Source organism: Tripterygium wilfordii, chromosome 13 (genome assembly GCF_013401445.1).
Source record: "Tripterygium wilfordii isolate XIE 37 chromosome 13, ASM1340144v1, whole genome shotgun sequence".
Classification (NCBI taxonomy): Eukaryota; Viridiplantae; Streptophyta; class Magnoliopsida; order Celastrales; family Celastraceae; genus Tripterygium; species Tripterygium wilfordii.
Window position 1 is genome coordinate 6,378,191 of NC_052244.1, and position 72,089 is coordinate 6,450,279.

Genomic DNA, 72,089 nt, shown 5'->3' on the forward strand with positions numbered 1-72,089 from the left:
TCGGAAGAAGGTAGATCTCCTTCGAGAAGGAAGAAGGTATCTTTGGAAGAAGGTAGATCTCCTCAGGGAAGGAAGAAGGTCTCCTCTCAGAAGAAAGATCTCCTCAGAAGAATGAAAGTCTTCTTGAAAGAAGGTAGACCTCCTTAGAGAAGGAAAAAGGTCTCCTCACGGAAGGTAGATCTCCTCAGAAGAATGAAGGTCTACTCGAAAGAAAGTAGACCTCATCAGAGAAGGAAGAAGGTCTCCTCAGAAGAAGGTAGACCTCCTTAGAGAAGGAAGAAGGTCTCCTCACGGAAGGTAGATCTCCTCAGAAGAAAGAAGGTCTCCTCAGAAGAAGGTAGACCTCCTTAGAGAAGGAAGAAGGTCTCCTCACAGAAGGAAGATCTCCTCCGAAGAACGAAGGTCTCCTCGGAAGAAGGTCTCTTCGGAAGAAGGTAGACCTCCTTAGAGAAAGAAGAATGTCTCCTCACGGATGGTAGATCTCCTCAGAAGAATGAAGGTCTCCTCAAAAGAAGGTAGACCTCCTTCGAGAAGGAAGAAGGTCTCTTCGGAAGAAGGTAGACCTCCTTAGGGAAGGAAGAAGGTCTCCTCATAGAAGGAAGATCTCCTCAGAAGAATGAAAGTCTCCTCGGAAAAAGGTAAACCTCCTTAGAGAAGGAAGAAGGCTTCCTCACAGAAGTAAGATTTCCTCAGAAGAATGAAAGTCTACTCGGAAGAGGGTAGACGTCCTCAGAGAAGGAAAAAGGTCTCCTCGGAAGAAGGTAGACCTCCTTAGAGAAGGAAGAAGGTCTCCTTCAGAAGGAAGATCTCCTCAGAAGAAAGAAGGTCTCCTCGAAAGAAGGTAGACCTACATCAGATGAAGGAATTCCTCCTCAGTAAGGAAGGAAGGTCTCATCAGAAAAGAAGGAAGACATCTTTAGAAGAGAATGAAGGTCTCCTCAAATAAGGAATACCTCAAAAGAAGGAATGTCTCCTCGGATGAAGGAGTACATCCTCAAAAGAGAAGGAAGGTCTACTCCAAGAAAGAATACAGAAAAGAATGAAAGTCACCTCGGAAGAAGGATGACCTCATCAGAAGAGAATGAAGAATTCCTCATATAAGGAAGGTCTCCTCAAAGAAAAAGGAAGATCTCCTCAGAGAAAAATGAACATTTCCTCTTAAAAAAATCTTCCTCAGGAAAATTACCAAATAGAAAGAAGAAAATGTACCTCATTAAAGAAAAATCTTCATCAACAAATTGTCGGATGCGGAACTAGATCGGTCTACTAGTTTAGTGTTCACTAGTTCGGCCACCTGGGATAGCATGCACTACTTCGGCCTACTAGTTCAGCGCTCACCAATTTGGCCACCCGATAGAGCACATACCAGTTGAACACACACTTGTTCAATCACCAGATAGAGCACACCACCAGTTCGACCTCCCTCCTGGTATAGCACGAACTAGTCCGTCCTCTCGGTTTAACTTGCTCCAATACGGCCTTTCAATTTCTAGACAGAAGGAAAGAGACCTCCTCGGCAAAGAATTTTACTCAACAAGGAATCCTCCTTGGCAACAGATGACTCCTCTTACCAACATAGAATCAGAGCGGGCATACTCTTCCTCGGTCCGGGGGGCATGTGTGTGAACATTCCAAGTCCAAATCAAGACCGAAGTGTCCCACTTAGGCCAGTTCGACCCACCAGGACCAAAGTGTCCCACTTAGGCCAGTTTTGCCCAAAAGACTTGTGAAAATTCCAAGTCCAAATCAGGACTCAAGTGTCCCACTTAGGCCAGTTTGGCCCACAAGGACCGAAATGTCCAACCTATGCCACTTCGGCACATCTAGGCCATCGGCCCACAAAGGCTGCTTTGTCCAATTTAGGACGCTTCGGCCCAAAGGTTCACTTCAGCCAAAAATGACTTAGAAAAATTCTAAGTCCCAAAAAGGACTAAAGAGGTCCCACGTAGGCCACTTCGACCCACCACGGCCACTTCGGCCAACCTAGGCTACTTCGGCCCACCTAGGTCGCTTCGGCCCACCTAGGCTGCTTTGGCCAAACTGAGCCGTTTCGTCCAACCTAGGACGCTTCGGCCAATTAGGTCACTTCGGCCCACCTAGGTCGCTTCGTCCAACCTTTGACACTTCAGCCAACTTACACTTCGGCCCATCAAGGCCGCTCCATCCAAATTAGGACGCTTCGGCCAATTAGGTTACATCAGCTAACCTAGGCCGCTTTGGCCAAACTAAGCCGTTTCGGCCAACCTAGGTCGCTTCGGCCCAAGCAGGCCACTTCGGCCAAACTAGGCCGCTTCTGCCCAGAGGATCACTTTAGCACAGATGGCTTAGCAAATTTGTAAATCACAAAAAGGTACTTTGGCTCGTATAATCCACTTCGGCCAAGAAGGGCATTTCGGCCAAGAAAGACGTTTCGGTCAAGAAAAGGCACTTCAGCCAAAATGGACACTTCAACCAAATGACTTGCAAATTTTATTTAAAAAAAAAAAGAATGAGAGAAGGACGCTTCGTCCCGGTAAGGACAGTTTGCGCAAGAGACTTGTAAAAATTTTCCAAGTCCAAAATGAGACCAAGGAGTCCACCTAGGCAAGCTCGGCCAAAATAGGTCGAACTTAGAGGACCGAGTTGTCCTACTGGGTCAGTTCGGCCCAAACTCTTGAGAAAAATTTGCAAATCCAAATCAAATGACCACAGAGGTCTTATTAGGCCAGTTCGGCCCTACATGTGCTCAAAACAGAGAAAGTATGAAGGAAGGGAAAAGACCGAGCTAGAGAAGCTCTTCCCCCTCATAAAGTCTCCTCAGAACAAATGACTTGGTTAAAATACACAAGTCTCAAAAGAATCACCAAGGAGACACGTAGCGGAAAGTAACCAAGCTAGGTCATCCTAGTTGAAGGCACTTCATTACTTAGACGAAAAATAAAAATAGCGTGGAAAGGCTCGTTAAAATAGAGAGTGAAAGGTTGTGAATCTCAAACTACATTGAGGTAAATACAGGCTATAATTACCCTCCCATCAATTTGCCAAAGGAGATTTTGATTAGAGTGTAGGGGGCATATGATAATACCAAAATTACCCCACCAATAAAACTAGGACACGTGACAACTGAAGTGCTAGCTGGGCCCGGATGAGGGGAGAGCCGAAAGGTACACTTCGGCCATAACCAAAGTACCCACTTCGGTTCCTCTAAAAATTATATACTGAAATCAATGAATCTGACCCTGCTTCTATCACGCTGAAGTGTTACCTTGGTAATGTCCCTACATGACCGAAGTAGGTATATACCAAGTCATACAATAAAGAGTCCCAATAGGACACCAACCCTCAACAGAGTCCAACTCCTTTTGGAGAGTGATACGGATGGAATTTACCCTTCGAGAAACCCTCTGGAAAGCCAATGAGAGAGAGTCTGACTCCTACTACAACTCAAACACTTCAAGCTCATATAAAAGGGAACCTCTGCCCTCAGGTAAAGATCCTAACTCCTGCACTCAAATTTACTTACTGAGCAAGAGGCAAAGCTCCGAATAGCGAGTCATCCTCCCAAGTTTAGTACCGTAATGACTTGAGCGTCGGAGAGGTCCCCCCGAGCACACCCTCGGGGCCCTACCGAAGCTTACGTTTGCTTATTGTGCAGAAAGGAAGGCAACCGATCAGGAAGGAAGAACTTGGTCTGACTAACTGATTCGTCTAATAGGGTTGGGCCTAATTTTGACGTCATCAATTGGTCTTGCAGAAAAAATGGTTGTGACAAGGTATAACATGATGTATTCACTCGTGTATAGACTAATAATACCACCATTGACTTTATCTGTGGCAACTATAAACGAAGAGAGAGCATTTTAGCTATGAAGATTATGAAGCAACGATTATGAAATCAAATAGGATATGAATAGCTCAATGATTGTCTAGTTGCATACATTGAGAAAGAAGTGTTTGATCGAATTCTCAATGAGATTATTATGAAATATTACCAAAACATGAGAACTCGAAAAAAGCAATTGTAATCATTTTATCAAATGTATTGATATGATTTTTATTTTTATTTTAATGATAACAAGTCTATCACAACCAGGGTCACCATGCATGGGTGCATTCGGATGGGTCATTACAACCCACTTTGAGGGTCCGTTATGTTCGAAAAAGATGTTAGGCACCCCACCACATCTACCTCATTATGAGAGTTACCATATGAGAGTAGAGGAGTTCCATTCTCTGCCATGTGTTAGAGAAATCATATGTATGCACAAGAGGTGCACTTCACGAATAAGGATTAAAGATATGTCGAATTGAATGTTCCATCCGGAGCCTATATAGTCATACAGAAGGATATACACAGACTCCCAAGTGGTGACACAAAGCCTTTTTTGCTACAATAAAGATATACACCAACTCTCGATTGGTGGCAACAAGCCTTTTTTTCACAGGGCCTTCTTTTCTTCGAGGTCCCTGGCCTAGTTATTCCGATCTTCTCCTCATTGTATTCTCTCCCTAATCCTGTGCTGAAAATTCTAATCCCTTTTCTTTTATCCTTTCTCGCTTTATAATTTTTTTCCCTTTTAATGGCCTATTGTCTACCATTTTCACCTACGTGGTGGATTGAGCCCTGACATCTATTCTTGTACAAGTCCGATGACATTTATCTTTCTCTCTATTGCCTACACTCTGTCAAACCGTCGTATGTCATGCACCACTATACCTGACCATGTGTCCTCTCGGCCTTGTCTATCACATGATTGGGTCTCTTCTCAAGATTTTGGTTGGAGACTTTACTTCACTTTTAAGTAGGGATGGCAACGGAGCGGGGCGGGGGCGGATCATGGTCGCCCCGCCCCCGCCCCGCACCTCCAGGTGGCGCCCCACCTCGGGGTGACTTTTATGCCCCGTCCCCGCCCCACCCTACCCCGCGCCCCACCTCTATTCAACATCTTTGAAAATTATAAAATTAAATTGTACATTCTAGGATTCGAACCTGGGACTTCTAGGTGGAAAAATAATGAACTAACCAACAAGCCCAAGCTATTTTCATGTTACACTTGCCAACTAATTAAATTATTATCTTTACATACCACCTATTATATTTTTAACACCATTAAATAATTTTAGTTTTACTTAATGGTATTGATTTTAAAGTTTATATTATACACATCTATAGTTTTAAATTGTTTAATTTTATACTTTATTTTATAAAATCTTAGGGTCTTAAAGATTTTATCAACATTAATGAGTAGAGGGTCATATTATGGCTTTAGGGTTTAGTGCTTAGGTTTAGGGTTCAAAGCCTTTAGGGTTTAGAGTCTTTGGGGTTTTGGGGTTTAGGGTTTAAAGCCTTTAGGGTTTAGAGTCTTTGGGGTTTTGGGGTTTAGGGTTTAAAGCCTTTAGGGTTTAGAGATTTAGGGTATTTAAGGATTTGGGGTTTAGGGTTTAGAACCTTTAGGGTTTTGGAGATTAGGATTTGAGAGTATAGGGTCATATTTAACTTAAGATTTAGGGTCCTATATTTTTATCAATATCAATTCAATTGACTTAGGGTTTATGGATTATTTATATTGGATTAATTATATGGTTTAGGGTTTAGCGCTCAGCTTTAGGGGTTAGGGTTTATGAATTATTTAGTACTTAGGTTTAATGGTTTAGGGTTCATGGATTATTTAGTGCTTAGGGTTTAAGGATTATTTATATTGGATTAAAACTAAGCATTCAAATCTCTATTTTGACATTATTAGTTTATTACTATATTAGAATCAATGTGTTCAAATCAAGTCAATTTAAGTTAGGGTTTAGGAATCTTAAATTATTTTTTATCAACATCACTTCAATTGAATTAGGAGTAGACTATATTTAATTTAAGATTTAGGGTTTTATGTTTTTATCAATATTTATTCAATAATCAATCTAATTAAGAGTATAGGAGTATTGTAAATATTATGTATAGGGTTTTAATGTTTAAGTACTTAAATCTTATTAAAGAAGTTTAGGGGTTACTTTGATTTTAATAATAATATCAAATTAATAATGTTTAGATAAACAAATATTTATCTATATTATAAAAGAAATCTTATATATATATATATATATATTATGTACATAAACATTTATTGCGGGGCGGGGTGCGGGGCGGATTGCGGGGCGGGTCGGGTCGGAGCGGGAGGCATATCCGCCCCCGCGCGGGTTGAAAATTTTTGCCCCCATCCCCGCCCCACACAAGTCTCGGATCGGAGAAAATCCGTGCGGATCGGGGCGGGTCGGGCCGGATCGGACCGGATCGGAGCGGATCGGGCACAAATTGCCATCCCTACTTTTAAGGAAAGGGAAATATTAGAGCCTAGCCATCTTTTGGGCTGTGATTGGGCTTAATGAGCGGTAGGCTTGATGTGATTTATGAACTGGGCTATTGAGATGAATTCAGCCAGAGGAGGTCCGCGAAGAGTCTTATTCAAATTTTGAATTTTTAACCAAGCATCCTGCCTTTCGCAAAGCGTAGAGGAGTAAAGAAATTCTTTTGGTTCCTAGGTGATGGAATATTTATGACTTTTTGTCTTCCTGAAATGTGATTATTGCTAATCAGACTATAAAAGGGTATGTCTTGGGTTGTTCACTAAAAGAACTCTGAATTACAAAAGATGGGAATGCTCGAGAGGTGGTTAATGATGCCTCACCGCCTTTCATAGAATATTGTCAGAGTTGGGTGGAGAAGAGAATGAAGCAATCATGTTTTCTTGAGAAGTCAAGATCCCTTCACGAACAATATCAAAGGAACAAGTTCTAATTACACGACACTATCACAGACCTTGTATTCTCCTTCAGGTAGTGGTCAAACTCATCTAATTTGGTGTCTCTGTGTTCATTCCACTGACTCTTAGCCATGGTCGGGGAACTAACGAGTCTGACTTCAGACTTCGCCTTCAACTCTAGTCAGACCCTTATAGAGGTTGTCAACAAATGATCGAAATGGCATGTATATATGCGTACCCATTCTTAGCTAGAGAAAGAGTCAGAATATTGTTTTATTGGTCATCGTATAAAATGCAAGGCGTATAAGGCCTTCCAGGCTATGAAGAGGTCACCGGAATATTGTTTTATTGGTAATCGTAAGTTGTTTTTTTCCTTGGTAAGTATTTATTGCAGTGTGCAAAGCAGGTTTACACAAGGATGTGAAAGCCTGGGGAAAAAAAATCATGATCCATGTTCCAGACCCTACAGTGCCAACGAGTGTGTCGTCATATTTCTTCAATTCCCCTACCTAACCCAAAAAAATAAAGGAAAGAGAGAGTGATCCATACATGAACCGTGAGTTGGAGATTCATAACTTCATAATCTTCCAAAGAGGCAAAACAAAACCAACTAGAAAGAACAATATTTCTTATCCAGGCTCTCTTATCCCTGCTACCCATTTTCATTAATCAAACACTTTTTTTTTTAAACCTATGTAGTCTTTGATAATGCGAGCTAGAATATTTTTGTTGGATTAGTTTGTTCTCTATTGTTCTATTCTTGAAGACATACATGCAATTGTCCGGGACAGTTTCTGTGGATCTTCATCTAAGACCAAATTTTATCTGAACTTGACAGAGGATTATGCGAAGTACAAAATGTTTTATAGATTTTGCCACTGTGTAGTCTAAATATATATACAAGTTTGATTGGGTGTTTTCTTCTCAGAAATTAAGCATTAGCAGAGTCTGACACTGTCCTATTCAGATCTATTCAAAAAACTGCCTTAAGATAATAAGACCATCACCCAATGGTTAAATGAGGATGATGTTTTGTATTTTCTCAACTCCTAATTACCTACAAGCTTTTGGTCTTCGAAATGATTATATATAGGTGTCAGTAGTCTTTACATTCTTGCTCATTCTATTTCAGACAGAAGGATAGTGTCTTGTAATTGTTTGAGTGTCAGTAACCCTTGCTGTTTTGTGATGCCTTCAAGCTCTTACATACATGGTTTGGATTGATATTTGTTTGAAATGCAGAGTCCCTTGCATTTCACTTCTGAGCGTGCTTAATGTTTCTTGTTAGCACTTCCCTTGCTTTTGGGGAATCCAGTTCTGTTTAGTGATTAATTGTCAATTGACAATGCCAGTGTCCAACTTGCAGGAACTTCTGGAACTGCTATTGACGAACCTGGCCTGTGGGTGATGCGTTTAACTGGAAGCTGTGAAAGCATCCTGAACGTTTTAGTGGTTGGAAAAATTGCGGATACCTAACTTGCTATCTGAAACAATGCCAATTTTGTGTTAAGTAAATAGCTATGTGCTGCAACTGTAGAACAGAGAATAGGAATGATTTTTTTAGGTAGTGAGAGGCTTTACTTGCCTGCTGGGAAGCGTACTAGATATTGGGACAAAACAACCGCCATGTTATTACATTTAGCTGAGTCGATTGATGTTTTTTCCCTGATTCCATGCATACAATTTATGGCTGTGTTGTATCTGCAACAGAAGCTCTGGGAATGTCTTTCAGGATTATTTTCTGTATTCAACTCATAAATTTCATGGAAAATTGGTAGCAGGGATAAGAGAGCCTGGATAAGAAATATTGTTCTTTCTAGTTGGTTTTGTTTTGCCTCTTTGGAAGATTATGAAGTTATGAATCTCCAACTCACGGTTCATGTATGGATCACTCTCTCTTTCCTTTATTTTTTTGGGTTAGGTAGGGGAATTGAAGAAATATGACGACACACTCGTTGGCACTGTAGGGTCTGGAACATGGATCATGATTTTTTTTCCCCAGGCTTTCACATCCTTGTGTAAACCTGCTTTGCACACTGCAATAAATACTTACCAAGGAAAAAAACAACTTACGATGACCAATAAAACAATATTCCGGTGACCTCTTCATAGCCTGGAAGGCCTTATACGCCTTGTATATATGGTTGTATTGTGGTATTTGGGATCTTCAGTGTATGCAATTGTAGTTTGGCTATCACAATTGACCAATATTGGTCTACAACATTCTCATTAACTCCCAAATGATACAAAATCTGTTAAACCTAATAGCCTTTTGTACTACAGCTGAAGATGCCACGAATTCAATTTCCATTGTAGAAAAGGCTAAAAATATATGTTTCTTGGTACTGCAATAAATACTGCTATTGTTGAGCAAGAAAACAAAACCAGAGGTTGATTTTCATTCTTCCATCCACTCCAATCAATATCGATATAGCCTTTAAGATACAGATCATTTCCTTAATAGCATAATAAATAATCAACAAAATCCTTTAGACACTTAAGATCATTTTAATTGTTGTCCAATGTGCTTGTATGGAATTGGACTATTATCTACTTGTCATTGCAACAGCAAAACAAATATCAGGCCTTGTGCACATCGTTGCATACGTTGAGCTACTAACTGCATTGACAAATGAAATTATTTCCATTTGCTCTTTTTTTTATCATTGTTGTTGAATACATCACCAAAGGGGTAGAAGCCTAGCCTCTTGCCACTATCACCGATCACAAAGTCAAAGAATTTATCTTAAAGGCTATTATTTGTAGATATGGGATTTCTCGGATCCTCATCATTGACAATGGAAGACAATTCATGAATAAAGTCATCAAAAAGTTCTGTGAAAAACTAGACAACAATCTCCAAGTTACTTTCGTAGCTTATCCTCAAGCCAACAGATAGGTTGAAGTTCACAAATATGATTACCCTACAAGGATTAAAAGCTCCACTTGATAAATCCAAAGGACTATTGGTTGAACAATTACCAAATTTCCTACTGATGTCTTATAAATTATGTCCCTTGCAAGTGCACAATCTCAAAGAACAAGGCAAGTATTTACGATGTCGATCCATAATAACTGTTGCGGTAAATTGTGCGAATATACTCAATTCTCTCTCAATTTAACTCAGTGATGAAACAAGATTGATTGGCTTTTGATTTATGTAAACTAAAGTGGTGAAAGTTAACTGATATGATGTAATTTATAATGACAAAGTCTAGAGTATTTAATCCACCACTAGCCTCTTAAAAATTATTATGTATTCTCTTTAAGAAAACAGTCTATGTTGTGATGAAATCATATTTTGGCTACAAGCCTCCACAATTTATCAATAAAATCATATAATCAAATGCAAAACATAACCATAGTTGATTGGTATAACTCGTCTACACTAAACTAAGGTTTTAGACATGAATTATCTTATCTACATGAATCCGATAATAATCCTCTTAAAAGGAACATAATACTAATGTTTAACCATCATATTTAAAATCTCGGGTATTTAAACAAGATTCAAAGAACAAGTTTCATATAAAGATTGATATAAAACAATAAAACATCAAGCCAATGGATAATCCTCTAAGTCAAACAATTATCACATACAAAAGATATTGGAATATAAAGTAAACTCAAGAAAACTAAGTTATTTTGCTAATGGCTTCCTTATTTTCTAAAAAATAAACTTACATGGAAAATGATAAAGCTAAGAACAAAAAGAAAGGATAAAGAACACACGAAGCAATGAAACTCTATACTTGTTATCTTGATCTTAATACTTCTCTAAAGCTCTCCTCACTTTCACACAATAACATCTCTTTATATGGACATGAATTGGTGGTAGTTGTTAGTGCACATTGGTTTTCAAATTGATGCACTTGCATCTTCTACATGGACTTCCACAAATAACCCTGATATTGGATGATTTCGACTTTGTCATAAGCTACAACGTTGTAGGGTTTCCTCTTATCTTTCGGTGGCATCAAGAATCCACTCATTTGATCTTACGAGTCAAACATTATGATAATAATACTGAAATAACTTATTGACAGGTTTCCATGATTGTTCCCTTCCTTTCACACCACCTTTGACTATTTTACTAGACCTTTGTGATTTTGTCGTGGGAGGCGAAATTGTAGAAAAAGATGTATCGTTCTAATGCCTCACCCAATCCAATATGTGAGACCAAAGTTATGGATTAAATACGAAAATAATGTCAAAGTCCACTTTGTAATGAGTATTTCGGTCCAACCCATTTGGATACTTTTAAAGCGTATGGATTCCATCTACAATCAATAAATTACATATTAGAGATAATTATATTAAGGCACTTAACACAAAATATATTTATTGAGTAAAAATAATAATTTCTCTAATTTTCCACAATATTTATCATTTAGCTAGAGATAGTTATCATATGTGTACCATGAATCATATATGTTGTGCATATTTTTATGGTTATCACCTACAGTGCAACATGACAACTCCTCAAAGTTCCACAAGAGAAACTCCTTTCTTCCTCACATTTGGATCAGAAGGAGTAGTTCCAGTCGAGATTGGGGTTCCAACACCACGGGTCGAAAACTACATCGAGTCAAACAAACTCCTATAGGATGTCTGAAATTGTCACATATTCGGCTTTCATAGTGGAGTATGCGATGCAAGTTTGCTTCGCACTCCTCCAACTGATGGTTGCACTATGGAAGGTAAAGACATAGCCAAACGTGGACCTTCTCAAGTACTTGTTCGTTTGGAAATCTAAATCGTTATAGCCTAATGGAATGATCTCATCAATATTGTATATAAGCATTTAGTCTTTCGTTCTCTGAAGATAATTAAATATATGCTTAATTGTCGCCCAGTAATGCACTCTTGCATTAGATTGATATCTACTGACCAACCCTACTATATAGCATATATCTGGTCTAGTACACAATAAGGCGTACATGAGACTGCCAACTGCAAAAGCATATGGAACCTTACTTATTACACACTTTTCATCTTGCGTCATAGGACAATCATCCTTGCAAATAGGAACTCCGTGTCTGAAAGGTAAGAGACTTTTCTTGGAGTCATGTATTGCATACATGACTAACATCTTCTCTATGTATGTAGATTAAGAAGGGCCAACACTCGAGATCCATAATCTCACATAAGCTTAATGTCAAGAACATAGCTCGTTCCTCCTTCGTCTTTCGTATTAAACTGATTAAATAGCCATAACTTTACCACTTACTGTAATACCCCGAACTTCATTTTCTTTTAGAAATTAGGTAGGACCAACATGTGTTGAGTATATATATATATAAAATCATTAGAAATTAATACCGTGTGATTTGGGGGTGTACAAGTGGTTTTAAAACTGAAATTTTTTACTACAGAGGTAACTGTCCTGACGGCTTTTAAAAGCCTCCCGGACAGCCATAGAGGAACTCAAAACAGAGTGATTTCAGGCATAGGTGTCCGGACACCTATATAGGTGTCCGGACACCTCCCTAAAATCAGCATGCGAGAATTTGATTTAAAACACCCATTTCGCGATTTCTTTCAAAATACCCGTCCTAAACAAACCCTAAACCTCATTTTCTCTCAAGTTTCCTCCTTCCCATCAATATAAGATCATCAACCAAGGTAAGATTATCCCCTTTCAAGTTGTTTCAAGTTGGATTCATGACTTGATCTCTCTCTAGCTTACATATTCTTAAATCCCCCTCTTTGTTCTAATCTTTCAACGTTTGAGCCCAAACTCAAATCCATGAGTTCCTACATCATGTGAGGCCTAAAGTAAGCTTGGATCTCTTCCTTCTACTTGTTTCTACAACCTTGGTAAGTTTTCTTAAACCTAAAAGGTAGTATTTAGAGATTGGGTGATTTGGGATTCTAGGGTTTTATGGGTTTTGTAGATTTGGGGGAAAATCTCTAAATTAGATGAAATTAGTGATTTAATAGGTTGATTTAGACTTGTTTATGGTTGTATTGCTAGATTCTATTATTGATTGGAGTACAAAGCTTGAGTAGGTGAAGTTCAAGAACTTGGAAAATTTTGGGTAAGAGAAGGTAATGGTTTTCTTGATTTATTGGGTTAATTTGTGTTAGATATGTGAAATTGAAGTTGTTTGTACATTGATTGGAGGATGGGCTTATCGAATAATAGGTTGATTGAGGCCGGAGAATTCAAGGTTGAGTATTGGTTTACATAACTAGTTTTTGAAGTACGAGGTAGGGAAATTCCGCCCTTTGCTATTCTCTTTGAATATATCTTCCTATTGAGAACATTTATCCTTCCCCATGGTTCATTATGATGCGTTCTCGCCTTAATTGTGCCTAAGGGAGAACAACCCCACTTTGTGTTTTCTTCGTTGTATGATTTGAGTTATATTGTACCCTACTTGTTCAATCTTCCATTGAGCATGAATTATTCTTGAAGATGCATCATGTAGTATATATATGTAGATTGTATGTATACCCTATTGCATAACCATATTATACATGCATTGTAATTGCATAATAGATGTCGGGTATGGACCCGTATATCTCCTAGTTGTGTTAAATGTGAAATGTGGAATGCCGTTGGGCCGTTCAGGGTTCCTATGAGTATAGGAATACCGGTGGGCCGAGTCAGGATTCCATATGGGTTCGAAACACCATATGATGATGTCATTGGGCTGTTCAGGGTCCCGATATATATAAGGATGTCGGTGGGCCAAGTTAGGATCTCGTATGGCGTGATTATTTACTTGTGTTTGGTGTACATGATGTTAGCTATCATGTTGTTGCATTTGTGCCTTTCTTTAAAATTTCAACTTTATGTTATTCACTTACTCTTTATTATTCCCTGTTGGGCCTTTCGCTCACCTTTTCTTTCTCCTATTCCCTCCTCGTAGGTGAGTCTAGTTCCGATACCAAGGTCGCGGATCTGGAGGAGGGTGCGTGACATGGATGGACCCCTGGAGAGTGATAAGACTAGATAGTTCTAAACTTTGATTATGTTATTACTATTTTGTCGTACCTATATTTCCTAGTTGAGACACACTTTGTGATATCCCTGTACGATGGTGGGATGGACGGTTAGGAGGGTACTCCGTGTGATCGGGACTCCCGAACCGGGTTTGTGGACTTTGTGTCCTGATGATTTCTTATGCTTGCTGGATTGCTATTTGCGTTGGATGTTGATTATATATGTTGTTGTGTGGAGAAATTTTGTGTGACTGTTAGGTGGCATGAGGCCCTGCTTAGATTTGAGAATTGATTGATTGTATAATTTGTTAGGTGGCCTGAGGCCCTTCTTAGACTTGAGAATTTAACGGTGTTATGAATTGTTAGATGGTCGGACGCCCTGCCTAGGTTGTGAATATATTTGTGATTTTGCTGCGTGTTTACTCCAGATTGGCATCCTCCGTATTATGAAAGGTGCTGTCGAAATTTTTGGTGGTGTGATGATTGAATTTATTATGATTTGATTTAGACGGTACCAAAAGTAACGCATTCCGGGTCGGGGCGTTACACTTACAATATTGTTGCATCATTTTCAACAAGCAAAATGCCATCCATGTAGATAATTAAGGATACAATATTCTTGCCATCCAATCTCTTGTAGACATATGGTTCGTCAATGTTATGATTAAATTCATATTATTTGATCAATTGATCAAATCATATGTTTGAAGATCTGGATGCTTACTTAAGTCCATAAGTGAACTTTTTAAACTTCCAAACCCATCTTTTTCTGGCCTTTGATAATGAATCTATAAGGTTAAATTATATAGATGCTTTCATCTATATGGCCATTAAGAAAGTCATCTTGATGTCCATATGACATATCTCATAATCAAAATGAGTTGATATGGTGAGAAGTATCCTGGTGTAAGAAAAATCATTTATAAAATAGAGCTATAGGTTTCAAAATTTTTGTTTATGCAACAGAAGCTTTCTAAAACTCCATACATGTTCATGATCCTTTTAGAACTACATTCAATCAACCCAAGTTTGTAGAATCCTAGTTATGTGATTTAGAAAAATACCTTTTGGATTTTTGGATAAAGATCCACAAGGAGAGTTCAACAATATATTGATTGTAACCCTTGAAAACTTGATTCAAAATCCAGTGTGTTGCAGATGAGATTCAGACTTCTATGACTTGCAAATATTCCTCCTTATTCCCTAGAATCAATCCTTGATGTGGAGAGTGGTCTCTACAACAAAGATCGTCAGCACCAGACTAATGAACTAAAACGAGATAATACCTTGAGAGGAACTCTTCACACACTTGTATATGTTGTATCTTGTATGGCCGGCCAAACTTGGTATTTATAATACCTTTGGCCAACCCCACTCTAGGGTTTCCTAGAGTGGGCCGGTTATAAGCTTGTGCAATACAACAAGCCCAATTCTCTCTTATTTAGTTCATAACCTATTTGGCCCAACTCAATTCTTATTTGGGCTAAGAGGGGACCTACAAGGGAAATAATATATGGGCTACACCATATTTAAAAGTCCAAACCCATCATACAAGGTTTTACTTTTAAATATGAATATTAGTATTTTCCACCAAAAAACTAATATTGAATATATCCCCATATTATCTCAAATTATAATTTGAGTCCCTCAAGTTATAATTGTTTAATTTGTCTCCTTATGTTAAGTATCAAATACTCATCAATTAAATACATGTCACTATATTATATATTTAATCAATATCTATAATCCTTGAGCAAATCCGCTTAACTAGTTTGCTTGTGCCGGATAAATTAAAATCCGCTTACAAAACTTAGGTACAAATCCAAACCCTATAAGCCACCTCAAGAGGGAATTTGCAATCCCGATAGGGACGTGAATTCTATTGACTAACTACCTTCCATCATACATATAATGCGGTGACCCAACTTTCTTGGAATTATTGGCCTTTAATTTAGACCTCATCATTTGGTAAAATCAAAGTCCCATACATCATATGCACATGTAATGCTAATCATCAATAAATTTATAGCGTAAACAATTTAATAACAAATATACAAATGTACAATTGTTCATACAGTCAGCTAGAACAATTGATTTGTATTTGGTCTAGTCAATACACACAATGTGTACTAGTGCAATAGGGTAAAGCAATTCCCGCTTTCTGTCACCAAGATAAGCCGACTATAATATCGCTTCACAACTATACCGATGGTGTGTCCAACTCCATCTAGGTTGTGACCTAATCTCATATTTAATAAGAACCTATGAATTTATCTTCTGTATGCACGCATATAGCTCTGCATACCAATTCATATACTATATTAAATAATAGACATATATGCCATTAATCATTCTCAATTAAAAATACCACTAAACATTTTATTCATAAAATCCGGGCTTTTAGTATACACTCTTAACAATCTCCCACTTATACTCAAAGCCAGGATGCCACACATCTGAGTCCCATACTGTCCATGTGTGTATCGAAAGCCTTCACCGTCAAGCACTTTGTGAACGAATCCGCAAGGTATCTTCGGATGGGATCTTGGTCACCGCAACATCATTTCTTTTCACCATCTCTCGAATAAGATGATACTCACGCTCAATATGTACTCCTTGAATGAAACCGTGGGTCCTTTGAATTCACAACCACACCACTATTATCACAATAAAGTGTAACTAGTGTTGGAACTGAATGAACTACTGCCAAAGCAGTTAGGAAGTTCCGGAGCCATACAACTTCCTTAGCTATCTCAACGGTTGCTATATATTCTGCTTCCATAGTAGAGTCCTCTATGTATTTCTACTTAACACTCCTCCAACTTATAGCTCCACCTCCTAGAGTAAATATATATCATAAGGTAGATTTACTAGAAAATTTTTTCAGAACTCTCTCACGGGTATAGCCTTTTCTTGGTATATCAAGTTACCCGATAACTCTATTGATATATGGACAGAAATGGAGAAGGCTTTCTATAAGCAATTCTATAAAGAAGAACCAGAAGTCACGGTGCTAGATTTGTCAAAAATCACTCAGTCTCCAGAAGAGTCAATTGAGTCATTTCTTACCAAATTCAAGGAAGCCAGACTTCGATGCAACACTGAGATTTTAGAAGGAGAGGTAGTGCCATTGGCAGTAAAAAGGATGCTCGTCCCATTCAGGAAGAAGTTCGACGACTTAGACTTCCAAGACTTCTCTCACCTGACTGCCAGATCTTTCTGCTATAAAAGAGTCCTTAAAGAAGAGCAAGACATGGCCAATTCATCCAAAGGAACCTACTATAGGGATTCAAACAATATGGTGGTCAATATCGATGATGATATTAATCAGAGGTGGCTGTAGTCGAGATTCTGAGTAAGAAGTCCTACATTTGTGAAAATATTATCATGTCAGAAACTTCTAAACAGCCAACTCTAGGATCGTCAAAGTCAGCCAAATCCTAAGGAGTTTAGGTACAATTAACAGTTTTCACAAAGGCAGCAACTAATGAGGCATTTTGGAAGATTGAGGTTTTGCTCAGAATCCAGACACAGGATATTCACTGAGAGACAAACTTTGTAGAAAGAAGGAAGATTCAACCCAACTCCAGGGAAGGGATTGAAGGCTCATTTCGTGAAGCCAGAAGCTTTAAGCTTAGGTCCAAGCTCGAGGGGCAAGTTAAAAGCAAGAAAGGTAAACTAAGAAGGTTCTAACCGATTTCAGTAGGGTAGCAATGGAAAAGGGATCAAGGGAGCCATAAGGTTCGATGAAAGGCCAATCCATCGTCATCCATCTCAACCCAGGTTTAGGATGATAAAAAACTTCCAACTTCTCTTGTCAATGTGTAGGGAAAGGTCCAGCATCCAAAGGATAAACTCACACTTACCAAGACTCGAAAAAGAAGGTTGCAAAAGAATGCGCTAACAACCCAACTCCAGAGAGGAATGTTGTCCGACATCCTCAACAACCATTTGGAGAGCCTACCCAGTTTCCATCTAGGTAGTCTATTGAAGAACGCGTTCAGTTCGTTGCTGGTGACTTTATATCTTTAGCCTTGGGAGGAATTGATTATCATTCACTTTTCAGGCAAGCAACTCAACATCCAAGAGAGGATATGCATGTTCAATAAAGGAGTTCATACCAATAGGAAACTTAGAAGATAGAATCTCTTAACTCAAAGAAGATAACATTCCTAAGGCATCAGCCTATTATGCAGCAAGAATGGGGCTCGTGGGGCAAGAATGGAAATTCTTTTGTAGACCCAAGGTATTATGAAGATCTCTCCTATAATATGACTTATATTCTATCTACAGATATTGGAAATGTTAAAGCAATCCCAGTAGCAAGTCTATCCATCACGGATTAGAGAAGGGATGCCAACCATTGTTCATCAGTCAATCGTGTTTTATCAACTACTTGAGGAATTTCAAGACTGTTTTGCATTTGAATACAAGGAGATTCCAGGGCTTTCCAGGGAGCTGGTGGAGCATTGGTTACTAATCAAGGAAGGCTATAGACCAGATAAGCAGCCTCCCGAAAGAATGTCAAATAAGATGACATTGGTGGTCAAAAATGAGTTAGAGGCTTGTCAAGGTTGGGTTTGTTCGAATTGCAACGTACGTGGAATGGTTATCTAACATCATCCCTAAAGTGAAGAAGAATGGAAAGATCAGAGTCTACATCGACTTCCGAAACCTGAATCTTGCTACACCAAAGGACGAGTACCCTATGCATATGGCAAACATGCTAGTGGACTGAGCAGCAAAACACCAAATCCTCCTTCATGGATGGATATTCAGGTTACAACCAAAATTTTATTGTGGAAGAAGATACACCCAAAACAACGTTCAGATGCCTAGGTGCCTTGGGGCATTTGAATAGGTGGTGATGTCATTCGGCCTGAAGAATGCAGGAGCTATAAATCAAAGAGCCATGAATTCTATTTTTCAAGACATGCTGGGCTAATTAATGGAAAACTACATTGATGATATGATGGTCAAGTATCCTTCTCACAAGGAACACCTTGCAGGTCTCTGGTGAGCATTGGTCAAAATGTGAAAATATGGATCAAAGAGGTATCGAGGATGACAAGAACCAATCCAGAGCCATTCTTGAAGCAAAGCCTCCTGGAAACATAAGGAACTCCAAAAATTCCTGGGGTAGATCAATTTCATTGGAAAATTCATTTCTAATCTTGCTGAGAAAGTCTAGGTATTGTCTAATTTCCTAAAACTGAAATAAGAAGAAGGATTTACCTGGGAGAAGTGACATCATCAAGCATTCCAGAATATCAATGAGTATTTAGCAAGACTTTCTATCCTTACTCCTCCTCTGCCTAAGAAGGTTTTGAAGCTTTATATGTCAGCAACAAAAGGTTCCATTGGTTGTCTCCTAGCTTAAGACAACGAGAGTGACAATGAGCAGGCGGTCTACTATCTCAGCAAGCGTTTGTCTCCAACGAAACAGAGATACTTTGTTATTGAGAAGTTTTGCTTGAGTTTCTTCTTTGCTGTTAGCAAGCTTAGACATTATATGCTGCCAGTCCTAGTTTTGCTCCTATGTAAGACTAACCTCATCAACTACTTGTTGTCTAGACCAATCATTACAGGAAGAATTGGTAAATGGCCCATCGCCTTGATGGAGTTTTCTTTCCAATATGTACTACCTTAGAAGGAGGTGAAGGGAGAGATGCTCGTAGACTTTTTTGCTGATCATCCTTATCTAGACAATGAAGAAATAGAGTCTCCAGAGTTAAGGACATGTTTAATATCCTATACTCCTTGGACACTTCTGTTTGACGGATCTAGAACAAATTTTGTGTCAGGATGTGGTATTATTATCATTTCTCCTGAAGGTTAGAGAACTCTTCTATCATTTCAGTTTGATTTTAATTGTACTAACAACCATGCAGATTATGAAGTAGTCATCATTGGACTAGAGATCATCAGAGAGCTAGGCGCGCGAACCATTGAAGTTTTTGGAGATTCCCAATTGATGATCAACCACTTGGGAGGCACCTACAAATGTCATTGTCCAAACCTTGCACCCTACTACATAGCTGCCAAAAAGCTTCTAGAAGACTTTGATGATGTGATTTGTATCTGATGTTCCAAGGAAATTCAATACAGAAGCAAAGAAGCTTGCTCACATGGCCACAAGAGTCAAGATTCCCTAAGGTGCCTATGATAGAACCATCACAAATTCATAGTATAGAGGAAACTTTTGCCTTATGTCTAAAGAATGGCATTAGTTATTCTGTACGCATTTCATATGGAGATTTCAGAGTCAGATTAAAGACATCCTTTGATTCAGTTGTTGAAGTATCCAAACTTAAAGGCAGACCAGAAGACTAGAAGGAGAGCAATCAACTACGTGTTGATAGATAAAGAACTTTACAAGAAGAGCCCAAAAGATGATTTACTCAAGAGATGTTTGAGTCAGGAGAAATCTATGAAGATCATGGCGTAAGTATATGAAAGAGTTTACAAAGCTCATCAAGCAAGAAGAAAAATGAGATGGCTCATCGGAAGGTATGGATACTATTGGCCTTCTATCTTGGCAGATTGTATCCAATACTCTAAAGAATGTCAGTCTTGTTAGATACACAGACAGATTAAACATGAGGCAACTATTGTCATGCAAGTAGTTGTAAAACCATGGCCATTTAGGAGATGGGCAATGGATCTTATTGAGAAAATCTTCCTACCTTCTAACAAGGGACATTATTTCATCATAGTAGTCGCGGACTACTTCGCAAAATGGGTGTAGGCCTTTCCACTCAAATCCATAACTCAGCAGGACATGATAAAGGTCATCAAGGAGAACATCATCATTCACATATTCGCTCTTCCCAATCATATTATGGAAGACCGAGGCAGAGTTTCTTTTGAGATCAGGTACAAGCTTTTGCCTTGAAATATGGTTTTGAAATTTCACATTCTACACCATATTATGCTCAACGCAATGGTCAAACAGAGTCTACTAACAAAGTACTGAAGAACATTATCGAGAGAATGGTGGGAAATAGGCCAAAGGCTTGGCATAAGGCACTTTCAGAAGTTCTTTGGCCCTACAAGAAATCAAAAAGGACAACAACAGAAGCTACACCTTTTATACTAACTTATGGGCAGGATATAGTTCTTCCTATGGAGATGGATGTAAAATCGACAAGGGTAGCCTTACAGAATCAATTGTCTCCTACAGATTACTGTCAGGCCATAATGACATAGCTGGAAAGGCTTAATGAAGTCAGACTTGCTGCTTATGATCATCTTCAAGTTCAGAAGCAGAAGGTTATAAAAGCTTACAACATAAGAGTACGAGAAAAGACATTTGTTGTTGCAGATCTGGTCTAACAAATTGTTCTCCCTATTGTTCAAAGAGACTCAACATATGATAAATGGTCACTATCAGGTGACAAAAGTGAAGAAAAGAGGTGTTTACTGGTTACAAGATTTGGACGCAACTAAACACAAGCATTCGACAAACGAGAAGTATCTCAAAAAGTATTACCTACTCTATGAGAAGTTATGGATAAGTCTCTTTTGTGCTAACCTTATACCCTACAGACAATAGCCAAAAATACCTTTACCCAAATTAAAACCCCATCCATTCGCCCTATCCACAATAAAATCTTGTCATTCAGAAAACGTCAGAAAATATAACCTTCGGGTTGCATCAAGTAGATGCATTCATCAAGACTTCCATTTAGGAATGTTGTCTTGACATCCATTTGCCAAATTTCATAATCGAAATAAGTGACAATAGAAAGAAGGATCCAAATAGAATTGAGCATGGCTACTAGCAAAAAAGTTTCCTCATAATCGATCCCTTCTTTGTTTTACCCTATCTGGTGGTTCTACAAGATCTCAAACCTGATTGGAGTACATAGACTCCATTTTAGAATTCATAGCATTTTTCCAAGATTCAACATCAATGTCTTAAAGTGCTTGGTCATAAGTAACTAGGTTAGTATCTTGTTCATCCGAAATTAAGATGCCAACCTCATTCAAGAATATATACCTAGTTGGTTGTCTAACAACCCTCCCACTACGACATGGCACTACCTATGTCTTATTTCCTGAGTTGTCATGGTTAGTTTGTTCTTCCCCATTAGGATCAGTTTGAACAATTGGTTCAACCGAGCTCCCACTACCATTTTGTAATGGTGTAGAATCGGCTAAGACATCTAAAGTGTCTTGTGGTACTTGTTTTTCTTGTGTCTCACCTCTCATTTCCTCAAGAACTATCCTACCCTTGGGTTTATGATTCATCATATAGTCCTCTTCTAAGAATCTAGCATTGGTGTTCACAATTACTTTCTGAGTCTTAGGACTATAAAATAAACCACCTTTTGTTCTTTTCGGATACCCCACAAATAAGCACACTTCTGTCCTTGGTTCTAGCTTACTAGCGTTTCCATTCAACACATGTGCTGGACTACCCCAAATTCTAAGGTGAGAAAGATTTGGCTTATGCCCATTCCACCTTTCATATGGTGTAGTTGGTACTATCTTTGTAGGTACCAAGTTTAGAAGATACATAGCAGTCTTTAGAGCTAATCCCCAAAATGAATTTGGTAAATCAGAATAGCTTAACATTGATCTCACCATCTCTATAAGAGTCATATTTCTCCTCTCAGCCACACCGTTTTATTGCGGTGTTCCTGGTGCAGTTAACTGAGATGTAATTCCTTCTACAACCATATAATCCTAAAATTCTCCTGAGAGGTATTCACCACCATGATCAGATCGTAGTGTTTTGATACACTTTCCTTGTTGCTTCTCCACTTCCGCTCTAAACTCTTTGAATTTTTCAAAAGTTTCAGACTTATGGTGCATCAAGTAAATGTATCCATATCTTGAATAATCGTCAATGAAAGTGACAAAATATTCAAAACCCCCTCCCGCTCGAACTGACATAGGACCACTTAAGTCTGAGTGTATCAAATCCAAACATGCTTCGGCCCTATACCCTTTGGCTGAAAAAGCCCTCTTGGTCATCTTACCTTCCAAACAAGATTCATAAACAGGGAGTTGTTCGATCTCCAATGAACCTAAAGGCCTACCTCGAACTAGTCGTGAAATCCTGTTTAAGTTAATATGCCCAAGACGAAGGTGTCATAAGTATGTTTGATTTGACGTGGATGGTTCTTTTCTCTTTTTAGATGATGCAACTAAGCTCTTAGATTCTTTAATTTTGGAATAGCTAGGTCTAACAATATATAGATTGCCTTCTAATGTACCATCACAAATAAAATGATTATTATGTTTAATAACAAGCATTTTACTAAATCCAAAGAAATATCCTTGATTTACCAAATAAGGAACCGAAAGCAAGTTTCTCCTCATAAGAGGTACATAAGAACAATCCAATAAAGTCAAACTCTTATTCCTATTAAAATAAAGAATAACTACTCCTATAGATACTACTGGAAGTTTTGTGTCATCACCCAAGATTACGTGTTCTTCTCCTTCACTTGGCTTCCGAGTCTCCTGGAACCCCCTTCTTGTTCTTGCTCAGGAATTTTGGACAATCTTTCTCCCAATGTCCCTTTTGACCGTAGTGAAAACACTTGCCTTTTGGCTTTTTCACTCTGCCTGATTGAATACCTGTGCCAGCTAAACCCTTCCCTTTCTTCTTTTGAGTTTTCTTCTTCTTCTTACCATTTGGTATAGAAGAATCCTTCTCAGTGACATTCACCTTTAGTGTCTTCCTTTTGAACAACCCTTCTGCAGCTTGGAGTTCATTAAGCAATTTCGATAAACTATACTGAAGCTTGTTCATGTTATAATTCATCTGAAAATTCTCAAAAAGACTACGATAGTGATTGGAGACTGATATTTTCTGGGATTCCCCATCGATATCGAAACCTAGAACTTCGAACTCATTTAGAAGACTCATCATCTTCATAATGTGCTCCCTTATCGAAGTTCCCTTCTTCATTTGGGTGCCCCAGAGTTGTTTCATGATATTTTGCCTAGTGGATCGACCTTAGCTACCAAACATCTCTTTAAGACTATACATCATGTCAGCAACACTGGTCATTGACTAATGCTGCTCTTGTAACACACTATACATAGAGGTCAGTATGTAACAATGAATCATCTCATCAGCCTTGGCCACTTTCGGTAGGGATTCTACTCCTATTTGGAAGCTCCCTCAACAGGATAGTTAGGACATAGTTCTGTTAGCACATACTTGTATTCTTCAGCAGTCAACACAATATTCAAATTGCTTTTCCAATCAATATAGTTCGGACCCTCTAGCTTATGATCTTTAAGTATCATTCTTAGTGGATTGAATGACCCCATTTCAAATCTAAGAATGATAAAAGTTTACGATTAATCTAAGGCATAATTAATTCGATTAATTTGAACAATAAAACTGCATTGTTTAAGCAATTTTAATAAATAAAATCATCGAAAATCTAAACACTTCAGTATTCCTGAGATATCTGTAATTAAATTTGTCCTAAGGAGTGATTGGGATGTACCAATACGTAAATTTAAATTACCTCTCACATAAAATTTTGTTTAGATAGTTTCCAAAACTTTTAGTTTTATTTTCTAGGTAACGATCTGTTCCAAAAAAAATTAAACAGTCGATATCCTTTGGTCCATCCCAAACACTCCTAAGGACAATACCAAGATTCATATTTAAGTGTGTAATATCCTGACCCAAGTATACACTGTTCATAGTATTTTGACACGTTAATCGAGGTGGAGTGAACCTTTGTAATCGTGAATCGGAATTTGGGGAGAATAAAAATTAATATAAAATAAAAATATGAAAATATTTTTCGTAAATGGGAGATTTAAAAGAAATTTTTTTGCGCAAGAATTACTCAAATCGGATTTAAATTGGATTTATTATGAATTTTTAAAATTAATTGGATTTTTACAATTTGTGAGTGACATTTTCGTAAAACCGCAGGGACTACGTGAAATTCTACATTAATAAGTTAAATACCTAAATTTTTTCACTATTTGCAAAAATACCGTCTTCCTCACATGGTTCTCTCTCATTATAACTTTGTGATTCCGACGACGGTGGTGATCGAAGTTCTAGACGGTTTGGCTTGATTCAAATACCTGTGAATTCGTCTCTTTGAGTTCTTCAATTTGGCGTCTAACTTGGTCGATATTGGTGGCCGGATCACCGATGACACCATTGAGTTGAGTCAACCCGAGTTGACCGAGTCTGAGTGAGTTGACTCAGTTGAGACGTGTGTTGACTGATCTGACTCGGTTTGGCATTGTTTGACCCGATTTGACACTGTTGGCCATTTACTTTGACCGTTGATCATAGTTGACCAGACGTATTTTAATTGTATTTTCGTATATCGTGTTTTTAGATGTAACGGTAATCCCGATTGAGATTCGGAACAGGTTGACTTTCAGACTCAGGGGTTTGTCAGGGTCACATGCTTGGTATTCGCATTCTTATTTTTAGGTAGGGGTTTCCTTGTCTCTTGTGTGTGATTTTAGAGTTCCGGTTTCACAGACTTTTATTATAATGTGGTTCTGTCGATTTCTGAGGGTGGAAATATGGCTAGTCTGCGTTTTATTTATATTCCCTGTTCATTATCATTGGTATATTTTTAAGAGTGGGGTGATTGGAGGTGGGTGATGTAGACTGTAGGGCCCATATAAGAGCCTAATCTATTGGATATGGATTTATGATGGATAATACATACATAGACTGGTACGTACCTGTAGGCCATCTGAGTTGAGGTGCATCACAGGGGACGCCCTCTAGTGTAGGCTATGCTATCGGGATATCCGATCCTCATCCAGTTTCGGTGTGGACTTGGACTAGGAGACACCCTACGGGGATTAGGGTGGGTCCAGGGGTGGATTATGGATTATGGTGTATGAATTATGGATTACTGGAGACCGGTGTTTGTGGGTACGGTGTTGTATAGCCTTATTGGCTACCATGTTACTTGGTTGGATTACTGATGGTTATTTATTTATGGCACTTCATATTCTGCATCATATTCCTTGATTTCTTTATTTTGGATGTCGATGTTCCCTTTCTATGCCCTACTGAGCTTCATGGCTCACCTCTCTTCTTATTTCCCTTCCAGGTGAGTTGGATATAGGTGATGACGGTCAACGGCGGGACGCATGAGCTGCTATATAGCCTCGAGCTGACTCCTTAGCAGGGCATAGGGATTTTGGTATCGTACTTGTATATATTATTTACTCAGTATGATCTCGAGTAGACATATTTTCTTATCTCCGCTGTTGTATAGATATTCCATTTCAGTGGGTGTATATATATAGTATTTTGGAGATATTGTTTTCACATCGTGTTTCAGGAGTCATTAGCATTTTATATATTTTATTCGGTTTATGTATTGGATTAAGGATTGGTTCGGGGGATGGGGTCCCCTGCCGATCACGTCCTTGAGGGTATAGGTACACTTTGGTGTATCTTAGGAGAGAGGGGCGTGACAAAGTGTATACCATCTTCGGATAATAATCTCATTAACCCTGTAATTAATTCGTCCTAAGGAGTTATTGGGTTGGACCAATACGCGAATTATTTACAATTAATTAATTACTCATTGTTATTTTTCTAGAAAATTAAATAGTCCAGGATCCACAATTAATTTGTGGAGTGATTGGGATGGACCAATATGCAAATTAATTGTATCCATATTTAATTTCTTATCAAAAAATCCAAAACAGAAAATATATCTGTAATTTATTAAAGTTTCTGGAATAAAGATATTTCCAAATGCATTGATCGAAAGTTATCCACTTTTAGTGCCGTTGTAACATTCAGAGTTTTTCCACTTTAAGAGGTAGCCTAGATATGTCGCAAATAAGTGCTCCACCGGACATCCCAGACAAAGTAGAACTAGTGCTAGTATCGAAAAGATGGAACCGTAGTCGCATTTAACATCCTTCCATTCCAAACTTTTAATAAAATACATGTTTTCAATTGGACTTAAGATGGAGACCGTAGGGTAATGTGTAACCCCTCTCCCACTTAATTTTTTAAATGAAGAGTAAAAATTCTGGAAAAAGAAAATATTTAAAAACTCCTAAACCAATTAGGTTTCGTTTATCCAAATCCAATTTTCATATTAATTAGGTTTCCTAATTTCCATCTATGTCTCCTAAATCAATTTAGGTTTCCTATGGTGATTAGGTATCCTATCCATATAATTAATATAAGGGTCCTATTTGGTTTGTTAGACCTAATTAGGAATCCTAGACCATGTTTAACATGCATCAATTTCCTAATACATCTAAAATTACCAAACACACATAATAATCATTAAACAACAATTAAAACAGCAATTTATGGCTAGCATGATCAATCTGGAAGTCATCCGGGACTGCAACTCCAGCTGCGTTGGAATTCTGGATTGAAAACGAAAAACTGCTGCAAAAAGTGCCAATCTGCACAGTTTTGGAAACTAGCTGACCGAACAGCCTTTCCGGCTGCCCCAGGACACCGTCGACCACCTAGAGGTCCACCATAGACCCATGAAGCCGGTCATATAGTTTGCCACCCATTCACCACCGTTTGCTGCCTGACCAAATCCCTGGAAGATGAACCTGAAGTACCGATTTTCTGGTTTTTCCAAACCAGGTAGTTTCACATCTTTGGCCGATTTTGGCATGCATACAAATCCCATTTTTCTGGATTTTTTTCACAGTAATCCTATCAATATAACATGATAAAATTACATAAAATCATAGCCCCTAAACATGGGGTTTCACAAAATTCTAGGCATCCAATCAAAACAATCAAAACATACATTCGATTGACCATGATAGCCTAATCCTGCAAAACAGAGGTTAGACATGATTCTAACCATAACTAGATCGCATCCTTGACTGTCTAACTCGATCATGAACGATGTATGACCTGCTCCGATACCAATTATAAGAAAAATCGTTTGTAAAATAGAGTTTTAGGTTTCAAATTTTTTGTTTATGCGATGAAAGCTTTCTAAAACTCCATACATGTACATGATCCTTTTAGAACTACATTCAATCAACCCAAGTTTATAGAATCTTAGTTATGTGATTTTTCAGATGAAAATCCACAAGGAGAGTTCAACAATCTATTGATTGTAACCCTTGAAAGCTTGATTCCAAATCCGATGTTTTGTAGATGAGATTTGGACTTCTATGAGTTGCAAATCTTCCTCGTTATTCCCTAGAATCAATCTCTGATGTGGAGAGTGGTCTCTACAACAAAGATCATTAACACCAAACTAATGAACTAAAACGAGAGAATACCTTGGGAGGAATTTTTCATACACTTGTATATGTTGTATCTTGTATGGCCGGCCACGCTTGATATTTATAATACCCTTGACCGACCCCCACTCTAGGGTTTCCTAGAGTGGGTCAGTTATAAGCTTGTGCAATACAACAAGCCCAATTCTCTCTTATTTAGTTCATAACCTATTTGGTCCAACTCAATTCTTATTTGGGCTAAGCAGGGGATCTACAAGGAAAATAATATTTGGGCTACACCATATTTAAAAGTCCAAACCCATCATACAAGTTTTTACTTTTAAATAATATTAGTATTTTTCACCAAAAAATAATATTGAATATATCCTCATATTATCTCAAATTACAATTTGAGTCCCTCAAGTTATAATTGTTTAATTCGCCTTCTCACGTTAAGTACCAAATACCCATCAATTAAATACATGTCACTGACATCATATATTTAATCGATATCTAAAATCCTTGAGCAAATCCTCTTAACTCGTTTGCTTGTGCCGGATTAATTAAAATCCGCTTGCAAGACTTAGGCACAAATCGAAACCCTATAAGCCACCTCAAAAGGGTATTTGCATTCCCGATAGGGATGTGAATTCTGTTGACTAACTTTCCTGGAATTATTGGCCTTTCCTGGAATTATTGGCCTTTAATTTAGACCTCATCCTTTGATAAAATCAAAGTCCCATACACCATATGCACACGTAATGATAATCATCAATAAATTAAAAGCGTCAACAATTCAATAACAAATATACAAATGTACAATTGTTCATACAGTCAGCTAGAACAATTGATTTGTATTTGGTCCGATCAATACACACAACGTGTACTAGTATGATAGGGTAAAGCAATTCTCGCTTTTTGTCATTAAGATAAGCCGACTACAATATCACACCACAACTATACCGATGGTGTGTCCAACTCCATCTAGGTTGTGACCTAATCTCATATTTAATAAGAACCTATGAATTTATCTTCTGTATGCACGCATATAGCTCTACATACCAATTTATATATTATACTAAATAATAGACACATATGTCATTCATCATTCTCTATTGAAAATACAACTAAACATTTTATTCATAAAATCCAGGCTTTTAGTTATAATTTTCAGGTTATAGTTATAATTTCATCCAATAGAAGTCACTTTGGGATTTGAGTAAATAGTGTTAAATTTGGGGTTTTTTTTTTTCAATTTACTTAAGTAAAAACGACAACGTTTTATCATCCACCGTTAGTCAAATAACGATCCATGGATGGAGGGACTTATGGTATAGCTAAAACAAAGCACAGGGGGGTCCAATTCTTACGAATTCAAAAGGACGGGGTGCATGTAGAAATGATCCCGACTACAAGGGGTGTCTGTGACATTTGCCCTTTATCTAATTGGTTCTTTGATAAAGCCTTGAACTCTTTACACTTGTCAAAAGCTTTAGACTTATCATGTAATAGACAAATACATCCAAACGTAGAGTAGCCGTTAATAAGTTTAATGAATTATTCAAAACCTACTAAGACTTGTACCATCATTGGCCCACATATGTCTATACATACCAATTAGAATACGTCAGTAGCCCTAAAGCCTTTGGATATAAATAATCTCTTTGTCATTCGTTTAACGTTTGGAACAAAAGGGCAATCATTTAAAATTAAAATTCTTTATATCCAATGCCCTTTCTAATTGCAATGCAAGCATTTGTCTTTCCACTTCACAACCTTCTCATTTTTCTCTATTTGTGGGCCATTAGCAATAGTGGCTAGCTTCTTCTTGTTCATGGGCTTTTTGGACCAAGAACAAAAGCTATAGTGAAGTGGCTTGCTTCTCCTTCTATAGTATCTACTCAGCGGATTGATATTCCTTCATAAACACTAGAAAGGTAATCTCTATCTTGTTTATGTTGTAATTCAGCTTGAACTATGAGAAAGAGCCAGAGAGGGTTTCTAATACCATATCTGTAAGTGTCTAGTTGTCGATCTCAATGCTAAGATCCAAGGTCTCGTAGAGATATCACATGACCTTGAGCAAATACTCTCTCATGGGTGTTCTCTCAACCTGCTTGGCATTCATCAACTTTTTAATTGCTTGTTGTTTTGTAGGACGAGAACTGTGAGCACTACAATAGAACTGGAAATTGGTGACAAAAATTTGCATCAATTTTTTTGTTGATGTTAAATGGCACAAATTCACAACAAAATTCTTGCTAATGCAAAATATTTTACCTTTTGCAACAAAATTAAATTCTTGACGTTGAATGTTATGTTTTGGCAACAATATCCTATATTGTTGCGAAAAGGGACACGTTTTAGCATCAATAAATTTTTTAATTTGAATTTTAAGGCCTTTCAAGGCTTTTTGCAATGAATTGTTTTATGGATGCTAAAAGATCATGCTTTTTGCAACGACTTGTTTCATTGATGCTAAAAGGGACGATTTTTGGCATCTGTTTATTTTATTGACGCAAAATCATATTAATATTCAGCAATGAAAATATTTTTTTATGCAAAAAGTATAAAATCCTTTGGCATTAGAAATTATTTTAATACAATTTTTATTGGTAATAATATTTTTTTATGCGAAAAATTTTTGCATTGATACCATATTTTGATCTCAATTCTTGATGCAATAATTGTAATTCTTATGTATCTATGTTTGCACATTTATATTTGGAACTTGCACAAGTTTTGGCCATTTATGGATTGACAACATTTTCATTTGGCCCAAAAATAGCCACTTGATACTTGAACAAAAAAAAAGTGTAGCCCTGTGAAAAAAATGCAGCCCTCATAATAAGGTAAAAGTATAAATTTATATTAGCAATGAAATTTCAATTTCTCAGTGCTAAAATTGTCAGATTATGCTTACTGACAGACCTTGGGGCTTTACAACTTGGTGATATCTGTACAGTACGTACATGTGTAAAAATGAACACTTGACTCCACTTTGGTGGATTTGGCGCTCTTGAAAGTCGTCCAGTAGACACAGAGAAGATAAGGAGGAACATGTCTTCCTCTAGAGCAACAACTGGTACTGAAAGATTGCCAGAGTTCCGAACAAGAAGTGTAGCACCATAATTCAATAATAAAAAAGTTGCATTTCAACAAAGACCATCACAAGCATTGCCAAATTTACAATACCATTATTTCTTCACAGAAAAATGTCATAATTCTATAACAAAAACGTTGGAGCACTCTCTCATTATTAAAAGCCTAGCACTCTTCTAACTTTTTACAATATAAGTTCTCAAAGATGATCCCAAGCTTCTTTTACACACATGATCAGACCCAAATAATTTTCTCACCACTCTTCTCTACAAATTAAAAATATACAAAGTTAATAAGACTCTAGCATCCGGAAACTATGCTACTTTAAACACAAAGTGTCGAAAAAAAGACTATCAATTGCCAAGAAAAGACCGAAAATACTTAACAAAGTTACCATAAAGTTTTTACTCATATACCTTACTCATCATCCACTATAGCAATCTCAACATCATTACTTGAAGAGTCAGTATCATAATACTTTCATCACCATCTTCTTGTCCACTTAAAGTATTTCCATGATGCTTGATCCCTCCATATCATTTCTTTGCAAATCAATCACGTCTTCAGTGAAGGCAGTAGAACAACTTGAAATATCCATTGTGCTTGCCAATTCATTATGTTTGTATGGCTCGTAGAGCGTCTCAATGTTGTTGTCTTCCCCTCCCTTCTCTAATTCAGGCACATCATACAAATTTTGAGGTTTTACCTTAACCACAGTATGCCAACTCGAGTTTTTTATTCCTTTCACATAATATACTTGATCAGCTTGACTCACTAGAACAAAAGGCTTATTTTGATAGCAAATACGAGTCATATCAAGAGTGATAAATCCGAAGTCATCTCTATTATATCCCCTAGTTTAATTCCTACCTTGTGGTAGAACATCAAACCAATCACATCTGTATAGCACAACTCTATTTTCTCCCAAATATTCAAGTTCAATGATATCCTTTATGACACCATAGTAATCAACACTACCTATGAGTTCATCACCTTTGACAATAACACCACTATTTTGGGATCTTAAAGACAACTCACTTTCTTTTGTATGGAATCTAAACCCCTTCGTGATATATCCTTTATAAAATGTAACACGTCTATCCGGTCCTCGAGCCAATGAAAACAATTGATCATGTGCACCTTCATCCTTGTCCTTGCGTAATTGAGTAACCTACAACAAAAAACAGTTGTCAATTAAATTGATAAATTTATATCTAAGTACTTGCATTTGAAAGTTAGATTAAAAAATATAATCAAGCCTATATATTTCGACAAAAACTTACACGCTTTTCAAACCAAGTGGCGAATTGCTCTTGGTGCCTCTTCTCTACATTCCTAGAACTTTGTCTCACGGGATCATCCATGTGTTCTTCAACCCACTGATTAACATTTTCATAATTTGTAAGTACATAAAAGTGAGCTTGCATATGCTCTAATACACTTTATTCCTTATATTCATATTCCATCAAAAACCGACCACTTGTTTTGAAGATCGATATATCCTGATATTGTTCCTCACCCGTGCCAACAAAGTTTCTCTCCATCTAAAAAGTTTCCTCTCTGTGACTCTTTCAAGTATCTTGAGCAGAACGTCATACATTCTTCTAAAATGTAACCTTTAACTATTGAACCTTTGGGTCGTGCTTTGTTACGGACATAACCTTTTAGAGTATGTAAATACCTGCAAAATAATAAATAATAAACACTTAATACTTTAAATACAACAAAACAAATCATTAAGAGATAAAATCATATTAGATAAGTTTATAAAGATATATCCAGCGATATTGCACAAGTCAACCTAGCTATATGAATCAGTAAGTGAACCATGATATCAAAAAAGGCAGGTGGAAAAATCATTTCCAGTCCACAAAGTGTTACTCCAATTTAAGCATCAAGATCCTTCAGGTCGTCAACCTCTAGTACTTTTGAGCATAATTTTCCAAAAAATAGGCTTACATTATTAGTGGACCACATACTTCTCTAGGAAGATCACGTATTACAAGTGGTAGTAGTCGTTCTAGAAGTACATGACAATCATGACTCTTCAATCCATATATCTTACGCTCTTTGACATGCACACGTCGAGTAATGTTTGATGCATATGAATCAGGCATCTTGATATCTTTTAAGAATTGGCACAAAGCTCTCTTTTCACTTAAGTGTAAGTTGTATTTTGCAGGAGGTAAGCAATACTTGTAGCCCACTTTAACAGGATGAAGTTCTTTATTTATACCCATCAACTGAAGATCAAGACGAGCATTTAAATTGTCTTTCGTTTTTCCATCAAGATCTAATAGTGTACCCAAGATACTGTCACACACGTTCTTCCCAATATGCATTACATCGAGATTATGTCGTAACGATAATGTCTTCCAATAAGGCAACTCAAAGAAAATACTCTTTTTCTTCCAATTAACAGTCTTATCATCTCTCTTTCTCTTCCTTGTAAGCTTTCCAAACTTTACTTGGTCAAACATATCATATTACTTTAACACATCGTACCTAGAAAGTCTTTTCGGAGCTTCACGATGTTCCATATGGTTATCAAATAAACGTCGATTTTTTTGCCAAGGATGTTCATGAGACAAGGACCTTCGGTGACCCATATAACAATGCTTTCATCTATAAGAACAAGTATCTGTATTACAACAAGGACATGCCAACTCACTTTTTGTGCTCCAACCAGACATCATGGCATAAGCAGGGAAATCATTTTGTTGTAAAGATTAACATTGCACGAAACTGAAAATTTTGTTGTAAAGAAGCATCAAATGTTTGGATACCAACTTCCCGTAAGTCTTTCAAATCATCAATCAGTGGCACCAAGTACATGTCTATGTCATTACCTGGAGATTTTGGTCCAGGAATAAGTAAACACAACATCCAATATGAATGTTTCATGCAAAGCCAAGGAGGCAAGTTATAGTGGATCATGACAACAGGCCAAGTGCTATGTGAAATGCTTATGATTCCAAATGGATTGAAACCATCACTTGCTAGTCCAAGTCTCACGTTGCGAGATTCTATACCAAAAGATGGATGCTTATCATCAAAATCTTTCCATTCTTTTCAATCCGTCGGGTGTCGTAGAATTCCATCATTTTCTCGTTCATCCCTATGCCATCTCATAGCAAATCCGTTTCTTCTGACATAAACAATTGTTGAAGACGTGGTTTTAGTAGAAAGTAACATAAAAGCTTTCAGGGTACCCTTTTCTTTTTTTTTTCCTGAATATTGGTACCTCATTGCCTACAACTTCTAGAACTTTTTGCCATCTAGATTCTCCACATTCTTGGCATTGGTCCATCACTGAATTTTCCTTCCAAAATAAAGCGCAATCATTAACACATGCATCTATTTTTTTGTACATTAACCCAAGAGCTGAAACCATCGTCTGAGCCTCCCTCATAAATGCAAGACATATATTGTCCGGTGGAAGAATAAATCTTATAAAATCTAACAATCCATTCAGCCCCCTATCAATGAAACCATAAAGACATTTAATCTGGAAGATTTTGACAACAAAAGATAGTTTGGATAACTTATCAAAGTTAGGGTGCAGCTTCTGCTCTGCATCCTTCAATAATTGGTAAAAATTTTTAGCCTTCTCATTTGGCTGTTCAGGATCACAATTATTGAAGTGCTCCCCGATACCTATAAGGGTATCCCCAAAACCTCCACCTCTTGACATATTATACAACATTTCAAATATGGCAGCATTATCATTTTTTGGATTATTATCATCATTTGCCTCAACTCCATCATCAATAGGCACATCATTTAAGTTTTCACCATGGAAAATCCATTTAGTGTAACTTTTTTCCATCCCCCATCTAAATAAATCGAACTTAACATCACTTTTATCCTTAAAATAGACGTTGTTGCACTTACAACACGGACACCGTATTTTATTAGTAACCCCTTCACAAAAAAATGCGATATCTAAAAATGCATCCATACCTTTCTCATATTCAAGTGTTCCTTTATTCAAATCAACCCAACTCTTATCCATGAATTTAGTTTCTGTAAGTAAGGAGGGGATTCATACTCTATAAGTTACCAAAAAATATGTGTTTGTAACAAAAACAGAAATCTACAGCTCAAGTGAACCAAATATCAACACATTGAAACACAGTGACAATTCCACAGATTAAGAAGTCTACAGATTAAGAACTCCATTGAGGTAAGTGAAACCACAATATATAAGGGGAAAAAATTCGAACCACAATATATAGGTGAAACAGAGCATGAGTAGTTAGAACTCATCCATTCAAGAGAACCAAATATCCACATACCATGTTAAAGTTTAAAATTGCAGAGAGATGATCCCCTTCCTTGCTTCAGATTTGGAACTTCAAATTTGGAGATGCAGGTATGGATTTAGGTTGACTTCGTGAAGAACTCCGGTGATGACACCAACAGCCGACAACTACTTGAAGAATCCAGTGATAATGTTGGGCGACAACAATATGAAGAATTGGGGGTGCTATCGCCAAAGGGTATTTTTACTCGATTTGTACGTATTTGGTGTTTGACTTTTAAAAATCAATATAATAAAAAATTCTCCGTTAAAGTTTTCTTTAATATAATTGACTCTGTACATATTTGGGTGTAACTTTATAATTGCACATAAAGTTAAGATCTTAGTATGCTAATTATATTAAACAAAACTTTAAAGGATAATTTTTTATTATACACGTTTTTCTTTTCTTATTAATAAGTATACTTGGAAGTTGATTAATTGCGCATAAAAATGGGTGCATGATATTTTAAAATATATCCATTAAATTTTAAATTAGTTTTAAGTGAGTGATATTAAACTAGGTTGGGGTAGATTTAGGGTTAATGATTTAAGGGAAGAGCAAGAAAGTCTCTATTCCCCAAACCCTATCTACTCGAGCTATTCTCAAGCATTCTAGGGTCTTCTCACAAGTTTGATATTAAACTAGTTTTAATATGAACTATTAAAACTCTAACTCAAAGAACCCTAAACACTAAGTTAGAGAAATCAAGTCTCCCTCAACTACCCTAAATATGTTATAGCAAGAGATAACCCTAAATCTATATATCTACTGCAAAACACTCAACAATATATTTAGGAGAACTAATTGTTTCAAAGATTTAGAGCCTTAAACTCCTAAAAAACTCGTAAAACTAAAACTACCTCAAAAAAGCCCTAAACAATGACATTTCCGCCAAAAATAAAACTCCGACCCGATATTGTCCCCGTAAATCATGTGGGTTCTCTTGGAAATTTGACGATCCAATTGGTCCATAAACGTATCTGTAAACCATGTTCTCATCGAACATATATTAAACACGACTTGGTATCATTTACAAACTCAATGATGATAATGCAAATGAACTAGCGGTTGAGGGTAATATAACTTTTCATATGTGAGTGGGCTTGTTAACACCTGTGCTTTCATTGGCTTGATTTGGCGGTCTATCGTAAATTGTACTTATACTTGTACTAAAAAAACCTCAATAATAATGGTATAACTTAGCCAAGTAATGCAATTAGACTATATAATCAATAATAAAATGGCGTTTTGGGCCAACATTCTAGAATGGTCTAAAATGCTTTGTTGGCCTTTTAAATAATCAAAACTTTATTTATTTTTATAAAACTATGTACGAAAACCTAGCCATTTCACTCCCATCCACTCACCACGGAAATTTGACCCACATAAGGCTATACGAAATCATGTTTTGTTGGGTCGAAAATTTCAATGGCAGTGAAACTCCAAAAGTTTCCCTCATTGATTTCCCTCCCATTCAGACTTACAAAATCAAGAGACACCTACATAAGTTACGGGGATGGTGGAATGATTATTGTTATTCTGATGGTGATCAATGTGAAAAGGATGGTGGATGCCCCTTTTAGGCCTCTTTATTCCTCTCACGTGTGTTAGTTTTCTATCTATTAGGGAGCAATCATGGTGGCATCTCAGAGGATTGAAGCTAATGAACCAATTGAATTAGCCCCAGATGGTAAAAAATTATGATCATTTTATGACTAATTTAACATCTTGTTCATATAGACACCTTTTACTTTATGGTTTTTAAACTTTCAATGATCATCTTATTAAATTGCAATGTTTTTTAACTACATAAAATTTGTTATTTTTAGTACCTCATCGAAGAGGGCCATCTCGTGGTCTAGCAACAACCAAGACATTGAAAGCCAATAGAGCAAACAAACTGAATGTGACAATTCCTTTGGATGACTTAGCAGCTGTGGGTGTTAATTCTGAGAAATTTATCGGTGAAGTAGGTGTGGTTACTAGGTTGAATGCTCCTTTGGAAAAGGTCAAATGGAAGGAGATAGATGAAGCCATTAAGGAGAGGATATGTGATCTTACACTGGTAAGAATCTTGTAATTAAATATGTATTTTTTTGTTACTTGGTTAGCTGATATAGAGCATTATTACTCATTTATATTCTAATTTCAGAAAAGATTCGAGGTAGAAGACACTCCAATTATACGAAAAGTTATCAAGTCTATGGCCAATTCAAGCTACCGCAATTGGCATGCTCGTTTGCATCAACACTACAATATTTACAAGACTAATGAGGAAACACTTGCAAATCCACCCAATAATGTTTCTATTCAGCAATGGAAGACAGTGATGGATTACTTTGGTAGTGACAAATTTTTAGTATATGTACAACATTATTTTTATAAACATAAATTTTGTTATTTACTTGTGCAAAATAACTAATGGTATAAAATTTCTTATTGTCTAGAAAATCAGCCAAAGAAGCTTGGAAAATTGTAAGAGCCATGAAACTCCCCATGTTGCTAGCCAGAAATCATTCAAGTCTGTTAGCTTTGACAACATAAGCTTTAACATACTCATAGTAAGATATTTGCTACAACACTTTGGTTTTTAGGTTAATTTTTTTTTTCAGCGAGACATGGAAACGGGAAAAAACCCAATATGCAAGAGTTGTGGAAGCTAACTCATATGAGGAGTAATAGTTCTTGGGTGAATGACAAAGCAAAACAAGTTGATGTATGTTTCATTCATATTCTGATTTTTTGTTTTTATGATTTTTTTTTGCTTTGATTAAATGCTGAGTGTACAATGGCATGGTTGTTATGATCAATATAGGAGGATGTGTCGGATCTTGTTAATCATTTCATAGAAGGAGAGAGTTCTAACCAATTAACATATGATGAAGCATTTATCGAAGTGGTTGGTGAAAAGTCTAGTGCAAATTATGATCCAAAACCTGTCAAGACTAGGGTGTGAATTGAAGCACAATTGGAAAAGGCTGCCCAACAACGTGATGAGGTTATAAAAGACTTAAAGGAGTTGGAGGTGCATTTTGAGGACCAGCGTGTGCGACAAGAGGATGAGATATCACGCATGAAGACTAAAATGAATGCTCAAAAGGCTGAGATGGATGCGCAAAGAGCTGAGAAGCAATCCCAGCTTCAGATTATTATGAGTCAATTGAATCCTAATCAAGGTTAGATTTTGTTCCATAATTTTGTCAACTTCTATTTCTATATGTGATCTCAATTTGCTTCTAAGATCCGTAATTTTTACATTTTTTCAGCTGCATCTTAAAGTCTACAACAAGCATAAGGTCTCTATACTACCAAAACAATGATCACCCCGTTCTCACTAGATTTGTGGAGTTCCTTTGTTTTTTGGTTTCTATTTTTTTAAGCTTTAGAATGTTTTAATACATAGCTGAATCTTATTTTGGATGTAAAGATGGGCAAGACTTTATGCCTTTCCTATATTATCTTGGATTTTGTCTCTACTGTTATGTAGATTTTACTGCCACTTGTTTGTGGTCTGATTATAAGATGGTCAAGACTTAAGCATTATATTGAATGATTGTTGAATGTGAGTATATTGCTTAAAAGAACTGCATACTTTGTTACAAGGAATATATAGTAATTTATAATTGCATATTAATATCAAAAGATATTTTAACAGATATTTTTTAGGGATGTTATCCATATTTCTTTTTGTATCAAACTTTAATGACTCAAATTTATACTACTTCTTTTGCATCAAAAAATATATTGATATCAAACCTTGATATTGGTGTCTAAAACATTTGTTGCAAATAACAAACATTTAATTTGACGAACATTATTGTGACGAAAAGAGAAAGAAATCGTCGCTAAAGGACTCAATCACAACGAAATTTTGTTGTTGGATGGCACTTTTGGCATCAATTTTCTTCATTTTCACATTGAATTGTTTTGATACTAAAAGACGGACATTTTGTAATAAAACACAAAGTTGTTGCAAAAGCCTTCAACGTTAGGACCTTTGGCAACGACATCGTGACAACTTTTTTTTAGTTGCAAAAAGATTTTACAACAATTTTAAGATGTTTAGCAACAAATTTTTTGTCATAAATTCTCAATTATGTTGTAGTGGAGCAAACATTTTATGCAAACTATAGATCATGTCTGCAGCTATCTGCGTACTCTCATGTTGCATTTGCATGACTAGCGAAAGTGACGCTAAGATATAGAACTTGACCATGTCGTTAGCCTTAGTCCACTTTTCATGAGACAACATGTCCTTCTAGGTTGGGTCATGGCCTTACTTAGAGTAAAACTCAACAAGGACATACTTGTACCCACTTGAGGTGAGCTTTATATCCAAGTTTCTTTTCGAATCGACATAGTTCGGTCTAGATAATTTATTATCATTGAGTATAAAAGCAAGATGAGAAAATAATTATGGCATCTGAAATTTTAAAACATTGAAATGCATTAGATGAATGGTCCAGATATTAAATCTTTTAATATAATTGCAAAGTAATTAAAATCCATAACATTTATGATATAAATGAAATGTAGTAGTGAATCAACCAGTAACAATTACTTGCCTAGTTGACCTAAATCCTTCTCGGTCAAATAAAATTCAAGCATCTAACCTTTTAGGCCTCTTGAACCTTTTGATTGTTGTTTATTTTTGGCTCCCTTATAGGTCAAGTGTAAACCAAGATTTAACCTTTTGGAATTTACTCATGTGAAAACTCCATACCAGAGGGGAGTTTTTTGGCATGTAAGACTAGTAAGTTTTCACATGTGTATGCCCTAGGCTATCATTTTTCATATTCTACTATCCCAACAATGGATACCCCATCCAGTGGGGGGGTTACACATGCAACACGAGTAAGTACCCAAGTCCCATCTGTATGTCATAATATCATTGGATATAACTATTTCCCACTCAATAATTTATTATGAGGGTTTTTTATTTAAAATTATCTTTTTGATCCAAATTGGCTTGGATCAACCTTTAATCGTTAACCAATTATGTAATTCCACGTGATTAAACTTATAATTTTTTTCAATAGTTAATTTGATGTTTAGCTGAAGTCTTTATTCTATTAATTATGCCATGTAAGTTTATCCAATCACGACATGTACATTGTTAGATTTCAATTGATTCAAAATAACCTGGTGTTAAGGCTTATCTATATGACATGCCAATCTAGTCATGCATCCATCCACATAAGTAAAAACATAATTAAATAAAACAAATATAAACAAGCATGATACTATAAATAAGACAGTATTTATGATTCCAACATGTCAGTAGTCATCTCCAAACGTTTCTTGAACACTAGGAAGAAACCCTAGCCATGTGCATGACATGTTGGTCATGTGCCTCATTCACACGTGGGTTTTTTTTCTTTGGGTCAATCTCCAACATGACTCTATGTTTGTGACTTGCCGAGAATTTTTAGAAGTATATCCAATCTAGAAGATATTTTGGTTTATCCAAAAACTTCAGTTACAAACCAAAACATTTCATAGAAACACACCAAGAGCAAATTTGAAATTTCTGTCTCACACGCTCATTGCTTTGATTAATGCAGTTTGGCAGCTACTTTTCTTGGCATTTTCTTCATGATTTTCCATCCATAACACCACAAAGATATAGTACAAAAATTTATATACCTTGGTTAAGGCATACAAGTGATTTTAACAAATTATAAAGCATATAACCAACAAATATGAAACAATAGCTTTACAAAAAATATCTTATAAGTTCTAACCGCGAACCATGGGCTACAAACCCAAAAAAATTATTAAATTATTAAATACTAGCTTAGTACAGTATCTAAGGACTGCAAAATAAGTATTAGTGTCATCCAAACATTCACATAATAAATCACACACCCTAAGCACAAATGAAGCGCGTAATTATTTTTCTAGTGAATCTTTGTGTTAAACTTGATTTCGTCCATACTAAGTTCGCTCTGGTACAATTTATTGGTTGCAAAAATTAATTTTATACGTTAGAGAAAACATATTAAGATCAACTTAGCATAGACATAAATCAAAATTTTAGCGAAGATGCCCTATAACCCCTATGGGTTTCACAGTCAAAATGGTTTATAGTCTAGCATGTGTGTAAAAAAAATTTGGTCATAAATAGTGTAAAAAAAGTTTGGTCACAAATAATATTTTAACATACTTTTATGATAGCATAAAAGCATACAAGATTAGTTTATTATTTATACATGATTCTAGCATGTTCATAGGTTTATATCAATACAAACACAATACTAGATCTAATCGTACAAGTATGACATCAGGCTAGTAGGGGAGAAAGTAACCAACCTCTTCAATATCAAGAGACTAAAATAGAGTTATCATGGGAATTCTACAAGACCTATATCTAATCTCTTAAAATATTATTATTTTCTGTCAAGTCATACGATTAAGAATAATATATATATCCATTGTTTGTATGACACCACCTGAACAATAGATGCACTCCCAAACATACACGATTATTACATCGAGAATCTTATTTAGAAACTTGTTCCTAACCTGTGAGATCTGTAAGTCATGATACCGTACTTGGACTACCAATACGAGCAAGACATGTGGCATGGACAAGATGAGCAAGGTGGTTACTGCGAACGAGTATACTCTCATGTAGGCTCCCCCCATCTTTATGCCCGTAAGTCCTAAGCAAAGGATTATCTCAGCCCCGAGAAGTCCATCTCAGAATCAAGATGCCTTTTACAAGACCCTACTCCAACTCAAAGACCAAGGATCAAATGTCTCTTAAAACTGTTGTGAATCCACACCCCCCATACACACCAACAATATTGTCCGCTTTGGGTTGTCCGGTTTCCGTGGATACATCGGGCCCGCACGATTTTGTTTCTCCTTAGGCCCAAGCAGGTGGGCTAGGCCCAACCCACCCAAGCCTAGGAAAAGGCCTTGTTGGTGGTAAGAAGTGGGTTTGGCCTTATAAATAAGGCATGAGTGCCCACATCTTTAGATGTGGGACTTTTTACACTCCCCCGCACTTGTGGGCTGGGTTATGCCAGACCCAACAAGTGGAGTAGAGGTCATGTCCAACAGGAACGAATTGCTCCGATACCATGTTGTAAATCCACACCCCCATACACACCAACAATATTGTCCGCTTTGGGTTGTCCGGTTCCCGTGGATACATCGGGCCCGCACGGCTTTGTTTCTCCTTAGGCCCAACCCACCCAAGCCTAGGAAAAGGCCTTGTTGGTGGTAAGAAGTGGGTTTGGCCTTATAAATAAGGCACGAGTGCCCACATCTTTAGATGTGGGACTTTTTACAAAAACAAATATATGATAGCTATCCAACTCCATTACATATAAGCATTCATACAACACTATATAAAGGCACTCCGATCAAGTATATTGATTCATTGATAGATTTCCATACTTTCTAGCTAAGAGCTTTGATCATTTAAATTCTTGGCTTTTCTCTTCTTGCTTTTCTGACTTAAGCATCAGAGTGTCGTTCCCAAGGGAAAACACCTTGGGTTAAGCTTTGTAGCTTACGTTTGTTCATCTTTTAGCTCAAAGATCTTCACCAGTAATACCATGTCCAACCTAGTTTTGATCCACTTAGAACGTTCATAAAACAAGCAAGAGTTACTAGGGAGAACATGCCTCGAAATCAAGAAAGAAGCTCTGGTACTCTCGCGAAGATTAGCCGCAAACTCAACACTATTGCTATGGATAATGAATGACAAAGAATTGAGGACATGTTATATTAGAAGATCCCAGTCCTGGACCCAGCTTGGGTGAAGACCTTAACTCCTCTCATACCCAAGATACTTAATGCCCCCATGTCAAAGAAGAAAATAACTTCATCTCAGTTATACCTTATAACTTGAGAGATCAAGTTACAAGGGCCGAACAACATTACGATCGACCTTAGAACTTATGACGTTCAGTTCTAAGGACCGACCAACAATAAACAGCGGATTATTCTTACCAAGAAGAATCCAAGATATTGAAACTAAGAAAGATTACGGTTTGGTCCACTCTCATAACTTTATCCAATGAATCATCTTCATTTGGCTTGAGAACTTGGAGATAATCCAAAGTTACAAAATTCGACAAGAATATTCTCGAAAAAATGAAAAATGCTAAATAACAAAATGATAAAATAAAAATATTAGTTATTATAGAAATTGTACTAGGCCTCATACGGTCAAACTATTCAAAAATTGTTCAAAGTTTTGGCAATAAACTAAGTTTCTTGAAGAGGCGATATTGGGTGAGGCTCATTGGTAGGAATAGAAGGCTGGACAAGGCTAGCATTATTTGGATCATCAAAAATCTCGAGAATCTCAAATGAAGGAAGGGTCGCATCACCATCAACATACGATTCAATATCTATTTCATCCTCATCATCCCTTTCCTCTCGAACTTTTCGGACCTCTTTGACAATCTTATAGGACTCATAACAGCCGCCTTGTCCAACTCCTTGTTATCCTTGCCTACCAAAGTCGAACAAAATGGAGTGAGCACTTCAGAATCAAGCTTAGCACCAATTAATGCTCTTCTCGCCAGCTTAAAGGCAGCTTGAACGCCGAAGAAGCCTTCTTGTCGAAGAGTAAACCCAAAGTGATAAGACTTTTTGACGTCCTCAATTCCAGACATCAAGCCCTCTTGGTATCTCCGAGCAGCTTCATAAATGACCAACTTCTTTTGTCTCTCCACATCCTCTAAGCTAGCTGATTTGGCTTTCCAATCTCCTCTAACTCATTTAGTGCATTAAGCTCAACCGAGCTTTCTTCAAATTCTCTTCAATAGCCACCCGGGCTTCCTTAGATTGCCTAAACTTCTCCTTAATAGTCCTTTCTAATGTGACCATATTGGTAAAATCATCGGACAAGCTGCTAAAGTTAGAAACCATATTTCCCAAAAGGAATTTTTTTTGAAGCTGGCGCTGGGGAAGGAACTCTGGACAAAGCTTGAAGTTCACCAGAGGAAACATTCGAGAGACAACATTCTTAGCACCTCCATGACCCCTTTTGTTCACCTAAATGGTGGCAGCATTGGCCCTCCTCTTCGACAACTAAGGCTTGGACACCTGCATATCCATATAATCTCAGAAGTTGGCCATGTCTGCAAAATGAAAAACTGGTTAGAAAGCCGAATAAGGACAAAGGTGAGAAAGCACAATCCTCTATTTACCTTTTAATGTTCTTTCTAACCGAGAAGCCCTGGTAAAGTCTTCATGTGAGCAAACAGGAGGGATTGCAGGAGGATAAAATGTTTCTTGTTTCTTAAGGTCAAGATAATAATTCATCTCCTAGTAGTCTAGCTTGAGCAGTTGAGAAAATTTGTTCATCTTTGACAAACTCCAATTAGAATGAAAGGGAAAGAACTCATTGGGTTTACGAGGGACGTGAACAAAAATGAAACTTGTCTTCCAGTCATGATTAGAAGACGCATACTTAGGAAAGACGTGCTTAGGTTTAAACTTTAAATAGCACAACTCTCGAAGCTTGTGAATATGGCAGAGAGAGCATATAAGGAATAACCCTCGAGGAAAAAGGAATGTTGTACTTATCATAAACATGCAGAATAGTACCAAGAAATATCCAAGCTTTAGGGGCGAGAACAACTGGATTGATGTCATAATGGCAAAAAAGATTGGTTAAAGTAAGAGGAATAGGTATCCGAGCACCATATTGTAATGTCTGGACCGAGATGGCAAATTCGCCATGACTTAAAGGATTAAAGGGAGAGATGTCTCGAGGAACAGTTCCACAAGGATAAGGGACCTCACACTCTCTTTGAAACTCCTACACTTTATCATCTGAAAATCTACAGGTTAAGCCACTAGGCCTCTTATGGCCTACCCTCTCATAACTCTTACGAAGATTAGGGTTATAACTATAAAACTCTAAATTGGGCCTTTCGTTAGATAATGAAGACCTCTCCTCGCCCGACGAAGAACCTTTATAAGGTCATTAGACTCAAAGGTTTGAGCATCCTCTAAAGTATTATCAGAGACATCAAAATCAGAAGTGTAAGACTTTTTTGAAAAACCTACCTCGACGTAATGAAAAATTGCTCAATTAAGAAAATAGTTTGCTCGGATCGAAGATTGCTGGGGTGTAAATCATTACTCGGTCTCAAAATCACAAACCATGATAGTAGTGAAAATGACAGTCCTTACCACTATTTATAGTGGGGCAATGATTGAATCAACGGCTGAGATTGAGAGACTTTTCACATTCTAAAATCCGAGCCATATATCTCTGATGTCTGAAAAGTCATCTCACATTTAATGAGAGCAATGATTACAAACCTCTGAATCGACCAAACAAGTTTTGCTGGACATATTTTGGGGGATATGATGATACCATACTTGAAATACCAATCCAAGCAAGACACGTAGCGTGGATGAGATGAGCAAAGTGTCATCGCACATGAGTATATTCTCCTTTAGGCTCCCCCATCATTATGTGGGTAAGTCCCAAGAAAAGGATTATCTCAATCCCAAGAAGTCCATCTTGGAACTAGATTCTTATCTTGGCACGACCAATTAAGTTCTCCAGAATAAAATAGGACTTCTACAAGACTCTTACTTCTACTCAAAGACCAGGGATCAAACGTCTCTTAAAACAAATAGACAATAGGTATCCAACTCCATTATATGTTAGCCTTCGTACAACATTATATAAAGGCACTCCGGTCAGGTATATTGATTCATTGACACCTTTCTATACTTTTTGGTTAAGAGCTTTGATCATTCAAGTTCTTGGCTATTCTCTTCTTGCTTTTCTGCCTTAAGCATCAGACTGTCTTTCTCAAACGAAAACTCCTTGAGTTAGGCTTTGTAGCTTACGTTTGTTCATCTTTCAGCTCACAAATCTTCACCAGCAGCACACTGTATCTAGGCTAGTTTCGTTCCACGTGAGACATTCGTAAGGCATGTCATTAGTATAAATATATCCTTCATACTACACTTGGTAAGTTGGAGTGAGAATTTATGTCTTGTAAAAAACTCCAAAATTCATATTATCCCTGAGCTCTCGATTCCCTTGTACTATCTACTAAGTGTATTGAATTGACCAATCGATCCATTTAAATACTAAAGCTTGATCCTTAAGGATAACTGTGCATAATTTATGGATAGATTAGTTTGAACCTCTCAAGTGTGTGCTTGCACTTTTGTAATCGAAAGTACATGAATGACTATATTATAAGTGTCCTCTCACACCTTAGTTGCATGCACTCAATTCATCTAGAATATTGTCAATAGTGCAGGTCTCACTCACTGATGAATCAAAATGCACACATTATGAGTGTAGGAGTATTGACATACTCAAGTTTAAGAGATATCGTATTCTCACAGCTTTAGGATAAACAACTCTTTGATAGCAAATTTCTTATTGTTCATTCCTATGTAAGTTCGTCAGTTCATGTGAGCCCATATACACTAGTATACCAATCCAAGAATACTCTCGAGTGGTCAAGACAAATCACTCCCCTATAAGATACGTTTGCGCACTACAATCTATATCAATAAATTGCATAGCTTTGTTAATTTGATTGTTAGTATACTTGTTTCGAATGTAATAGTGAATATTGTGTCTGTATATACTGACACTTTGAGTGTATTATCATATCTAAGATTCTTATTTCTAATATTCGTACACATTGATATAACAAACATACAAATAGACTATAAAAAAATATTTAAACACAAATATAATAATAAATGCTTATCTACAAATTTCATAATTTTGTCATTACTTGTGGTATGTTTTTAAAACACAATCCCAACATTATCCATGTCTTCCACCGCAAGCAAATACTAAGTCATCATAACCATACCTTATTGGTACCACCTAAGTCCTCCTACCTCTATCTCTTGCTAATTGGCATGAGCCACGATTGTTATCCGAATTGTCCTCTTTCTTATTCTCCAAATGACTTGACCCACTAGCCATGTCTTCATCCTCCCCCTATGTACTACTCGATACAATAGGCTCCACCTCAAATCTAGTCCTCCCACTATAGTGCTTTTCCATTATACTATCTATGGAATCTACTTGATCACTCTTCACCATGTAGTACTCAGTTTCTCTAAAGATAATATCCCGACTGATGAACCACTTAGAAGATTTATCATTCTCACACTAAATCTTATAACCCTTGAAACCTTTAGGGTATCCTATGAACATACACTTCTTGCCTCCCAGATCAAGCTTTCCTTGTTTGTGACGTGCATTGGTAACACATCAAAATACCTTCAAGTTGTTATAACTTGGCGGATGACTGGTCCACATCTCTTTCGAAGTGTTGAAATTTATTTTCATCAAGGGACACCTATTCACCAGGTATGCATGCGTGTTAACGACTTCTCCCTAAAATTTCTTAAAATATTCATACTTAGCAACATACACTTCACTCTCTCGAAGAAAATCTAATTTATCCTTTCCGCTAGACCAATATGTTGTGGAGTGTGTAGAATGATCTTATGTCTAAAAACTCCTCCATTCCTACAAAACTGATTAAATTCTTCACTAAGAAATGCCAACCCATTATTGTTCCTCAACTTCGTAACTTTTTTATCGATTTGAACCTCCACCATCTTCTTCAGGTCTTTAAATTTCACAAAATCATCACTTTTGTTTTTCAAGATGTAGATTTTGACCTTTCTAGAACAATCATCAATGAACAAAATGAAGTACCTTCCACCACCCAGATTCTCATGTTGCGCCGACCCCTCATAAGTTCGAATGAATGTAGTTCAATGTCTCCTTGGTGACATTCAATGACGTATTACATTTTCCTCGTGAAACCTTTTTTTGAACAAAGTTCTCACAAAACTCTAAAATTTTCTAGCTTATCGCCATCTAATAGCCTCTATCTCTGCAACTTCTATAGCCTTCTTTCACTCAAATGACCAAGCCTTTTGTTGCACAAGTTTACTAGAGAATATTTAGTTTCAACCACTATTACTCCTATCACGCTGCTCCCTTGAAGAACATAGAGACCCTTGTCTCGCAACCCTTTTATCACAATAACTGATCCCTTCACAACCTTCAAAGTCCCTTTCTCACACTTGAAACAAAAACCATGTTCATCAAGCATCCCGAGTTAAACTAGGTTCCTCTTAACTTTGGGCACATGCCTAACATCTGACATGACCCTCTCGACTCAATCATGCGTCTTTATCCTAATCGAGCAAATACAAACCATCTTATAAGATTTATTATATCCCAACAAGACTTGAACTCTGTCAATCTTTTTATATCTCTCAACCAATCTTGATTAGGTGTCATATGGAATGAACATCCTGAGTCGATAATCCACTGCCTATTCAAATTCGTTGTTGTAACAACCAGGACATCAAAACCCTCATGGCCCTCTTCTTCGATTATGGTTGCATCACCACCATCTTCTGGCTTCTTTCCTTCCTTCTTTCTCTTCGGATAAAGTCTACGGATGTGACCCTACTCATGACAATAGAAGAATTTCACATTCTTGGCCACCTGTAGACTTAGACATCCCCTTTTTTCTTTTTCTTTTTTCATGCTAGATCTTCCCCTAACCATAAAAAATTCATCACGCTGCTCATCGATTTCACTTTTTCATTGCTACTCATTGGAGTTTAGGGCACCTACAGTATCTTCTAGAGTAACAGTCTCTCTATCATGTTTTAGAATATCTACAAACATCTCATAGAATTTAGGCAATGTGTGCAATAGCAAAAATACCTTATCCTCTTCCAGATATTTGACTTCGACATTCTCCAAGTCTAAACACAGATTTTTGAACTCAGCAATATAATCATGCATGTTTTTACCCTTTTCATCATAAACGTGAAGAACTTCACCTTGAGATGCAGTCAGTTTGATAGATTTTTCGTCATGTACAGATTCTCAAGTCTGATCTCAGCCGTCTTAACAACTTGTCATTAAGACTGAGAACTAAGATATTGTAAGCTCGCTTGAGCACTTTTTCTTCCCATCATCTATAGTGGCAGACAATTTTTGGTTCACTCCAAGTGCTTCATCAAGACCAAGGTTCCTTAGATGAGCCAACATCTTCATCTTCCACAATCCAAAATCATTCGACCCTTCAAACTTCTCAATACCTATTTTCGAAGTAGGATTCGCCATCTCAAGACTTTTTTCAAACATCTAGTAGATACTAGCAAAGACTCCAACAATATGTCTACCTCACACCGATACTAATTTGTATTGAAATCAACCCAAGCAAATAAGAAAAAGACTTATCCAATAGAATCAATCCAGCAAACAACAGAAGAATACAAAAGCAAATCGCATCAAAATTGCAGAAATAATAGAGTAGAATAACAACACAAGATTTACACTAGATTAGACTCAATTTGTGATTCTACGTCCAGCAATGATAGTGATTAGTCCACTATGATCTTCCAGCAAGATTACAATATGAGTTTACAAGAGATTGCACTCAATTTGGAGTTCTCTCTTTCATTCAATCTATTTCTCTCATTTTTCTCTCGAAAACCATAAAACAATGATACTCTTTTTTGTTTTACGAAATCACTTAAAACTGTGTCGGAAGGAATTTCGCTCGAGTGCACAGTATTTTCGCTAGAGCTCCACTGGACTCCGCAGTGCACCATTTTGCTCGAGCGACCATTGCCTTTGCTCAAGCGACACGTCCTTGGCCTGATGTTTAACCAGTTTGGCTGGAGCACAAAACCAATTGCTACAACACTTCTTTTGCCTGAATTCAGCGGAGACAACATTGAGTCATTCTCCACATATTATTTGAAGATATGTTATTTGAAGAGTCGATAACATATCTTTACTTCACAAAATTTTGACAAAAGGACGGACTCCTTATTTTCTAGAAAACGAGCCCCACCGGATCCTGGTGTGTGAGGCGTTTGTTTTCCTCCCCACATGCTACATCGAATCTTCTCTCTCTTTTGTGAGTTTTTTATAATCCTAAATTGGCCCCTCCCAATAAATTTTTGTTTTTTTGATTTGACGCTGTCTGGTTGGGTATTTTGAGTTATTGCTCGCATTTGAATTATCCAAATGAAATCGTGAATGATATATATCTTATGAGTGTGAGATTGAAAGACATTCTTTCTACTCCACTCATTGGCATATTCATGGAGTCCGACGTTTATTTCAACATTTACTATCACAAAAAAAGACATCGTTCGTTATAACTTTTTTTCTTTCACCTAGAGTCGACATAAATAGATTGCAACTTGCAAGTTACTCGAACTTAGGCTGTTAAAGGATAAAAAGAATATTTTTAGGTCTCAAAACCAAGCACACAGAATATTTTTTATGAAAATTTTAAAAAGATAATTATCAAAAACAACACCATACGTATGCAAATGAGCCATTGTAAACATTAATAGGTTAGGTCCTAGGAAGCACAAACACTCCTATTGACATCCAATGCAAGTGTCGGACACTCATTGGACACGACACTTGCCCAACACGTGTCGGACGCTTTAATATTAATATCTTATCTTTATCAACAACTCTTGTAACCATAAATATCTTGTGTTAGTAACATGTACCATAAATTTGTGTCACCACTTCCCAACCATGTAGACATATATACTTGAGTGTATAAATTTAAATGAATTACATTTAAATATATATATTAAATATTTATTTGTCGTATCCTTGACGTATCATGTCTTTAGAATTTTGAGAATTGTCGTGTCAGTGTATCTGTGCAATGTCGTGTCCGACATCATGTATGTGCTTCCCTAGGTTAGGTCTTAAATCAAGCTCACAGAGAATATGTCGTGGAAAACTTCTTCTGATACACACCAAAGAAAATTATGAATTTTCTTAAAAGTTATAGATACCAAAAACAAATCCTGACACGTGAATGGGAGAAGGGGGGGGGGGACCGTTTTAGTGTTGGGAAAAAAAGGAGGGTTAATGAAGCCCAGAAAGTGGTGGTTTTGCACCGGTCAAATCATGAGTAAGGCCGCAAGGAAGGGCCATATCCAAGTTATGGGATGACATATAATATCCAATTTAAGCCTCCAAATACAAAATATCAGTGTGCTATTGGGCCCAGAAGCAGTGAAGCTTTAAGACAATCAAACTGATGTAAGGACAATAGGACATGGTGCAAGTTTCCGTTCCTCAACTCCTAACTTAAAAAACTAAACTACAATTCCATTAATAATAAAAACAAGGCCGAAGCATGTATTTGGATTACACCGAGCCACTAATTATAGTAATAAGAAAGGTGTATATCGTCCTAATGATTAGGGTTCGAATCATTTCTCTCCCATTCAAAAAAAACATGTATTAGGATTTAGGTTTAACAAATTTCCTTGGATCTCCTACTATCAATTACACATTTCTTCTCTTTTTTTTTCTGACAAACACAATTATACACATTTCATATCTGATTTGTACATAAATCCTTTCAAATTTGGAATCATACAAATTTGTTCTGTCCCAAATGAGACAACATCATTCATAAACATGAATGAGAGAACTCAGAAGGGTCCACTCATTAAATCATAACAAAATTGATGGACCCAATTTGAACTATACATCACAGTTGAGAGAGAGAGAGAGACAGTGTATTGGGGGAGCTAGGCTTTTGATTTGATTGCAGTCTTATCCTATATTTCTATGATTAAAAGGGCTATCTATAATGGGGTTGGACAAATACCTAAACCCAATGTGTATTACAGAATTCTCTTGCACTGATTTAAGTGACTTGTAAATATAGGTATCTTTGTCTCTGTCGATGTACAGTGATGGTCCAGACTTTGAAATACTAACTTTATTGACTTTTCTATGGTAAATGATTCAAAGTTACTCATTTTTGTCTTACTTTATTTCTAGTTTTATCTTCTCTTTAATTTGTCTAACTTTTCTTTGTCTTTTTTTCCATTTAACTTCTTTTTTTCTTTTAAATTATTTCCCGAGGCACGTTGTCTTTTCAGATTCTGACAAATTCCCACCAAACAATATTGATCTGTCACACATCCACACATGTCTGCGCAAACACCACCTAAATTGTCTATGAGAACAAAAATGAAATTTCCATGAAAGCTGAGAGAAGAAACCAACAATGTAAAAAGAAGAAACCAACAATGTAAAAACAAACCAGCCATTAATCTTCTCCATCACTATTATGGCTTCAATGTGACTGGAAGGTCCAGTAAGTTTATTGAGAGAGAATATACAACACTATATACTTTCTGTTTTTCATTTTTTGTTGTGATGTTTGATTGCAATGTAGACTTTATATTATATATATATATATTAGATGCCAAATTTTGTTCACTTGCAGGATGAAAACAAACCTAAAAAAGACAAAATGGACTCAAGTTTCAGTACAATTTCAAAAAGGATATCATTGAGAGACATATTATCTGTTTTGGATTACGCATTACCTTTTGTTTTTCAACAATAATACGATATCAGCAGTTGATATTTCAATTATCTCAACTCTTGAGTTGTACGCATAAGATTTCATATGCATAATGTGTGACATGTGGAGCACACGAATTCACTTGAATCTCTTATGTCTAATTCAACAGTTGGGATAATTTGAATCTCAATTGCTGAGATTTTTATCATTTTCATTTATTTTTTCTTTTTATATTTAAGAGATTTGGCTAACCTTGAAGTAACAAGGGAATGAAATCCTTACCAAAAAAAAAGACGAGAAAAAATGGAATTAGAACCACAATGGAAAAAAAAATGTTATGCTGAGTTCATGAAGACTTATATATTCAAAGCCAAAAGGTATGCTAAATAGTGATATTCGGTTAAGATAATTAATATATTTATATTGGATTAGAATAAGCGAAATGCACGTGGTTAAAAAGTAAGGAAATTAATGCTATCAACGAGAGGTGACGCAATTGACAATCGGTTAGGTTAAACATTTGTGTATCTAAGGTTATGAATGAAATTTTCAGTTGAGAAATTTAAGTTGGATTTTCAGATTGACACAGATAACATATTAAAGTATTTAGGAGGTGTGGGAAGAATGATTATACCCAACTAGCTATGTTGGAAGCTTTTTTTAGGGTTATGCAGCATGTGTGTGTACTGTGTAGTATAGAGAATACTTTTGTTTCATCATCCTCACCCATTCTTTTCCAACCCAACAATAAGTACTGTAAGCATCTTTACCTTTTTCAGGGTGATTATATAAACTCTCTCTCTTTCTCTCTCTTAATCCAAAAGTATTCACTTTAGTTATCCTTGAAGAAGATAAAAATATATTTCAAAGTTGTTATTGGGTAGTAGAGAATAACATCTTTTAGTTGTTATTAAAAGATGTTGGAAAATAATTTTTCTTTTAATTGTATGTAGTTTGCATTTTGCACTCACACATAAGGGTGTAAATGAGCCCAGATCGAGCCAGGCTTTGGTATGCTCAAGCTTGGCTAGTCATATTTTTTGGGCTCGAGCAGACCTCGGTCTTGGTAGAGTCTAAAAAATTTGAACTCGGATCGACTCATTAAGAAATATAAAAGTTCATTCATGACAAAAATTCACAAATTAAATAATTTATCTAATTTGAAAATAATCTATGATAATATCAAAATACCCTCCACTCAGTAGTGAACACGTGGCAGCAAAGTTAAAACTCTGAAGACGTATATCGGTACATCGCCCGAGAAAAGCTATCTCTGTCAAACCCAAAGTATAAAGTATTTCGTTGATCATACCTCGGTAGTATTTAAATACCTTGGATTGTGTACCTCAGTAACATCCAAATACCTTGATCGCGTACGTCAAAACATCCAGCAAGATTGTTTCAAATAAAATCCATAATGTGGAGTACGCTATTAATTAATTAATTCCCCTCAAACTTAAACTACTTATATTTATATAGAGCCTAAGTGCATATTCTTTCATGTGCATGAATCGTTCATTCATATTATGATATTAATGGGTCTACAAGTACATATAGAATATAATAATTGTAGTAAGATTTGTATTGTTTTGTTTGATTTTTGGGATCTCAATGAGTTGATGTGATTTGCTACAAATGGCTTAAGGTCGATTGGGAAAACATCTAAAGAAGATATATAAAACAAGAGCATAAAGTTAATTAGCAATTCATTATTCATGGACACCCAATTTCCAGCACATCTATCAGTAAACATATACACACAAAACATAGATTTTGGAATAAAATAGAGGTTATGTTTTTGGAGTATGTAGCATTACTCTTACTAAGAATACTAACTAGCTTTACAAGATAAAGCAATATTAAAGAATATGTTTTTAATCATACTTCATAATCCAACATAACACCATGAAACAGTCTTATTTCTACAATATTTAAGTGAAAAGTAAAAATTAATAATAAATAGTGAAAACAATCATCACTATATAATCACAAATAAATACAAACACACAAGCATCGGACATGATCTTGAGTGAGATTTGCATTGTAGGACTAGGTCACTATAGTCTAGCGATAGTTGGTCGGGTACTAAATACAAGTCTTCCTCTCTTCCATTTTCACAAAGGTATCTAGCTATATACCCGGGTTAATAAAATATCTGGTCACTGAAAAATTGATCGTGTTTTATTTTAGTCACTGATGTTTTAAACATTCCAGGTTTAATAAATTAAAGTCAAATTTGTGCCATTTTCATAACCTAAATAGATTTTTACACTTTCAATCAGTCAATCCGCTGATTTGGCAGGAATATAAAATGATGTGAGTACTCAAAAATTTTTATTATGCATATTCAAAAGAGACGTTGATGCATCACATTATAAATCTCTTGTACAAATGATTATTGTCCTTTCTGTTGAACCACTAATACGATACGGGCTAAAAAACTTAATCGTTAATCTTTACAAAAGTCGAAAACTAAAAAAGAATCACTGATTGAGCTTAGTTGGTATTAGCAAAATAAAAGTTACTTTGTCCAGTAAAACTCATCATATTCTTGACTTTTACCTCAAACGTATGTCATTACTCCTATACTTTAATTTATACATATATATATATATATTTGAATTAATAATGAAAGTTTGTTTGTTTGTTTTGTTACGGAGAGGAGGATGTTTTGTAGTTTCTGTCCAAATGTGATGCATGTGTGGGGGCTTCAATTTTCCAAAGCAATTTGTGTTTTTGGTTTGGTCCTGAAAAGCCTCTCTCTCTGTTCCTCTCCCTCCCTCTCTCTGTCTCTCTCTCTCTCTCTCTCTCTCTCTCTCTCTCAAGGTGGTCGGGGTCAAATGCAATAACATAAAAGCTTTAAAAAAGGCCTTAAAAAGAAAGCTGATTGCGGAAAGCAAATAGCTTTTTCTTCCTCTCAAAACACGCTCTCTCTTTCTTTCCTTCTATCAGTAAAGCCGAAACCCACTTATTCCAACACTTCACCACCACCACCACCACCAGCAGTAAAGCTGAAACCCAATGCTAGACAACGACGCTACTACTCCATCTTCTTCTTTCGTACAGAACGATCTCTCCAACAAAAGAAAGAGAAAACCAGCCGGCACACCAGGTTTTTGATCAAATTCCCCTTATTCGTATTACCTTAATTGAATGGATGGGTTTTTTTCTTTTTCATGCGAGTTCTGATCAAATATTTATGTTTATGTATATTTAGATCCAGATGCAGAAGTTGTTTCCTTATCTCCCAGGACATTATTGGAATCAGACAGGTATGTGTGCGAGATCTGCAATCAAGGTTTCCAGAGAGATCAGAACCTTCAAATGCATAGAAGAAGGCATAAGGTGCCATGGAAGTTGTTGAAAAGAGAGACACAAGAAGTGAAGAAGAGAGTTTATGTTTGCCCTGAACCAAGCTGCTTGCACCATGACCCTTGTCATGCTTTGGGAGATCTGGTTGGGATTAAGAAGCACTTTCGGAGGAAACACAGCAATCACAAACAGTGGGTCTGTCAGAGATGCTCTAAAGGTTATGCTGTTCAATCTGATTACAAAGCTCATCTCAAGACCTGTGGAACCAGAGGTCATTCTTGTGACTGTGGCCGTGTCTTTTCCAGGTTCATTAATTCTTAATTTGATGATCTGATTGTTTCTTCAGTCAAACCCTAAAATCCCTCATCACACAAACTCCAAATCTTTAATTAAGGTTATTGTTCTGCTTTTCATTTTCAAAAGGAACAAATTAATTATAAATTGAAGAATGGTAGCTTTTCAATATATATTTAATATATGACCTCATCTCCCTTTATCATTAGAATGCATATAAACTCCTTGCAACTTTGTAGTTAAATTAGCTATATATATAATATAATAAGTAAAGTTACATAATCCATGCTAGAGATATACTCAACTCAATTTTATATTGTGTTTTTTTGGTAACCCTGCATGAACAGAACTAAATGACTTAGTTTGAACTATTAATTCTAATTATTAATATTTTAATTTCTTCCAGGGTTGAGAGTTTTATTGAACACCAAGATGCTTGCACTTTGAGGATGGTGCAACCAGATCAATTACAGGCATTGCAGCCGGCGTGCACATCCCGAGCAGCTTCCAGCACTAGCCCTTCGAGCGAGGCCAACTTCCACATAGCTCCATTGCCATCTCGAGCAATTCCAAAAACAACTCATGAGCAGAACAATAGTAACGCTGCTTCTACGTCTGAAGATGTTCAGCGAAAACGTAATCTTGAACTTCAGCTCCTACCCTCATCAAACGCTAGTTCAGATGAAAATTTTGCAACTAATTTGAAGCTCTCAATCGGTTCTTCAAGTGAAAAGGGGGGCATGAACAAGTCAAATTTGGATAAAGATGCCATTGAGTGCACGATTGAAGTAACAAGATTGAAGGATTTTGCAAGTGAGCAGCTAAAGCTGGCCGTGGCGGAGAAGGCGTATGCTGAACAGGCTAGACAAGAAACGAAAAGGCAAATTGAGATGGCTGAGCTTGAATTCGCAAATGCAAAGAGAATAAGACAGCAAGCTCAGGCTGAAGTTGAAAAGGCTCATCTTTTAAGAGATCAAGCAACCAAGAAGATTAGTTCAACCATCATGCAAATCACTTGCCAATCTTGCAAGAACCAATTTCAAGCATCAATGTCTAAGGCCGATGAGACCACGCTCGCCACGAGTTACATGTCCTCAGCCACAACAGAAGGGGAGGAAGAGTGATCATGGCAAACTCAAAATACAACCCTACTTGACCAAAATTTTCTTCTTTTATTATTTTTTTTTCCCTTTTGGATTTCTGGGTCTTAATTTTCTCTGGGTTTATAGAGTAGTTGTGGGTGTTGATTATTTTGAGTATTTGTTAAAAGTGATTGTATTCATTTAATGTATCATCATTTGTTTGGAAGAAAAATACAAATGCAATAATAGCTTTATTTTCAAAAACTGCTGAGGAGTACACAGTGAAATTATGCATACCTTGTTGTCTTTTGGGTGTTTTTTGTCCAGATATTGAGATATCCTTTACCCGCGAATCTTAATACACAGCACTCTCATCATGATTATTGTTTCAAAGAAAAAAAAGTGCAATAATTAATGAGAATACAAAGCAAATTCACTATTCGTTTTAAAAAATATTTCAGGCTGTCAACAGCTTATTCTAACTTAGCATGCATGCATGAATATGGTATATATATGTGTGTGTGTGTGAGTTTGGAGAGTATAATGTGCAAAAGTTGGGACCATTTTTGCTGAAAATTGGGAAAGAACCATTGAAAGGAAGCTGAAGCTGACCCATCCTTGATCCTTGCAAAGCATTTTTCAATGTCAAGGACACAAAGAGAGAGAAAAGAAAGGAAAGGCAATGTCATTTTCAGTTCCGTTTGGTGACCCCATTTTAAATGTCTTAATTTAAGAGCCATGTTTTTCAGTGCCACAGATGAAATGTCTTTAGGCAGGCACTCGTCTCTCTCAAACATTAAAACAACATAAACTCTTTATACACATCTCTCTCTGTCTCTCTCTCTCTCTCTCTCACACACACACGGACTTTATGGGAATCAATAGAGGTTGCAGATAGTGTTCATTATCCCTCTGTGTTTATCAGCATTCTAGTGTTTGTCAATAAAAATGTCATTTGTGTGTGTTATGTATTTTTCTTTTAGAATCTAAAGCAATTTATATTGCTAAAATAGTCAAGAGGCCAAGGCAGAGACAACCGGACAAGGAAGCGCCAAAAAAACGAGTGTGTATTTCTTTTATCTTTGCTTTATTATATCTTTATTGGGACCACGTGCTCGTAGCTTTCCCTTTGTCTCCACGGCTTGTTGAGGGTAATATGCTGTCCTTTTGTAAAGGGTTATTTAGTAATTTCACTCTTGTCAATGTGATGTCGTTTTAGTTATTTCCATTCGTAAGTAGTGTGGTTGTAAGAAAAATCCTAATGAATAAATCAATCTCTCCATGAGAACTTCTATACTCTTTGTCTGTGTTAAGCTTATATGTAAACTTGTAGGCATAGAAAATCTATCATGGTATCAGAGCCAGTTGCGATGAGCATATCGGCGTGGTAACGATTTCTTTCTGTTCTTCAAAAAACTTTAGTTTTGGAAGGACTCGTTATGTCAAAGTCTTACCCAATTCCTATCTTCATTGGCCAGAACTATGATGTGTGGTCTGTGAAGGTCAGAACTTACATGGAATCACCGGAGATCTAGGATGTAGTCGACAAAGCTAGAATCCATGAGGCAAGTTTCTTATTGACATCAAAAAATGAAGATGCATCATTGGAGATTCAGTCAAAAAAGAAAAAGAGAGTTATTGCTACCTCAAAGTCCAAATCACAATCTAGGAGTAGACTGAAGAAATGGAAGAAGTGAGATCGAACTACCCTTCACATTATTTAGACTACTATAACCGAAGGAATTTTTTAAGGATTATTGGAGCCCTTACAACCAACGAGGCTTGGGAGATGCTGAGAGATGAATTTCAAGGAAATCTATGAAGGTTCGAAATATTAGATTGCAAAAACTTCATAGTGACCTAGAAAACTTGAAAATGAAAGATTCAGAGAATATTTTACAATACTATACGAGTGTTTGTAGCATAAATGACCCTCACATACCTACTAATACGTGAAACATGGACCCCACATTTTGCGAGAAGCAACCAACCTCCAGCTTATAGGTGGCAAGAGCAGAACGTTTTTTATTTATAATGTTTTCATTTTGTAGAGTTTCTCGTGAGTATTAGTCTGAAATTCAGGAATCAGTTGTTGGAGATTAGGAGTGTTTGAAAATCAATGTCCAAAAGATTACAAATGGGGAAATTATTGTCTTAATGGTTTATCCTCTTTCAAATCAGTTTGTTAAAGGAGAACCGGGTTTGTAGCAAAATTATCTCAAAGGAAGTCCAGGAGGAGAAGTTGGAGTTGTTTAGCCCTACGTCCCTGAATTTTCTCAAATACGTTTCTAGCTACTACACAACACTAAGAAGCCAAGATCACGTTTGTCTTGTAGTTCGAAGAAGAAGACATTTTCCCATGATCTTTCGTGTAGGAGCATCAACAGAATAACGATTGTTAGCCATGTTTCCACAATTTCAAGCATGAAGACTGCAAGCCAACAAGGTGGAGCATACCATAGCCTAATAGAGAGCCCACATTCACCCTGAAGAAGAAGCATGACTAGAGAGAAGCTGCCATCATCCCTATTTCGAGGAGTTTGTTGCGTTTATTCAGGATTCTGACCTAGCAACTTGAGCAACAAGCAAGAAAGTAGTCCCCCACTACTTCCATGTTCATACATGTTAAGAATGAGCCTAGGGAACATAAGTTGAAGATCACTATGGTCACCATGAATAGTATAAAGAAGAAAGAAAAGAAGCCTACAGTCACCCCACATCATGCACATATCTACCGAAGTGTACCTATACCCATAAGAACGTGACCGACAGGGGACCCTATCCCCCGAAACAACCCTTAATCCAATATATAAATCGAATAAAATATAAAAAAATGGTAACAACTCCTCAAACAGGATGTGGAAACAGTCTCCCCAAAATACCATATATACACCAACTGTAACCATCGGAGTATCTATACAACAGCGAAAATAAGAAAACATATCTACTCGAGATCAGACTGAGTAAATAAGTAATATATACAAAATACAATAACCAAAGTCCTCACACTCGGCTAAAGAAACAGTTTGAGACTACACACCAGCTCATGCGTCTCGCTGCTGACCATCGTCACCTATATCCAACTCACCTGAAAGGGAAATAAGACGAGAGGTGAACCAAGAAGCTCAGTAGGGCATAGAAAGGGAAACACCGATATATAACCATCAGTAATCCAACCAAGTAACATGATAGCCTATAAGGATATACAACACCGTAACCACAAAAGACTGGTCTCCGATAATCCATAATCCATAATCCACCCCTGGACCCACCCTAATCCCCGTAGGGTGTCTTCTAGTCCAGGTCCATACCGAAACTGGACGAGGATAAAAAATCCCAATAACATAGCCTACACCAGAGAGCGTCCCCTGTGATGCACTTCACCTCAGATGGTCTATAGGTACGAACCCGATCTATTGTATAATCCATCATAAATCCGATCTATTGGGCTCCAATATGGGCCCCACAATCTACATCAACCACCTCCAATCACCTTATTCATAAAAACATACTAACAATGATAATCAACAGAGAATACGAATAAAACAACAAACATGTCGTATTTCCACCACCAGAAACTGACAGAACCATAATAATAAGAGTTCGTGAAATCGGAACCCTAGAATCACCCGCGAGAGACATGGAAATCCCTACCTAAAAATCAGGATGCGAACACCAAGCACGCGTCCCCGACTAACACCTAACTCTGAAAGTCAACCCCCTCCGAACCTCAACCGGGATCACTGTCTACATCAAAAAACACGATATACGAAAATACAGTTAAAATACGTTTCGTCAAAGTCAATGGTCAACAGTGGTAAACCGGGTCAAACAGTATCAGACCGGTCAAACCGGGTAAAACAGTGTCAAACCAGGTCAGACTGATCAACACATCAGTCAACCGTGTCAACTCTCCCAGACTCGATCAACACGGTCAGACTCGGCCCAACTCGGCTGAAACTTGGCCAACATCACCACCGACGATCCGGCCACCCAAACCCACGAAATCTTGCACCAAATTGAAGAGCTCGATGAGATGAACTCATACATACCAAAATTGGGTCACACCGTTGTCGGAATCGACCGGATCGACCACGGAAAGCTCACGGTGGCCGGAGCTTCAATTGACGATTTCTCCCAAACTGGAGCTCCATTTCAAGTTGGATTATGCTCGTCTCATCCATACGCGCCTTTTGGTACCAGGCTTGACCGTCACTATCGTCGAAAACGAAAGATCGCCGTTGAACCGGGTGAGTGAGAGAGAGAAACAAGAGAGAGAAGGTCGTGTGTAAGAAAAGGGTATTTTTGTAAAATGTTTTTATTTTTTTCTTTTATACAATCTTTCCCTTTCAATCGACATCAGATCTTGGCAATAGCGATGACCACACTGTTGTGAACAATGCAATTTTAGTTCCCACAGTAATTCCTCTAGCTCATGTGCAAACTATTCAGAATGATGGAGTGCAAGAAAGAGATTTTCAAGTGACGTCTTCTGGCCTTGCCTCTTTACCTCCTCTAACTGCCATTCCCATCATTAGAAGTACAGTTGTTCCTCTTGGGATCAGACCGAATGAGCAAAGGGAAATGAATGATCACAACCAGAGACTTCCTCATGCTACACTTCATATAGATTTAAAATACCAAAAGATGAAGTGGTAGTGCTTGTGGTAAAAGGCATGATCGTCCAATTCAGAAAGAAGTTTGATAATCTAGACTTCCATGATTTCTCTCACTTGACTGCCAAGGCTATCCACTACGAAAGAATACTTAAAGAGGAGCAAGATATGACCAACTCATCCAAAAGAACCTACTATAGAGACTTCAATTACATGGTGACCAATGTCGAGGATGACATTAATCATGAAGTGGTTGTAGCCGAGATTCTGGGCAAGAAGTCCTAAGTCTGCAAAGATATTATCAAGTCAAAATCTCCTAAATAGCCAGGAGTAGCAAAATCATCTAAACCAGTCAAATTCTAGGCCTATGACGTATCCCAATATAGAGAAGATCTTTGATTGCCTCTTTATAAATAAGATGATCGAGTTACCTCTTGGGCATAGAATTCCTCTTCCCTAAGAAATCTAGAAAAAGACATACTGTAAGTTTCACAATTCTTAGAGTCACTTTACCAACGATTGTGTGGCTTTCAAGAATGAAATTCAAGCCAAGATAGAAAGAGGAGATTTTATTGTTCTCAAACCAACAATGGGAGTGGATGCCAATCATTTTCCTCCAGATATGGGAACACATATGATTTCAGTCAATATAGACAAAATGCCTAGATCAACTCCAAGATAAAGGATGATTCTAGAAGATGTTTACAAGGCCAGACCTCCATGCGGACGCCAGATACCTCTGTCCAGACATCAAATCACAAAGAGTTCTGCCACAATCAATAGTTTTCACAAACGTGGCAACCAATGAGATGTTACGAAAGATTGAGATTCCGCTCATAATATGGATACAAATTATTCAATCAGAGGTAGGTTCTACACAAAGAATGAAGATTCATCCCAACTCCAGGGAGGGGACTAAAGACTCCTTTCCATACATCATAAACTTCAAAGCTCGAGTTCAGACTCGAGGGGCAAGCTCAATGTAAGGAAGGTAAATTCAAAAAACTCCAATTTTTTTGGGCAGGATGTTCGCGAGAAACAGATCAGGAAAGCCTGAAGAACAAAAGATAACATAGTCCATCGTCGCTTTTCCAAACCCAGGTATAGGATGGTCAAACCTCCAATTTCTCCTGTTAATATTTGGGTAAATGTTCAATATCCGAAGGATAAACCCACACTCACCAAGACTTAGAAGAGGAGGTTGTAAAAGACATGACAAAAAGAGCGGAATGCTACCAAGCATCCCCAACAGCCATCAGAAAGCCTGCTCAGATCCCTTCTAGGTAGCCCATTGAAGAAGGCCTGCAATTCGTTGCTAGTGACTTCCTATCCTTAACCTTGGGTGGAATCGATTTTCAGTCTCCTTTTAGAAAAGCGGCTCAATCTCCAACAAATGAAGTTCATGTTCAACATAAGAGTTCAAGGCAACCGGGAACTCGAAAGATGAACACTCTTGACTCAAATAAGATAACATTCCTGAGACGTTATCCTACTATGCAACAGAAATAGGGCTCGGGGGGCAAGAAAGAAAGCTCTTCTACAGACTAGAGGCATTCCGAAGATCTTTCTTGCAATATGACTTATGTTCTGCCTAGAGATGTTGGAAATATTTAAGCCACTCTAGTTGCAAGTCTATCTATCATGAATAAGCCAGCGGCTGCTACTATCCTGAAAGAACCAATCAAAGAAGAAAGACAAAAGTCAATCAAATATGAATCTCAGAGATCTCCTTTAGAGGTGTCTGGGGAAATCAACTAGTGGTGATCATCCAATAAGAAGTTTTTATAAATTCATAAGATGAGGTCGCATCTTGTGTCATGTTCGAAGACCAACACTTAGCATGATTTAGCACCTACAACCAATCTATCTTTCAGGCCATATGGATGGGATGTTGGTTGATAGGTGATAAGTCGATATTATATGCATATATTTGTGTTTTTATATAAGCTCTTGCATGATTATTTAGATGTGTCCTTATCATTTTTGGTCTATTTTGTGCTTTTGTAGGTACGTGAGCCAATAGGCTTAATTTGAGCTTAAAAGAGGTCATGTAACGTGTCGCTATTCATACGTCCAGAACTTTCTTTCTAGAGCTCCAAATCCAGTGTTTTTGGAAGCATTAGAAAGTAGACTTCTCAAACTTCACATTGTCAAGTTTTCTTGATTTGGATCATAGCTGAAGAAGTTATGGAGTTTCAAGGTCTAAGCAGAAATCTGGAATTTTGTAAACGTATCAGCCCAACTATCTTTTGTTTTCCTCTTAAAGCCAATTCACGGCCCAATAAGCCAGCCAATTATAAGGGCTGAATTGTCATCTATTCAAGCAAGTCTTGTTGACATAGAAAGCCCTTAAAGCCAAAAGCAGAACAAGGGAACAAGGGAAGGGCTGGTTATTTGGTTCCGTTTGGTAAAGCGGTTGTGTTGAATTATAACGCTAACTTTTAAGCTGTGAAAAAAAAGTTGAGCTTAAAGCTGTGAAATAAGCTGTGAAGTGTTTGGTAAAACCAAAAACTATTTAAAGCTTATAAGCTGTATTGAATTATGCATTGTTTAGTTAATTGACAAATAAAGGAGTTATCAATTTTAGACTACCATAAGAGAATAAATTGGAAATTTTTTCGATACAAATAAACATAAATGTCCACATGAAAAATTTAATACTAAAAAATTAATTAAATGTTCGGGTTTTGCTAATTATATTGATGTCACATATGGATTTTTAATACCACTTTAAGCAATCACTACCTCTGTCTCTGCCTCCTACGTACAAGTTGATTTACAATCTTATCCCGAACAAAGGACATGGTCCTTGTCATCGCGCAAATCATCAACCCCAACAACAGCATCTTCAGTAGGTGGTTCATGAGATGAACTACTTGACCCTTCATCTGTTTCTGTAAATTCTTCGTCATTCGTCACCCTCAACCGAATGAAGTTGTGAAGTGCCATGCACGCAATCACAATTTGAACCTGGGTTTCATAGGGGTAAGATGACATCTTCCTCAATATTGAAGACCTATTTTTAGTCACCCCAAAAATTCTTTCAATTACTCTTCGGAGAGACGAGTGTGTGTGATTGAACACCTCACGAGGACCTGTTGCTCGGCGACCATTATCGAATTGAGATAAATGATACCTTTCACCTTTCTTTGGTGTAAGAAAACCGGTCTTATTAGGATACTCCACATCAACTAGATAATACTTATCAAATACAATTCACCCACACAAGACCTAGATGATCTGGATATGTACCCCCACAAAGAAAAGACAGTTAATAGTTGATTTCTTAATCAATGAACACACACACGAAAATCTACAAAATCTTTTACCCAATAAAAGCATACAAGTAGAGCACAGAGGTCAACATATTCGCAACATGATCCCATGACAATAATCGGGATGTCGTAGTTGAAATAAATTTTAAGCTTGACTCCACCACAAACCCCCTAAATCAAACAAGTAAATCATAGAAAATCGAAGCATAAAAACTAAATCAAACAAGTAAAGGCAGATTGAGACCACCGTACCTCTCAAGTGTGCTGGTGATGAGAGATCGACGATGTGATAGAGCAGGGCACCTGAACGCATGATGGAGAGAAGAAAATCTAACAAGTTTATCAGCAAAAGGGAAATTGAAGAAAATCGAAGCAAATCGAAGCAAAAAGGAAAAAACATCCCAAACCTAAATCGAACAAGCAATACCTCTCAACTGTGTTGGTGGGTGATGAGACAATGACACCGTTGCGGAACGAAGAGAAGGCTCTGATAAATCTGTTGAATGCGTGAAGAGAGAGAGAGAGAGAGAGAGACACTGAGCCAAACAGATTATCAAGAACAAGTAAACCGCTTGACAAAAAGCTCGATTGTAGAGATTAATTTTTTGAGCGGCATTATTGACATTTTGTGGGCGATATCGCTAGCTTAAATGATGCATTTGGTAGAGATGATACCGTTAGCGGTATCGCTAGCTCTTAAGCTGGGCTAAATGCCCTCCTAAACAAGCAAAAATGTAAATAAAAAGCAAGATGTCTCTAAAGCCTATTAGAAGCCAACAAACAAGTCAAGTGGGGGGCCCATCAAAGACAAAAAAAAAATGCCATATAGGGTTTTGAAGAGGAGAGTACTGGAGGACAAAAAAAAGAGAGACTGGTATTGAATTTGAGACAGCCGAATGACGTTGGACTCTTGATTGCGTGAAGGAAATAAAGAAAGAACTAAGAAGGAAAGAGAGCTGACAATGAAATTAAGGAAAGGAGATAGTGAATGAAAAGTACAAGGCATTTGTGAAGGAAACTCCAGTTGGCATTAGGTTTCATGAAGACCAAAAAGTGAGGGCAGTGGCTATATAAAAAGGGGAATACTTTGCACAGCAGAGCTCACGGCAGAGTGGAGAGAAAGCAAGAAGAAAGTGATTTCGGCAAGGCAATCGGGTTTCAGAATTCTTGTGTTTTTTTTTCTCTAGATTTTTATGGGTTTAATCATATATATTTTATTGTGTGAATCTAGCATTAGTAATTAAAAAACTCTTTTTGTTAGGGGATGATGTAGCATCTTGATTGTGCTTAATGAGATTAGTTTGTTTAATTGTTAATTTATATATATGCCAAAGTGTTGATTGATGTGTTTAATTGATGATTGAATTATGACGTTTAACTAACTATCATCTAGGTTTGATTATTCTGATACAATTTGTAGTAGAAGCCCATGCTCAAATTGAGAATAGCTTATTGCAATTTAACACCATATTTGCCTACACATAAATGACATATGCTAGGACTTATGTGATCACTATATAAGTTGTCATTGATCTAATTGAGTTCTTATTTATTAAACTAATCTAGATGACATGGATAGTTGTAAATTAAAAATAGACGTAGTAAATTAGATGCCATGACTACTAATGTGCCAAATATATACATGCATTTGTACATCCTTTACGCATAAATTCATCCCATTTTGAGTTGATTAGGAATTGATATTGCCTAAGAAAGCTATATTTGCATATTGTAGGTGTCAAGGCAAGAAATGGAGGAAAAGAGTGCAAAATGAAGATTTGGACTCTAGAAGCAATTTTCGATCGATTGAAGGTTATTCCCGATTGATCGGACCTGCCAAAATACCCAAAAAAACTCATGGAGACAGATTGCAATCCCGATTGATCGGGAATATTTTCGACCGATTGGAGTCACTATTCACAACACTCGCAGTTTCGCTAAAAAGTTTCGAATTCACGTGTTTTTGAGTCAAAACGACCCCAACTTATTAGGAGAACGACATACGAGTTTGAGAAGTATAAAAGGGCATAAAATAGGGTTTTGGGGGTATTCTTGGAGCTGGGATTCGTTCTCTACTTTGGAGGCCCCATTGGAGCTTGGAGAAGAAGAGGGTTCATAAGGGGGTTTTCTCTCTCCCTTTTTATTTTGGTTTTTTTAGTTGATTTTCATTGTTTGGTGATGTATCTTGACTCTATGAGTGGCTAGATTTCTTTACTAGGGTCTTTGTGGACTCTGTGTGTCGGCACGTGTGTGTACGGCTCTTGAGGGGGGTACAGGGTGTGGCACAGGAGGCATGTCCACTATCCCACATCGGACAATGCTTGAAGGGAAGTGTAGAATATAATAGGTCAAACTCTCAAACTAGTAACAACCAGTTTTCCTTGGAGTGGTGGCACCAAATCCTATAAAAGCTTCGTAGTTAAACGTGCTTGGGCGAGAGCAATATTGGGATGGGTGACTTCTTGGGAAGACAAAGCCGTGAGGGCCAGTTGGGCCCAAAGCAGACAAAGTGTTACTAGACTTGAGGGGGGGCTGTTACAGTTGGTATCGGAGCCAGGTTGGGTCGGTGTGGTACTCATGGTCCTGCGTGGGTGCGATCAGGGGGCATGAGCCTCTTAAGAGGAGTGGAATGTGTGCTCTGTGTGTCGGCACGTGTGTGTACGGCTCCTGAGGGTGGTACAACATGTGGCACAGAAGGCATGTCCACTATCTCACATCGGACAATGCTTGAGGGGAAGTGCAGAATATAATATGCCAAACTCTCAAACTAATAACAACCGGTTTTCCTTGGAGTGGTGGTACCAAATCCCATAAAAACTCCGTAGTTAAACGTGTTTGGGCGAGAACAATATTGGGATGGGTGACCCCTGGGAAGACAAAGCCGTGAGGGCCAGTTGGGCCGAAAGCGAACAAAGTGTTACTAGACTTGAGAGGGCGGGCTGTGACAATCTTAATGTAAACAAACCTTGAAGATTCAATAAACTGATTTCCTTATTTCTTGATTTCTCTCTCTTATTGATTGTCTATGGGTGTGCTTAATGCTTTTGGATGCTTGATCACTGTAGTACCCGATTTTCGTCCGGCTAAAATACAAAAAAATACAAAAATGAGAAAAAACACAAAAATGCAAAAAAACACATTTGTTGTACCTATAAGCCCATAAATATTCTCTTTCTTGGATTCTTAAGCCCACAAATACTCATATCTTAGCCCAATTCATACCAACCTATGTTCAACATTTGTTGGCCCATTTCATGAAGAGCTAATTTGCTTGTGTCCACTACCATCTTGACCAATGTCTTGATTATCATTTGAAAGCCCACCACATGATTTGTCAAACCCATTACTATTTCCACCTATACATATATACACATATATGTATATCTCTCTTGACATCATTCCATGCATCACCATCATTTTAGTGCAAATTGATGTGCAACTCCACTTAAATTCAATGGTGGTGACTCCATTTACATTCAATGGTGGTGAATCCATCATTTTAGTGCAAATTCAATGGTGGTGACTCCATTTACATTCAATGGTGGTGAATCCACTTACTTAGTGCAAATTGGTTATTCAATGGTGGTGACTCCACTTAGGTTGTCATGGTTGGTCATTCAATGGATGGGTAGCTCCTAATTTCCTATAAATAGAGAGCTAAGGGAGAGAGCTAAAGGAGGAGAGCAAGATAGAGAGCTAGGGGAGAGAGCTAAGGGAAGAGAGCAAAAATAGAGAGCTAGGGGGGGAGAAAAAGAAAAAGAGAGAAAGAAAAGGGGAGAAACTTCTTGCTATCAAGTTCATCAATCATCAAGCTTTCCTGTTATTTTTTTTGCTACAACAATCTTCTCCAATGCGAGCCTCTACAATCAAGGACTTCAAACTGCAGGATTTTCAAGACCCTAATCTGTCCGAGATGAGCAGACTGCTTTAAACTTTGAATTTTGCTCTGAAATTTTGATATAGTGTTTATTGAGGTGTTGTGACATTGTATATAAAATTTCGTTGCATTTCGACCTCATTTGATAGGTGAAATCAGAGTTGAAAAATCTGTGCGCAATGTGTGGTTTGAAAATCTGTTTTGTGCAAATCTTGATTCTTTGATATGTTGTCATTTCAATTAAGGAAATCATAAGTTGATTTCACTTATCTGGATTATGGATCATATTTGATTTCATTTATGAATTTGCCATAAGTTGGCAATAATGGATTGAATTGGCAAATGACATTTTTTCCAAATAATCATTTATTTAATGCTACAATAAAAACTATCATAAGTTTTTAGTAAAATTACAATTTTTTTTAATGCTATCATAAGTTGATAGTATCTTACAAATCTTTTCCCAAAACTATCATAAGTTGATAGTGTTATTTCAAACCTATTTCCAAATAAAAACCATCATAAATTGATAGTAATATTCCAAGCTTTTTTTCAAACACTATCATAAGTTGATAAGTGTGTTGAAAGTAATAATTCAAACTTTAACAATTACACCTTGTAAAGAGCAAGTTTCCATAAGATCATTTATACCATAAGTTGGTATTGAAAATTAAACCTACCAAAAGTTGGTAGTACATATAATCATTTATACCATAAGTTGGTATTTAAAATCAAACTTACCAAAAGTTGGTAGGGCATTTTGTTCAATAAACCATAAGTTGGTATTTAAATTTAAACCTACCAAAGTTGGCAGTGTATTCCCAAATAAAAACTATCATAAGTTGATAGTAATATTCCAAACCTTTTTTCAAACACTATCATAAGTTGATAAGTGTTGTTTCAAACCCTTTTTCCAAAGCTATCATGAGTTGATAGTATTTTTCATACCAACCTTTTTCTCAAAATAATTATATCTTGCAAAGAGCAAGTTTCCATAAGATAGCCATTAGATTAATCCGGGTAACCGTTTTCAAACGGGAGTTGTGGGGTGCCTAACACCTTCCCCACACTCAATCGATCCCTGTACCCTTTTCTCTGGTTCGCAGGTTTTTTACGGTGTCCAATTGCACCCTAAATCAATTGGTGGCGACTCTAAACATTTTTCATCCTCCAACGCCGGTCCGCGTCGTGACCCCGGTTGCGACAACTGGCGACTCTGCTGGGGAACACCAGGTTTTTTAAACCTAAGAGGGTCAAGCCCATATGATTAAACTGATTGGCTACGGTTACTTCTTTTTGTATGATTAATTGTTTGTTTCCTTTATATGGCAGATATGTTGATTTATTTTGTTGTGGTAAAGTATTTGTCATCTCATACATTTACACTCACTGTAGCCTACCAGCTGGGCTCTACCTTTAGTATTAGAGAGGGTTGACCACTATTCTCGTGAGATTCTGTCTCCGCATGGGTAGTGGAAGATATCCTCACCGGATCGACTTCCCTTAAAAGTTAAGGGAGGAGCTTTTGTCCCAATAGTTGGGATTTTAAAAGCAACATGATCTGGGGCCTCGCGGAATAGTTAGATAAACTTACCCAAGCACTTTATAAAACCCTAGATCCATGTCCGAAACCTCCAGAAATTTAGGTTACCCCATATAATGGCATTTTTATTTTTGTGTGATTTATTCATTTACCGTTGACGTTTTGTTTTACACATTTTTAATTGTAATTTCCATTACTGGTTTCTTCTCTCATGCATTCACGTAGGTATAGTCATTGCATTTTGTCAAACTAAATAAGTTCATAGTCATGCATGAAAAAAAAAACAAAAAAAAAGAAAAGAAAAATACCAATTCACTCATGTCTTTGCCATCCTTATAGTACAATATTACAGTTGTGAATTGCTAAAACAATGAAAATGAACAACAAAAAAAATATAATGGGGCAGTTTTTGAGGAAATTGACTCTTAATTTTCTTGTTGATCGAGTTGGAATAGATCATTTTATATCTGATTATGAGGAGGTTCATGTTTTGGCTATCGATGACAACCTTGTTGATAGAATGGTCATTGAAAGGTTGCTCAAGATTACTTCCTGTAAAGTGATGGCGGTGGATAGTGGAATAAGAGTACTTCAGTTTCTGGGATTAGACGAGGAGAATAATTGTTCTGTTTGATAGTTTGAAGGTGGATCTGATTATCACCGACTACTGTATACGAGTTGCTGAAGAAAATCAAGGGATCGTCTGCCTTGAGAGAGATTCCAGTGGTAATCATGTCATCTGAGAACGTAGTGACTCGATCAACAGATGCTTGAGAGAAGGAGCAAAGGATTTTATTGTAAAGCCAGTGAAGTTGTCAGATGTGAAGCGCTTGAAAGGTTACATGACCAGAGATGGAAACCAAGAGAGATGCATCAACAACAAGAGAAAGCTTCCGGAGACTTGTGATCTATGGTCATTACCACCATCACCATCAGAGCCATGTTCTCCACCATCGCTGGAATCTCTTACCAGACGGTTTAAAAGATTCTGCTTGGATTAGATCCTGACCGTCCGTTATGTACCCTGGCTCACCGTGCAGATATTCGTAATTTCCCGGGGAGTGTGACAGTTTTTTTTTTTATTCTTTTATTATTCTTTTATTATTTTTATTTTATCTAGTTGAAAAAAAAAGAAAGAAAAAAAAAGAAAAAAAAGAGAAAAGAGTCGTCCTCAAGCGGGGAAATGAATAGTTGAGTGTGACAGTTTTGTTTTTTTTATTATTATCTAGTTGAAAAGAGAAGTAGGAAGAAAAAAATTCGTCCTCAAGCGGGAAAATAACAGTGGAAGGTGACAGTAAAGTGAGTACTGATGTGACAGGCACCGCGAATGTCTTCGCATATGCAGAGCCATCTTCGTCTTCATCTCAATCTCAATCATTTCTGGCAAAAGCGTGTTTTCTCTCTGAGCCATCTTCATCTCCGTCTCCATCTTCACAATCATCAAAA

At 37.1% G+C, this 72,089-nt stretch overlaps 3 protein-coding genes across 3 annotated transcripts; 1 reads left to right on the forward strand and 2 right to left on the reverse strand.

Annotated features, from left to right (window-relative positions):
* Positions 1-22,373: 22,373 nt before the first annotated feature.
* On the reverse strand, positions 22,374-23,631 carry LOC120012495. Its single transcript, XM_038863927.1, has 2 exons — positions 23,141-23,631; positions 22,374-22,749 (listed from the first exon to the last, which is right to left on the reverse strand). Exons 1-2 carry the CDS (start codon positions 23,629-23,631, stop codon positions 22,374-22,376), a joined length of 867 nt encoding a protein of 288 aa, XP_038719855.1.
* A 7,397-nt stretch (positions 23,632-31,028) lies between these two features.
* Positions 31,029-35,434, reverse strand: LOC120013795. Its single transcript, XM_038865729.1, has 4 exons — positions 35,270-35,434; positions 32,449-32,652; positions 32,255-32,350; positions 31,029-32,142 (listed from the first exon to the last, which is right to left on the reverse strand). Exons 2-4 carry the CDS (start codon positions 32,569-32,571, stop codon positions 31,831-31,833), a joined length of 531 nt encoding a protein of 176 aa, XP_038721657.1. The 5' UTR covers positions 32,572-32,652; positions 35,270-35,434; the 3' UTR covers positions 31,029-31,830.
* Positions 35,435-55,446: 20,012 nt separating this feature from the next.
* Positions 55,447-57,596, forward strand: LOC120012201 (zinc finger protein SHOOT GRAVITROPISM 5-like). Its single transcript, XM_038863510.1, has 3 exons — positions 55,447-55,756; positions 55,862-56,261; positions 56,657-57,596. The coding sequence occupies exons 1-3, from the start codon at positions 55,666-55,668 to the stop codon at positions 57,372-57,374; spliced, it is 1,209 nt and encodes a 402-aa protein (XP_038719438.1). The 5' UTR covers positions 55,447-55,665; the 3' UTR covers positions 57,375-57,596.
* The last annotated feature ends 14,493 nt before the right edge of the window (positions 57,597-72,089 follow it).

Excerpts from the sequence above, each read along its gene's own strand:
- LOC120012495 (XM_038863927.1), bottom strand. The coding sequence starts at position 23,631 with ATGAAACAACTCTGGGGCACCCAAATGAAGAAGGGAACTTCGATAAGG. Across the intron at positions 22,750-23,140 it reads CCAGGAGACTCGGAAGCCAA|GATTTCACGACTAGTTCGAG; the intron begins GTGAAGGAGAAG and ends TAACTTAAACAG.
- LOC120013795 (XM_038865729.1), bottom strand. The coding sequence starts at position 32,571 with ATGTATGACGTTCTGCTCAAGATACTTGAAAGAGTCACAGAGAGGAAA. Across the intron at positions 32,351-32,448 it reads ATCGATCTTCAAAACAAGTG|TGGGTTGAAGAACACATGGA; the intron begins GTCGGTTTTTGA and ends AATGTTAATCAG. Across the intron at positions 32,143-32,254 it reads CCACTTGGTTTGAAAAGCGT|GTTACTCAATTACGCAAGGA; the intron begins GTAAGTTTTTGT and ends TTTTTGTTGTAG.
- LOC120012201 (XM_038863510.1), top strand. The coding sequence starts at position 55,666 with ATGCTAGACAACGACGCTACTACTCCATCTTCTTCTTTCGTACAGAAC. Across the intron at positions 55,757-55,861 it reads AAAACCAGCCGGCACACCAG|ATCCAGATGCAGAAGTTGTT; the intron begins GTTTTTGATCAA and ends ATGTATATTTAG. Across the intron at positions 56,262-56,656 it reads TGTGGCCGTGTCTTTTCCAG|GGTTGAGAGTTTTATTGAAC; the intron begins GTTCATTAATTC and ends AATTTCTTCCAG.